The sequence below is a fragment of the Benincasa hispida genome, chromosome 7 (assembly GCF_027475165.1).
Source record: "Benincasa hispida cultivar pf3 chromosome 7, pf3_genome.v1.1, whole genome shotgun sequence".
Lineage (NCBI taxonomy): Eukaryota > Viridiplantae > Streptophyta > Magnoliopsida > Cucurbitales > Cucurbitaceae > Benincasa > Benincasa hispida.
In genome coordinates, this window is record NC_143484.1 from 56,289,873 (window position 1) to 56,361,961 (window position 72,089).

At 31.8% G+C, this 72,089-nt stretch overlaps 5 protein-coding genes and 1 non-coding gene across 9 annotated transcripts in view; 5 read left to right on the forward strand and 1 right to left on the reverse strand.

The window, feature by feature from the left end:
- Positions 1 to 7,463: 7,463 nt before the first annotated feature.
- ZFP5 (zinc finger protein 5) lies at positions 7,464 to 8,366 on the forward strand. The gene has a single exon (XM_039037136.2). The coding sequence runs from the start codon at positions 7,565 to 7,567 to the stop codon at positions 8,267 to 8,269; it is 705 nt and encodes a 234-aa protein (XP_038893064.1). The 5' UTR covers positions 7,464 to 7,564; the 3' UTR covers positions 8,270 to 8,366.
- Positions 8,367 to 29,517: 21,151 nt separating this feature from the next.
- LOC120082200 (IAA-amino acid hydrolase ILR1-like 4) lies at positions 29,518 to 32,856 on the forward strand. The gene is made up of 5 exons (XM_039037472.2): positions 29,518 to 30,193; positions 30,931 to 31,056; positions 31,190 to 31,504; positions 31,648 to 31,776; positions 31,855 to 32,856. Exons 1-5 carry the CDS (start codon positions 29,816 to 29,818, stop codon positions 32,245 to 32,247), a joined length of 1,341 nt encoding a protein of 446 aa, XP_038893400.1. The 5' UTR covers positions 29,518 to 29,815; the 3' UTR covers positions 32,248 to 32,856.
- Positions 32,857 to 33,283: 427 nt separating this feature from the next.
- Positions 33,284 to 33,356, forward strand: TRNAR-ACG (transfer RNA arginine (anticodon ACG)). Its single transcript has one exon. It is a non-coding gene; the product is annotated as a tRNA-Arg (tRNA).
- Positions 33,357 to 35,328: 1,972 nt separating this feature from the next.
- On the reverse strand, positions 35,329 to 40,293 carry EMB3108 (DEA(D/H)-box RNA helicase family protein). Its single transcript, XM_039036496.2, has 8 exons — positions 39,761 to 40,293; positions 39,030 to 39,317; positions 38,807 to 38,920; positions 38,251 to 38,720; positions 36,470 to 36,794; positions 36,005 to 36,157; positions 35,692 to 35,743; positions 35,329 to 35,563 (listed from the first exon to the last, which is right to left on the reverse strand). The coding sequence occupies exons 1-8, from the start codon at positions 40,085 to 40,087 to the stop codon at positions 35,535 to 35,537; spliced, it is 1,758 nt and encodes a 585-aa protein (XP_038892424.1). The 5' UTR covers positions 40,088 to 40,293; the 3' UTR covers positions 35,329 to 35,534.
- Positions 40,294 to 40,438: 145 nt separating this feature from the next.
- Positions 40,439 to 44,980, forward strand: POL{LAMBDA} (DNA polymerase lambda (POLL)). Of its 4 annotated transcripts, none has more exons than XM_039036497.2 (14): positions 40,439 to 40,572; positions 40,663 to 40,800; positions 41,036 to 41,332; positions 41,517 to 41,595; positions 41,680 to 41,810; positions 42,260 to 42,322; positions 42,819 to 42,998; positions 43,091 to 43,144; positions 43,304 to 43,392; positions 43,794 to 43,884; positions 43,982 to 44,062; positions 44,371 to 44,438; positions 44,537 to 44,621; positions 44,709 to 44,980. In XM_039036497.2, the coding sequence occupies exons 1-14, from the start codon at positions 40,462 to 40,464 to the stop codon at positions 44,805 to 44,807; spliced, it is 1,566 nt and encodes a 521-aa protein (XP_038892425.1). In that variant the 5' UTR covers positions 40,439 to 40,461; the 3' UTR covers positions 44,808 to 44,980. The 4 variants fall into 4 exon arrangements, with proteins under 4 accessions (XP_038892425.1, XP_038892427.1, XP_038892426.1 ...); XM_039036499.2 differs by having other exon boundaries at positions 43,097 to 43,144; XM_039036498.2 differs by having other exon boundaries at positions 41,039 to 41,332.
- A 25,829-nt stretch (positions 44,981 to 70,809) lies between these two features.
- Positions 70,810 to 72,089, forward strand: part of XTH33 (xyloglucan:xyloglucosyl transferase 33) — a 1,762-nt gene continuing 482 nt past the window's right edge. The window contains exons 1-4 of the mRNA XM_039036358.2: positions 70,810 to 71,354; positions 71,439 to 71,539; positions 71,622 to 71,830; positions 71,945 to 72,089. The exon at positions 71,945 to 72,089 is cut by the window's right edge and continues 482 nt beyond it. Of these exons, the coding sequence (XP_038892286.1) occupies positions 71,120 to 71,354; positions 71,439 to 71,539; positions 71,622 to 71,830; positions 71,945 to 72,089 (690 nt within the window). The 5' untranslated portion in view covers positions 70,810 to 71,119. The remainder of the gene's footprint in view (positions 71,355 to 71,438; positions 71,540 to 71,621; positions 71,831 to 71,944) is intronic.

Consider the following 72,089-nt stretch of genomic DNA (forward strand, 5'->3'; position numbering starts at 1 on the left):
ACTTTCTTTTTCTTAGATTGTGACCATTTTAAGTTATAGTTTAATTGAACTTCGGATAGGCAACATGTATGAACAAACGTATCAACTGAACAACTTGGTTTGTTGTTCCAATCAAAATCCTTTTGCTAAAATTCCATTTTATTTGATGAAAAGCCATCCATTATCCTTAATTGCACGGTTTATGAAGCAAAGTTGAAATGAATTAGTCTTTATTTGGAGTTGGTAGTACAGTCTTAGCAATCCGTGGATGCTTCAATCAAATCTATTTCCACTTTTTTTTTTCCTAATATTGAATATTTTGATTTTATAGCATGGTTTGACCTCGAGTTTAACATGTGACATGACTAAATAAGTTTGTGAGACCCATCTTACATTTTGATGTTGGGTAGGTAATTTTAACCATGTTGAATAGTCACATTTTTATCATACAAATACTTCTCACGTTTAACTACCTTAGCTTAGAATCTTAATTTTAACAAAATCACAAACATGAATTTACTAATTGATCAATCAACATCAATAATACTACATGAAAGGTAAATCTCAACTCAAAGTCATAGAAAGTCTAAGATCTTATAATCATTAAGTTAAATTGTAAGCTTGGTAAGTGATTTTTGAGGTTTGTGTTCAATTTGATCCATGAACTTTTAATTTTGTGTTCAATAGTTTTTGAACATTAAAATTTTTATCTAATAGATTACTTTCTTTAAAAAATTCTGAATACGTAAAAAGATTCTATTAGACATGAAATGGAAAGTTGGAGGGCCTATTAGACATTTTAAAGTTCAATGACTTATTAGATATAATATCGGAAGTTTGAGAGTTCTAAACACTTTTGAAAGTTTAGGGACTAAATAGATAGACCTCAATATTTGAAGATTAAATTTGTAGTTTAACTTAATTATTATTTATATATCGACAAAAAGTTAATTTTACTTCTTGTGGAAAAGGGATTCTCCAAACTTGCTCCATTCCACCCATTCTTTGAATTTTATGTCATGTTCATGATCATTCTGAAACATGTTTCTAATAATTCAAAAATAATTTCGATTAATGTATATAACACTTAAAAAATGTAAAATTAAACAGTAAATTAATTTTAAATGATAATGAAACATTCACAATTTTGAATATGCCAATATTTTTAGGGTAGTTTACAAAACAACTTATTTATAAATATAGCAAAATATCATTATATATCGATAATAGTATCACTGATAGACAATGACCTTTTATAAGATTTGAAAACATTTCTAGTAGTTTTTTCTATTAAAATAATCGTGTATATTTTTAACATAATTTTAAAATTAGGAACGTGTTTTTTTTTTTTTTTTTTTAAGTGACTCTTCTAGAAGCTATTAGAAAAAAAAAAGATTGAAGTATAACAATGTTGAATTAAAAGAAAACAAAAACGAGAATAAAATATGTAGGCTATTCCCCAAAAAAAGGTTATATTCTTTATAAATTTTCTCATTCGATATTCAAGATAACCCCATCTTCAAAAAGCGAAAAAAAAGAAAAGGGTGGATCCACAAATAGAGATATTTCATTTTATGCTTCAATCAAAGGGCCATGGCATCTTACTAAAGACAACATAATTCTTTTTTTGGTAAAATAAGATCAACCACACTCACTCAAAACCCATTTTAAAATTTTAATATTTATAAATATTATTTAAATATTATTATTTTTTTCTCTCTCTCTATATATATATTGCGAACTCCCCACTGAGAGATTGATTTTTCCAACTCTGAAATAGTCTGAAACATTGGGTTTTGGGAAATGGAATATTAGAGACAAGAAATTGCACGGAAAGACGGAATGATTTATAAGCTAAAGTGGGATTCTGTTCAATTATTCAAAAATAATAAAAAAAAAAGTCTCATTTTTCAATAGTTAAAAACCAAGTCTAATTACAATTTTTAAAATTAATACTGGATATTTAATAAAAGAAACCAATATTAAAACTGTAAAAGCTAGAATAAAATAAAAAACGAAATCAAAACTTAAAATATAGAATAATTACTATGGGCAACACTTTTAGGATTAATAATTAAGTGTATAACTACATTTTCAAAGTATTGCAAATATATAAAAACCTATTAAAGATACAATATTCTTTCACGGATGGATCTCTAAATTTTAGTATATCTACAAATTTTTTTATATTTTACTATATTTACTAATACTTTGAGTTTGATTGTTATATCTATAATTAAGTTCCCGGTTAGATAACACAACTAAACGTAAAATTTAGATAAAAAAGAAAGTTTATGGAGATTAAATATGAGTTAAAAAGATGAGGATATCGATTATGGAGTAGACCAAAAGAGACCAGAAGGTTGTGATCAACTTCATATGTCTTGTCTTTCACCTGACTCCAATGATAGTTAGGGATAAAAATTAAAAGCCTAAAATTCTCAACGTAAGAGATTACCATATGCAATCACATCAACAACCCACAAATTCTTCACCTTCTTTAATTTCTTCTCCGTTGCTTCCTTTTAATTTCCTAGCAACTCTTAACTTACCCTATCAAATCATTACACATAATTAATTTCATTCTTATCGTACACATGTATTTATATTCTTTTATACAATAATTTTTTATCCATTTTTATTTTCACTTCTTTATAAATTCCATTCCTACATATCTAAATAAATGAGTTATTTATTATCATTTTTTTAATAGGTAATATTATTATATAACAACGGGTGGATCCCACAGCTTGAGATAAGACACCACAGTAAACAAAGCAACAACAAAATTCGAACTCTTAATAGAACCAGATATCAAAAGTCATAGCAAAAGAAATATAATAACCGTCCAGAGAAACAGTCACGAAACAAAACAAACCCCACAAACCGAGGGCAACACCCAAAGACAACAAAAAATCGAAAATAATAAGGAAGAAATAACATTAATAAAAACTAGTGAAGACCAAGAAGATCAACTCGCCAAGAAACAACACGAGCATGAACCAAAGAAACAATACGATGGAATAAAGCAGACGCCGTCCTTGGACGACCTCCATACAGCCGAGGATTCCTCTCCTGCCAGATATAATAAATAGAAGTACACCAGAAGATTCGAAACAACTTACTCCGTACCCCTTAACCGCCCCCACTCGACAAACCCAACTCAGCTCGACATCCTACCCAGCCACTCGATGAGACGACCCCAACAGACACAACACACCCAACCGTACTTCTCTCCCAAACCCACACTCAAAGAATAAATGATCCCGAGACTCCCAACCCTCCACACACAAGACACACACACCATCAGACGATACATTTTACCTCCTAACCCAATATCGAGTACCCAACCTATCCCGCACAGCCAGCTAGGCACAAAAAGAGTGCCGAGGAATACCACCCCCAGACCACAGAAACCGCACCCAAGACATCCTAGGATGACGATGACGCAAACTCTCCCGCACACGAATATATATATATATAAAAATAGAAAATCGATGCATAAATTTACATGATTCATTAACAGTGTATTAGCTACGACTACGAGGTAGAGGGAGAATAATTTTATTAGAAAGAATGTTACAAAATACAGAATAAATAATGTTTCTAAAGTTAAAGAGTTTATATAGTTGATTTCTCTAAATCTTAGAGTTAGTGGGACTCTCGTACTTGATCATTTGAAACGTCATGTAACAGATTCAAGACATTCAACACAAAAATTATAAGATTGAAGTGTTTTTTCTAATATCTTAAAAACTCACGAAGTTAAAAGAAGTTAAAAGGACAAAGTTAATGGGAATGAAGATGTCAATTTTAGCATTAATTTGGATGATTGATAACCATTTAGTTTTGATTTTTTAAGAACGTATTTGTTTCCTTATAACTTCTTAATTATTAGGATTCTCATCTTTTCTAACTAAACATTTCAAACTTTTTGGCCAAATTATAAAATCAAAAACTAATTCTTATTTTTTAAAAAAAGTTTCAAAACACTCCTAAAAAAGGCATATAACAAAACAAAAAGAAACCATTATCGGGTGAAATTAGTGTTTATGAACATTAAAAGTCAAATGGTTATTAAATTCAACTTAAATTTTTAGTTAAAAATACTATTTTGGTTCTTGTATTTTAAATTTTGTTCAATTTTAATCTACGTTTTTTCAAGAAATCTTAAATTTAATCCACATGTTTGTTTATTAATTGCTGTTTTTTCCCACTTGTTGGTTATCTTTTAGCATTTTCAATCTAAATTTTTAAAAACATTCACATATTATATTTTCCCTCATAGAAATAATCACTATTACTTAACCTTTTCGATAAAAAATTAATTTCGAGAGACCAAATTTAAGTTAAAAGTATAGTAATTAAAATTGAATATTAAAAATATAAATGCTAAAATTGAACAAACGTCAAAGTATAGGGACAAAAATGATATTTTAGACCTCGTTCAGTAACCATTTGGATTTTAGTTTTTATTTTTTAAAATTAAGTTTATTTCATCCACATTTCTTGCAATGATTTTGCATATTTATTAAGTACAATGGTTAAATTATTAGACAAATTTAAAAACAAAATAACTTTTTAGAATTTACTTTTTTTTTAGTTATAAATTTAATTTTTAAAAATAAAAACAAAAAATAGAAGGATTTGATATTAACTTTTTTTTTTTTAGATGAATTTGAAGAATATATAATCTATATATAGGGGTAAAGGAAAAAAAAAAAAAAAAGAAAAAAAAAAGATAAGGGTGTGGAGGTGGAGATGGGGGTGGCTGAGTATTGGGTAGGGTCCATATTATCTGATAATTTTAATCAAAACCCATAATATAAGAAATGAAATGAAAAATAAGGCAAAACAAAATGAAATTCAATCAATCAATCAAACCAACCCACCCACCATATATAGTCACATAGCCATACCCAAAGGCACCATATTAATATTGATAATAACCCATATTATTATTATTTATATACCCTTTTTTTTTTTTCAATTTTAATATTCCACATGTTATGATAATGAAATGCTTCATGACAGCATGCCTACTTGGAAACATTTTTCTCCAAAAGTAGGAATTATTTTTAGAGATAGAGAGAGAGAGAAAAAAAAATAAAAATAAAGTGTTTGGTTGAAAAAAGAAGTCCCTCCAATAGTGGGAAGGATCTTATAATAGAAAATGTTATACTTGCAAAATCTAAGAGTTTCCAACAAGCCCTACAAAGTGGGGCCCTTAAATTTACATGTGTCCAACCAAAATTAAAGCTTTTTATGACTCATTCTCATAAGATAATATTTATTCAAAGACCCATAAAGAAAAGAAAAAAACATATGCTTTTGGAGGGTGATGATAAATATTAAAATATTGAGCTTTGCCTGCTCTATGAAGATATGCCCAAGATCTCATTTTAGACCTTTTCCTTATTTTTTTTTTCTTTTATAAGTATATATGCTTACATCATTGCCCACTTCTTAATATTCCTTTGTTTGGCTTTGGCAACTACTCTCTCTTACTATTCTTATATTTAGTCAACATTTATCAATAATTTTTTTTTTCTCTAAATTGTGCTTCTCATTTACAAACCTACCCTAATTCACTTCATAATCTATCCATCATTAATTTAACATTGTTTCATCAATTGTACTAGATGGGACTTCCCATCCACCGCCTTTAAATTTTTACATTTTTTAATTTGATTGTATGAAAAGCGTTTATAATTCTTCTTTCATTTTTATATATGAAAGTGAAGTTTCGAACATTTAAATTCTAAATTTATTATGGGTTATAATTGTTTTACTAATTGAGTTATATAAATACTAACAAATGGTTTATATATCACTTATTTTCTACAATTTTGCTTGGTGTATTAAAAGGGTAAAGATCTAACTAGTGGCATTTTCTAAAATTTATCGACAATGTATTGATGAACAATTTTAAATTTTTGTGGTGATATTTTACTATTATTTATAAATATTTTCAACATTTTTGTCATTTAAAATAATTTTTCTTAAATTAATAGACGTAATTAACAAGCTTTTAAGGGCATCTCTGAAAAGGATGTGTGAATAATAAGTTTAGGGTTATAGTAAAATATTTAGTTGAACAAAATTTCACCATATCATAATTCTTGAAAGAAAATCATGTTAAAAAAAAGGGAGAAAAAGGAAAGTGAGACTAATGGTTTGAAAACAATCTCCCAAATAAGCACTTTAACTTTTTAGAAAAATAATAAGAAAAAAAAAATTATATTATAAGAATCCAATGAACTATTAATATTGGTGGGTTTTAGTTATCCATTTGCAGCTCTCTTTCCCTGAAGGTGATCACAATCCCCCACTTTCTTTGACTTTTCGTCTACGTTGCTTTTCTTATATTAATTTTCTTAATTAATCAAACTTAATCTTCTCTTTGAAGCATTCGAATATTTGTTTTGTTTTATTTAAACATTACCCTTTAAGTGCTACCTAAAATAATTGTATTATTTCATTTTTTTTATATTCAATTTTTTCCCCTCTTTCAAGTGCGTTTCCATAAACAAATGTGAATTCACCATTAACAAAATAAAAAAAAAAAAAAAAAAAAATAACAATTTACTCCCTAAGTTTTATAGTTATATCACTTTCAACCTTGAAATAATAATGACATTAATTTCATCAATTTATACCTTTTATTATTTTTTTTTATAAATATCATATGAGACTTATAATTTTATCAATTTATCGCTTAAAACTTCATAAACAAATCAATTAAGATTTTTTCTTTGAAAGTTGTCTAAACATCAATTCTAATTATCTAGACTGCACCTAAGTCCATGCTCTCATTTTCTTACTTTTTTAATATATATTTTTAAAAAATATATTAACAATGACAACTTTTAATTGGGTACATCTGGAAAAGTCTACAAATGTATAAGAATTGAATCCACAAACAATTTTCAAATGTAATCTTAATAAATAGTCTACATCAATTCACTTATAGCAATTTAGAAACTTAATCGAAACAATTATATATTTCGTATGATATTTTTTGAATTAAATTCGAAGGAGGATAAAGAGAATGTTAAATAGATACATTTATAGAAGTTCAAGATTTAAATTCATACAATTATTGCTTCAGGTTTAATTAATAAAACCTCAAAAAATTGAGGTGTAAATTGAAATTTTTCAAAAAAAAAAAAAAAAAAAACACTAAATCTCCCTATGATGAGGAAGGTTCCATGTATATCTAATACTATATTCAAAAGTTATTTGAACACAAAAATATTGCATGAAAGAGAGAAAGAAAAAAGAAACAAAAAAAGACGAGAGACTTCTTCTATGCTCTGACTTTTCTTTATCCCCTTTCATTTAAAGACTTATTTTATTGACCTCTTGGCTTGCCGTTGCCGTTTCATGATGATTATTAAAATTTAAATAATAAGAAACTATTATTCTTTTTTGACATGTCACACACTATTTTTATTATTGCATTTTGTTGTAAACCATTTCCAAATTTCAGTATAAAACAAACACCAATCTCTCCAAATCCCTTCAATTCTTCAAATTCATTAAAAAAGAAAAAAATTCCATCTTTTTTCTTCCTCTCTTCACCATGATGGGAAAGGACTCATTGAGTTGTAATTTTGAAGAAAGGGAAAGTGGGTTATTTTCAAGAGGTTCTTGCATGGAAAAAAAAGTAAAACTTTTTGGAATTGAGCTCAACCCATCAAACAATTCTTATTGCTTCAAAGATCAGTCTTGTAATAATATTGGTGAAGGAGATCATGAAAGTGTAAATTCTTCAACAACAACAGTGTGTTTTGAACAACAACAACAGCAGCAACAACAACAACAACAAGAAGCCATTCTTGTTAAACAACCAAAATTTGAGTGTCAATATTGTTTCAAAGAGTTTACAAATTCTCAAGCTTTGGGAGGCCATCAAAATGCTCACAAGAAAGAAAGATTGAAGAAGAAGAAGATGCAACTTCAAGCAAGAAAAGCTACTCTTAGTTATTATCTTCAACCTTCTAATTTTCAAACTACTACTAATAATTTTCTTTATCATTATCCTTCTTCTCCTCCTTGTTTTTTCTCTGATGATTCTTCTTCCCAAATTAGTTTCAACCAAAACGACGCCGAATTCATCCATTTTGATTCTTCTCTTTCCTTTTTACCTCAACCACGACGCTCGTTCTTCACTTTGACACCGGCCGACATGTCGTCCGGATCCCCTAATCCTGTCGTTTTCCACTCCTCCTCTTCTTCTTCTTCCCCTTCTTGTAAATCTTTGGATCTTCAACTTGGTCTCAATTAATTTTTGCCTTACTTCATTAATATTTTTCATCCTAATCTTGTACCAATCCAAACATTATCCTTAGCGCATCAATACAAATATATTAATTAATGTATAATTTCTTTTCTTTTCTTTTTTATTTCTCTAGAACAATACTTGTCTGTTAGTTGGTAGCCACATGACAGAAAAAAAAAAAAAAAAAAAAAAAAAACTCATTGAGATGCATCTACTTTTACTCATCGTGAAAATTTTCAGTAATATTATAGTATGTAGAATTCTCCACACCAACTCAATTTTCTTGTTTATCACGATAGTATCATTAAGAATTCATAAAATAAAGTAATGATAAATTAATATATCATTTAATTCATTAAATGATGAATATAAGTAGCATTTGGTAGTAAAAATAAATAAATAAATAGTGATTTAAGAAGAATTTATTACGTGTCAAATTATGATTAGACAATTTAGTGAGATGTACAAAGATGAGTATAGTGTTAGATACACCTAATTTTTTTTTTTTTAAAAAAATCAAATTATTAAAAGAAAAAAGAGATTTTTCACCTTGTGTTAAAATTTATTGTTTAAGGGTTTATGTTTAAAGTTAACCAGATCTACAAATACAATACATTATATGTAAATGTTGATTCAATTTTATATAGAATTTTGGGAAGATTAAAAATCCTTTTAGAAATTTTCAAAAAAGACAAATTTAAAAGTCTAAGAATTGTGTACTTGTAACTTAAGTTTATTTATTGATACTTAGAGTAGAGAGTATAAACTATATGTAATATATGGTTGCGTTGATTTGTATTTAAAAGCATAGATTATGATGATGTGTTACTATTAATTATCAGCTTTAATGGAGAAAGGATGGCGGTCCAAATAGATTATTAATAGAATATTATAGAGCTTATTAATTAATTCTTTGGGTGAATCATTAATTAGAATAGTCCTCTCTTACTAGATCATCCTTGGTTTTCCCATAATGACATTAAATAATATTTTCATTAATTAATTGATGTTAACAATTAGTCAATCCAAATCAACTAATATCACTTAAAATATACAAAGGCATTTGACTGCTCATCAACTTCGACTTGTTTATTTATTCATTTTTATACTGTTAACAAAAAGAGCACTAAGAAGTAAATAATATAATACATATTATAATATTGTTCATCTACTCTTCCACATGTTTATATAAAACATGAGAAATTTATTGGTGGAAGCATTATATATATATATATATATATATATATATTCTAATGTTCACATTATTTTTTCCATATATAATTTTGTTTATTTAATTTACAAAACTAATATAATAAACGAATACATATTTATATCTATATGCAAATAAATATTTTAGATGTATATCTAACTTTGGCTCTTGGATTTTGAGTATTGACTAAAAGTTGTATTAGTCAATTTTGGTTGGGAAAGCTAGAAGTTAAGAGAAAATAAATATTAGAACCTATTGGATGATAAATTTTAAATTTTAAATTTTAAATTTGTGTCACCATATATATATATATGATTTTTACTTTTGAATAGCATATTTTAAATTATACATAATAAAAACGAGTTTTCAAATATGATTATTAGTTTTAAGAATCTGAATAAGTTTTAAGAACAATTTTTTAAAGCAAGTTTGAAGAATGTTTATATAAAATAAATTAGATAGTTTTTATTATAAGGCGAGTAGACAAAATAATATAAAGAACAAAGCTTTCGGCCAACATGCCCACCAAGGTACGTACCCTTATTTTAGGGAAAATTCCAATTTTTATTTAAACTTGATTAGTTGTATCAAATTCTATCCTCAACTCTTAAATTTGTCAGATTAGGCCTAAAGTTAAATAAGTGTTAGCAATTTCTTTTCCTCTAAAATCCACTCTCACTATTCTAACGAAAATAAAATATAAATAAAATAAACAAAATCTATACTATCTTGAAAGGACTACGAAAAAAACTTTTGATTTTTTTCTTTTACCTATTTTAGATGACGATTAATATCGTCAAATAAACTTTTTCTCCCTATTTTTGAGCCTCATATGTAAAGAAAAAATATATATGTTTTTAAAAAAATTACATTTCCCCCCTATTTTTGACATTTAGAGATCACATTTTATCCTATTCTTTTAACATCACATGTGTTAGATTTTGTCGGGTTGACGATATTTGTTTAAGCATGTCAGATGTTATGAGATGTGTCCTTGTATTGGTAGTTTCAGGAAGAGGAATGTCTAAGACATGCTGATCCTGCAAAACACTTTTCTTATCGTTAATTTCCTTTGTTATTTTATTCCGTCGATATATTTTTTTCTTTTTTAGCTCTTGATTGCTATGGAAGTTAGGGTTATCTGTTGTGTTTCTACTGCTCATATTTAAAGGGTTCCTTGTCTTTTGTAAAAGGTTGGCCGTATTATATTTTGTGAAAAACTCATATTGGGAAAACAACTTAGTGTGTATTCAGTCAATAGAGTAGTGCATTGACAAAGCTGAGTTTTATTGAAGGCCTACTTTGTGTTTCTCACATTGTGAGCAAGAAGTTATTTTAAGAAGATATTCTCAAGCTTAGGGAGAGCCTAAGCCATTCGAACAAAGGGGACTTTGCTCTTAGAAAGAAAGATACAATATGAGTGAGAAGGGAGGCTCACGGCTTGGGGGGATTTCAAGTCTTATAGAGAAGAAGTCTTGAGCTTAGGGAGAGGCCTAAGATTTGCTTAACTGATAATATAACTTAGGGAGAACCTAAGACACCGTGAAAAGAGTCTCACACCTAAGGGGAGCCTAGGTTATTATTGAGTAATAAAGCTGTGCAAGAGTCACTGTAATCGTGCATCTATTACAAATAAGTACTATATTATAATTGTTTATCGTTGATATTAATGAAGTTATCTTTCCTGGGCATTCTGCCCCTCAGACGTATGTGATTTGCACCGAATTGGGTTACTAATTTCTAATATTATTTTATCTATTCTACAATTTTTTATAATTATCTTATGAATTGTTATAACATAGGTCGTAGCATTTTTAACAGTAGTAGATACCTTCTTATCATTTTTTAACATGTAAAACAAAAAAGAATAAAAGAAAACCAAATTTTATCTTTAATTCAAATTAAAATAAAAATAATTTTAAAAAAGAGATCACATTTTATCTTTATTTAACATTACAAGTAAAAAAAAAATAAAAAGAGATTACATTTTATCCCTATTTTTTAAGCATCACACATAAAAGAAAAAAAATGATTATAAAAAATAAGACTCTTATTTTAACTTCTGCATGTACATTTCATTTTCAATATTATGAAACACGTACAACACGCGCAGTTCCAACTAGTAAAAATAAAAATTTCTCAAAAGTAAGATCCCATTTGATAACCTTTTATAAAGACAATTGTTGTTTCTGATCAAGATTATTTCGAAGAAAGCCTCTTTGGAGGTGGAGTTCTCTCTATTCAATAGATCAATTCCTGTCAACTAAGCTATATACCCCAAAAAAAGGTCTAATAGGTAGTGGATGAGGATTGATGCAAAAAAGAAAATAGGGCGACCCCTCTCCCTATTGGTCGAGCTGAAATATAGAGTCCCTATATCCTTGTGGTTAGTGGAGAACAACCATTGGCCCGACCGAACAGGCACTGGGGAACTTCTCCTTAGAGAACCAGTTCTTTTTCATAATTTCTTGGCGACATTTTTTTCTTAATCTTTTAATATTTCCTAATTAATCAATTAAATTCTCAATCAAATTCTTAAAAAAAAATGAAAAACTACTTTTTCTTTTAATTTTCAAAATTTGGATTGAATTTTAAAAAACACTTCTTAAATATAGACAACAGAATAAAGTTCAAGAATATGGTAGTTTTTCAAACTAATGACAAAAATGGGTAGATGGGAAAGAATTTTAAAAAATAGATGGGAATGGAAAGTATTAACAAAAATAAGGTAGTTTTTTAGAGGAAAGATAATCGTGTACCTGGTATACAATTAGCTTTTAATCGCATCAGGTCAGCACCATGTTAGCGCCAGAGGACTGGTCAAAGACATACTCGTGGACCAGGTCCACGATTTGCCTTTGTTTTTTTTTTTTCGATTTTAACTTTTTTTTAAAAAAAATTTTAACTAACAAATTTCTTCATTACTAAACTTAATTATATACTTAATCTACAATGAAAACTTAATTAGTCTGCACCCATATTAAAAACAAAATTTTGACTTAACTAAGTAGTACATCTCTACAAATTAAAAAAAAAATCTTATGTATATGGTAGAGTCTTATTTAGAAAAAGAGAAATTAGTTCTTTAATTTCAAAATAGAAGTTTACATAAAGTTTAAAGACGATCCCTCTGGCGCTTACCTCATGGGGGTTGTCTTTGTGTGCCTCTAAATTATCTTCGCCTTATTGTCATTATCGTCTACGATCAATGTCAACAACATTGAGTCGTCTTGTTTCTTGAATAATACTTTCTACATTAACTAGTGTTTGGTCACACATTGAACCCAACTTTAGTAAATTGTGTTGTATTGAATATTGTTGTACATCTTCGATAACATTATTTTGTACGATGAAAATAATTAATATTAAATAATATTCATATCATATATTTGGGAAGTGTAAGATTATAAATATCTTACCATGCAGTAATAGTAAGCGCTGTCAGGTGTGATAAATCGCCTCGTGATTGAATCGTATTAGGAAAAATAGTCATATGATAAAGCTAGTCCATTTTTTATTTCTCCATGTGCACAACGATCATGACGTGCACACCAATGGGATATATAGTTTGTATGAATTCGACGCCAGTCTTGGTCATGCTCACCTCTCAAATAAATCTGGTGTAGTGTCGGGAGTGTATAACATAATGAAGGTACCATTTGTCGCAGACCGAATTGTCTCAACACGCGATTTGGGTGATGTCACTTTACTATATGGAAGCATATAAGATGGTCAACCAGATGTCTTGACCCTCATGACAGCAATAAAAAAAAAAAATTATACACCTTAAAAGTTTTAAATATTCATTTATATATACAATTATTGTCTGATTGTGCATCAGTCTGCCAAATATTTTTTGATATACTAGCAACAAACATATTTGCTGACCGTTTAAAGGCAACTAATACACCACTCCATCTAAAATTATATAAAAAAAATACAAGTAATTTATATTCTTACATAAAATGATAATGGAATAAATATATAAATGAAATAATACCTGACTCTGAGTGAACAATGACCTGGGGTCTATAACTAGACTTGTGGTGCTATAATTTTAAATCTATCATAAGTCCATACCTGTAGTAGTATCAGCGGCGTCGGTGAAAGTTCTCTATAAAGCCATGCAAGACAGGCACTACCCTACGAGTATGTACCAGCATGCTTGAAATTAGACAGTAGAGGGAGAAACATAAGATGTACTAGAGTGTTCGACTTGTCAGCGAACAAAAATCCTCTAATAAGCTGCATAATGTACGCTCGTGCATACCTATGTATGTTGATGTCGGCATCGGAAGGAAATTCTGGAAATTTGGATAATGTACGCTCGTGCATACCTATGTATGTTGATGTCGGCATCGGAAGAAAATTCTGGAAATTTGGATGCTAACCACGAAATACTCAATCTTAAGCCTTTCAGATCATCTGGTAGAACGTCCAAGAGCTCGTCACAAACAGTTTTCCAATCATATTGTAATGAACTTGTCAAAGGTTCTCCGTCCACTCATAACCCAAATAGAATAGCAACATCTTGCAATGTAATTGTACATTTCCCACAAGGTAGGTGAAATGTGGGATTTTCTAGTCTCCAACGCTCTAATAAAGCAGTAATGAGGTGCCAATCAAGTTAGATAAATCCAATTCAATCAAGTTATATTACATAAAATATATATATATAAAAAAAACATAAATGGATCACATAACAAAGTCATCAATAACCCAGAGATGATGCACCTAATGTATGTTGTAGACAAGTACGCTTGTTATGTCCTTCTCCCTTGTAAATTGTACATCGAACTTTTTGGCTAGCTTATCTCCAATCCATTTCATTATGAATGCACATACTTTTTGAGCGACTCTGTTCTCTTAGTAAGTCCGCATTTGGACGAACTTCTGTAAATGCAAATTCTGGTCAATAATCTGGGTGTTGTATTGAGAAGCAACCTTCATAACATCGCTTGAAATGAGACAATTTGTAGCATTAATCAATAAGAGGTATGTATGTCAAACGCATGTAATTACAAACTGCAATTACATGAGAGCATGAAACCTTGAATGACTGCCACTTATTACAAGAACAAGTTCCTTCTTTCATGCTCACATCTTGTGTGTGTTGGCCTTTATAGGGAGAAATCATACTTATGCTAGTTTGTACTTCAAAAGTTTGAGTTTCTCTGTCAATAGATGTCACTGCGTGTGCAGATGCTCGTTTTCCCCACCTCTTAAGCTTTCTCATGGCATATTCTGTATACATGGCCCCACGGTCGAGTGTTTCTCTTATCTCTTGTCTTCGCTGTTCATAATACAATATTGTGCGATAGAATGTTAGCCTAACCAAAGAAGTAATAGGTAATATTCTAGCACCTTTGAAAACACCGTTCATACATTTAGCTGCATTGCTTGTCATCCACCTAAAGCGGTACCCATCATCATGTGATTGGGTTCATTTTGGTATTAAACTAGAATTATCTACACATCTACTACTTTCCTCCAATCTTGACACTCGTTCACATGTTGAATTAGTAATTTCCAATCTATTTGTGTGAATATATCTACCAACTCAAGATCATGTTCCCCACTTTTATCGTTTCCAAATAATTCATCAAGTTCAACATCAATATTATTGTCTCTATCATTTCCAGGTTCAACAATGACTAAATCTTCAGGACGCATTGACATATTTACTCAAATTTTTACAACTGTTAAAGATGACAAAAAATATGTTAATACGACAAAAAGTTTGTTTATTCTTTTTAAGAAATCCAATTTTTTTTTTTATTTTTTTAAAAATAATTTTATTTTAATAATTATTTTAAAAGTATGGTTGGGTTAAAACTATTGTCAAAAATAGGTTTTAAAATCGTGTACCACGTACATGATTACTAGTCCAAACATTCCAAATATTTTCTTAAATCAGCCCATATTCAAATGAAAAATCAAAGTTATGATACAATCTAAAAACAAAATAGCAGATATTCAACTACAAAAACCAACCCCAAAAAATAGCCAAAAAAAAAGCCCAAAAATCTGGAAAAAATCGACCATCCAAGTTATGATATTCAACTACACAAAAAAGTAATCAGCCCAAATCTGAGATCTATGGAGTATACTCAAATAAAAACAAAATAATTTATCTATGAACCATACACTTAAATTAGCCCAAATAAAAATAAAATGGTACCTCTATGGAAGAAATCTCGATTTTTTTTAATGAACAAACTTATATATTGAAAAAATAATAAATAAATAAAACTTTATCTAAGGTGGACGGTAGATAGGCAGGAAGAAGGATGGCGAGTAGTAGATCGGCTCACAGTGGCAGCAGGAAGAAGATCGAAGATGACGATAATTGATCAGTGGACAACAGCAGAGTAGGCTGGCGGCTGTGAGAGAGGAAGAAAGTTCAAAAGCTTTGGATGGGAGGAAAAGAAATGGGTCGTGGGATTTATAGGACCATTAAGTTGTGTACCCGGTACACGACTTAGGGTAATCGTGAACTTTGGCCATGATTACCTGGTCAACGCTGCATGATTGTCCATGTGGCAGTCTACGTCTACTAGGTCACTGCCATTTCACGTGCTTTGAAGGTAGTCGTGTAACGAGTACACGATTAAGTGGTAATCGTGTGCCTGATACACGATTTAAAAACCTATTTTTGACAATAGTTTCAACCCAACCCTATTTTTGTTAATAATTATTAAAATAACATTATTTAAAAAAATTTAGACAACAAAATAAAGAAAATTAATAGGTGTAAGTGGTGTTTATAAGATTAATTTTTAAAAATCATCATTTGAAAATCAATTGAATTTTTATTTTTATTTTCTTTTTTAAAAATAGATAAGTTTGTTATGCAATTGAGTTTTCTTTGTTTCTAACTTTAAAATGTTTTTTTTGAAAACGTTAAGAAATTAAAAAAAAAACCATTGTTCATGTTGTGAACTTGAGGAGCACAAACATGAATACCAATAAAATATAATATTAAAATAAATATAATATAATATAATAATAAAATAAATAAATATTAAGATAAATTAAACATAATATATAAATATATGAAATAAATAAATAATAAAAGTAAATAAAATAAAAATGATTGATTTCTCCACTTTCTCCAATCTTTTTGAATTTTGGTCAATTCATTTTAGTCTTCAAGCTCGATTCCATACAAAAAGCATTTTAGAAGCCAACAAAATTCTTACCCAACTAGCATTTAATCTTAAATCACCTCCAAAACCCAAGTCAAAATCCAACCAGAAACTCCTAATTCAATCTTGTTAATGTTGAATAGTGTGATCCCGACTTCAAACTCCGGTCTAAATTTCTAACACAATGGCCTACCGTTAGATTAACTCAAAAGTCAAAACCCCAAAACCCAAAGAGCCTTGGAGGGGGAGTGTTGTCACGTGAGAGGGAGAAGAATGGGTATTTTCTTTTCTTTTTATTTTCTTTCTTTTTAATTCTCCACCACACAAAAGTGTAAATAATATATATATATAATACTATTTCCTTTTCTTCTTAAATTCCAAAATCCATATATATTCTTTTCTTTTCTTAAATTCCAAAAGCCTTATATATATATATATTCCTTCTTCCTTAAATCTTTCACCTCTTCTCTAATTAATTAAATAAACCTCAAAATAAATTCATCAACTTTAATTCACTTCTTTCTAAAAATCCTAAATCTCAAAATTAAATTCAAATTAAAATCTTTTTAGATACTTGATTTAATAACTTCCAAATAAACCAATTATCTTTTCCTAATTCTTTACTTAAATTTTGGATTCAAATTCCAAAATTAAAGAGGGTAAAATTTTAAAATCACAATTTCCCCTTTTTCCCTTTCAAACTTCACAAAACTCAAAATTTCTTATCCAAATAATTCAATTATCCATTCCAATTAATTTAAAACTCTACTCAAAGAATCCATATAACCAATAAAACTTCCTCAACCGTAACAATTTGATTCCAAATTCCAAAGATTAGGAAACTAAAACTCAACATAATTAACTTAAATTTTCCTAAAAAAAATCGGGATGTTACATAGTGATTGAAAAAAAAAATTATCATCTTCGAGATTTTTTTTCTCCCGGTATTCTCCCTTATCCCAAGATCAAGAAGAGGAAATCCCCCATCCAATCTCATCAAATCCATGAGAATACTAGTGAAGGCTTTTTGGGAGTGTCACTTTTCAGTCAGAGAATTTGATCAAGACAAATCAAGGTAATAAATTCTCTCATTCTTTATTTCGTTGAAGATGTATGTTTAGCCTAGGTTTGTTTTCCAATGAAAATTTTATTTGATATTAAAATTAGAGTTAGATCTGTTGTCTTCCGCTACACGGGGCTTTAATCCCTGCACTATGGTCATCCTGGTGAAATGCAAGTCTTTATTATTAATGAGATTATTTATTTTGTAGTCCCGTCTTATACAAACCCTTTTGTATATAACACCCCGTTCACATGTCTCTACATGAATGACCGGGATCATATCATTTATAGAACTTTACAATAATTGTAACATCTACAAAACGGGCCGTATTCATAATGACACCAAGATAAGGTACCCAACTTTATCCATATACTACAGACCATTTAGATTATCACTTAAATATGATCCACCTATATGTCTCTACATACACGTTTAAGCTATAGAAGATAACCTTGGATGTTAGTTTATTGGTTTTGTGGGTTAATGCTATTAAATGTCAAATAAAATACCTCAGATTTGATCAAATAAATAAATTGTTTGTACAATACAATTATAAACTATAGAACCCATGAGATTTAGGGCATCAACCCTAACAATCTCTACATACATGTTTAAGCTTTAGAAGATAATCTTGGATGTTTGTTTATTAGTTTTGTGGGTTAATCCAATAAAATACCTCGGATTTTATTTAATAAACAAACTGTTTGTACAATACGATTACAAACTACATGACCCACTAGATTTAGGGCATCAACCTCAACACGAGTATAGAAAAGCGTTGGTTAAATATGATTTGTTCTGTCTCCTTTAATATATCCTTCTTTGATTTGGGATATGCATGTTGTGTTGCCTTTGTATAATATTGTTATAAGATTTTTATTAGAAGACAAACCACATGTTTCACGAATGTGCTGAGTCATTGATCCTATCCATACACATTCTCGACTAGCTTCATGAATTGCAAGAATTTTGACATGATTTGAGGAAGTGGCTATTTGATTTGTTTCACTGACCACCACGATACAATAGTTCCTCAACATGTGAATAGATAACCTGTTTGAGATCTAGTTTTGTGTGGATCAGATAAATATCCAGAATCTACATAACCAACTAGATCAAAATTTGATTTATTTGAATAAAACAAACCCATATCAATCGTTCTTCGGAGATAACGGGGTATATGCTTAATTCCGTTCCAATGTCTTTTTGTTGGAGAAGAATTATATCTTGCTAATAAATTTACTGAAAATGCAATATCTGGTCTTGTATTATTAGTAAGATACATAAGTGCCAAATTGCACTAAGATATGGTACTTTAAGACCAAGAAGTTTTTCTTTATCATCCTGAGGTCAAAATATATCTTTCTTCACATCTAGTGAATGAACTTCCATTGGAATGTTCAATGGATGTTCTTTGTCTATATAAAATATCTTCAAAACTTTTCCTGTATAAGTTGACTGATGAACAAATATTTCATCTGCTAAATGTTCAATTTGTAAACACAGACAAAATTTTGTTTTTCCAAGATCTTTCATCTCAAATTCTTTCTTAAGATATTTTATTACCTTTGAAAGCCGAGTTCCAATTATATTTAAATCATCAACATATAAATAGTTATAATAGCAAATCCTGATTTTGATTTCTTTATAAAAACACATGGACATATTGGATTGTTTTGATATCCTTCTTTCAACAAATATCTATTCAGGCAATTGTACCACATTCATCCTGATTGTTTCAATCCATATAGCGATCTCTGTAACTTTATTGAGTACAATTCCTGGGAATTTGATTTATATGTTTCAAGTACCTTAAATTCTTATGGGATTCTCATATAAATATCATTATCAAGAAATCTATAAAAATAAGCGGTGACTACATCCATAAGATGCATGTTTAGATTTTCATACATAGTTAGACCAATTAAATATCTTAATGTAATTGCATCACCACCGGAGAATACGTCTCCTCATAATCAATACCAGACTTTGTGAAAAACCTTGCGCAACGTCTTGCTTTATATCTTGTGACCTCATATTTTCATTTCTTTTTCTCATAAATACCGATTTGTATCCCACAGATTTGACACCTTCTGGTGTTCAGATTATTGGTCTAAAAATCTAACTTTTTGAAAGTGAGTTTAATTCTGCCTCGATTTCTTCTTTCCACTAAAACCGATCTTTTCTATATATGTCAACGTTTTTCAACAGATTTTGGTTCAAGATCCTCATTTTCGAATATAATATGAAACGCAACATTATACACAAAAATATTGTCAATAACTACATGAGTTTGGTTTTATCTTTTTCCTGTTATGACATAGTTTATTAAAATCTCATTATCTTTAGGTATTTCACCTTCCTCACTAGTTATGTCAATGATTTTTTTTATGGGTATTTACATCCTCAACCAAGTCTCTTTTACTATTAATTATTTTTCTTTTTTGAGGATTTCTATCTTTGGAATCCACTAACAACTTGTTGTGTTGGGATATCAATTTTCGATGGAACATTTGTAGCTGATATATGTGATGTAGTCACTTTCTTAGCATTTATAAATGCATATGGTAACTGATTTGCTATATTTGTAAATGAATTATTTTTTTATCTTCTCTAAATGAGACAATAACGATGCATTCCATGTAATTTCTTTTTCCAACTTCTTAATTCCTCCCCCTATTGTAGGAAAATTTGTCTCATTAAAATAATGATCAACAAATCGTGCATTAAATACGTCACTCGTCGGGGATTCAAGATATTCAATAATTGATGGGGAATCATATCCAATATATATTTCTAACATCCTTTAAGAACCCATCTTAAGTATGTAATGGTGGAGCAATTGAAACATATACTGCATATCCAAAAATTCTCAAATGAGAAATATTTTGCTCATGGCCATAAACTAATTGTAATGGTGAGTACTTATAATAAGATACTGGCCTAATGCGTACAAGTGATGCTGCATGCAAAATAACATGCCCCCATACAGATGTCGGAAGCTTAGCACTCATAAGTAATGGCCTAGCAATTAACTGCAAATGTTTTATGAATGATTCTACTAAACTATTTTGTGTATGAACATGAGCTACAGGATGTTCAACACTTATCCCAATTGACATACAATAATTATAAAAAACTTGGGATGTAAATTCACTAGCATCATCAAGACGAATGGTTTTAATTATATAATTAGAAAATTGTGCTCTCAACTTAATTATTTGAGCAAGAGTAAATGCAAGATTTCGACTTGATAATAAGCACACATGTGACCATCTGTTGGACGCGATTATTAATATCATAAAATATCTAAATTGTCTACTTGGTGGGTTTGTAGGTCCACATATATCACCATGAATTCATTCTAAAGATGTAGATGATTCAATTCTCACTTTGACTAGTGATGGTTTAATTATTAATTTGCCTTGTAAGCAAATATCACATGATAATTCATTAGACTGAAGAATCTTCTGGCTCTTCAGTGGATGTCCATTTGAATTCTCAATAATTTTCTCATCATTATAGATCCTAGATGACCTAATATGTCATGCCAAATTGTGAATATATCTGAATTCATAAACTTCAGGTTCGTTGTTGTATAGTTTCAATTACTCGTATATGAGTATAATATAATCTAGAAGATAAAGCAGACAACTCTTTCGATATACGTTTTTCATATGAGACAATAGATATGATATGAAGATACTCCATATTATTCTTTCTATCAGTCTCAATATGAAAATCATTACAACGTATATTTTTAAAACTAAGTAGATTTCTCTTTGATTTGTAAATTTTGTTCCACTACGCAAAATAATATTTTCATTTTCAAATCCTTCAATTAGGTTTGCAGAACCTGATATTGTATTGACTTTTGATTCCAGCATTGTTAGTTTGGAAAAATATTTTCTACTTATAATTATTGTATGTGATTGCATTGTCTTCTAGATATAAATCTTCTTTACTCATTTTTTAGTCACCTAACATATGAAAATGATCCAGGTTTCTTCATTAAGAGAAAATAATTATAATAAGAAAAACAACATTTGAAATATACAAAAGTTAATATCTACTAAGAGAAGAAAAAAAACATGGAAATGAATAAAAAAAACAACATTAAATCTAGATAATCTCAAAGTCAAAGGAAACACTTGATGTTTCATCAATTCTTCCGGTTTTCTCTTCAGGAGATTCAAAGAAGTCTGCCACATCCAAATTTGTCATGCAGGATGAGTTAAATATGTCATTATCTTGGTATGCAAAATTTGCTTGCACATTTTTTTTCCTTCAGCGATGCTTGATAGAGATCCACTAAGTGTTTTGACGTACGATATGTATGTGATCAATGCCCAGTCATTCCGCATCGGAAGCATTTATTTTTAAAACTTTTTGAACTCTTATCTTGTGGATTTTTTTTCTTTGTGATCATTAGTTTTTGTGATTCTTTTGAAATTTGAATGATTAGAATGACCACCACAAAAATAATAATGATTTCTTCCTCTGTCACGGTCACGGTCACGGCCTTGACCACGATTATTTTTAAAATTCACAACATTCACTTCAGGGAGTGTTGTTGTTCCAGTTGGTCGAGATTCATGATTTTTCATCCACAATTATTAAAATTTACAACATTCACTTCAGAGAATGTTGTTGCTCTAGTTGGCCGAGTTTCTTATTCTTTTCTAATCAATAACTCGTTATGTCATTAAAACGGATGCATTGAAGTATAAAAATGCTTGGGTTGTCCAGTGGTTATGGTATCTGCCTACTACTCAAATATGAATAAAATTATTTTTTTCTGTAAAAAAATTAAAATCACAACTCTACACGATTGTTTTCTTTGGGTAGAGGACACAACATCAATGGAAGAATAAGTTTTTAATCAAAATACAAATAGTTTATAATTAATGTGATTTTCTTATCAGTTTAAGAATATTTAAAAAAATATTTTAATTAAAGTGTGAGATGGGAAATCAAACCTTTAACCTCAAAATCGATAGTATAAGCACTATGTCAATTAAACTACGCTCTTGTTAGGTCATTTTCCCAAATTTTATCTCCTTTATATACAATTACTCACATACTATAGTGTCTGTTGATTTTTGTGGTTGAAGTGCTGCATTCACAAATTAGCAATTTGTCTTATCCTGAAAGATTAATACCTTGAACACCATAGAGGAAACAAAATTGTTTTATGAAATCAATGTGAATTTGTTAGGTTAAAATTAATTGATTTCATATTTTCTTTATTCTCATATAATACGTTCTTACAAAAGTGATATTATTTTCTTATATTTTGTTGATATGTTTATTTTATTTGTGATTAATAAGTGCCTTTAAAATATTGATATTGTTTTGTCAATATGATTTTTTTTAAAAAAAAAAAAACAGGATATAGTTTTATAATTATATATATTAGATGAAAAGTAATTGTAAGTATAATTTGAACTTATTTTTACAAGAATATAAAACAATGAAAGTCATCAAAAGTTTTTTTTTTTTAATTTTGTAGAAATAGAAGAAAGACACAATATCAAACATATATTTATATTTTTGTTTTTCAGTTTTTTAAAAAAATAAAAAATAATTATCAGAAATATATATATATATATATATATATTTTAAACAAAAAACCAAAAACTATAACCATATATTAACGAAAAAAAAAAAACTAATTATCAAACGGAGCTCCAATAATTATAAGTGGGGCTAAGTTTTGAACAAATAAAAGATTCAAAATCAACAATTGAGTAACATGAATGTCAAAACCAAAATATATGTGAACTCTAGTTAATGTCACTATTCCTTAAAAAGTTAATCTATTTTGTGCCATATATATGTTTTATAAAATTCATTGAACACGTGACATATCTTTTTATATAATTCCATGAATAAATGTTTATGAGTAGATAAAAATTGCCACGCATACTCATATTTAAAAGGGAATTATTGTAAAACTAATTTAAATTTAAGTGTAAGTGGATGAAAATTAAAGCTAAAAAATAACAATTGACAATTGTCAAGTTTATATGTTATAATTTGGAATTTTCCCCCATTTAATTTAATTGTTGTTTTATACCTTGTACTAAATAGTACATTACATAGTCTAATCCACTTGGTCAGTATTTAAATTTAAGAATGTAACTAACATTTAACCTACTAGATTAATTTAATCCAATAGCCAAATTCTCTCATTTATTTAAAAATGAAAAAGAAGAAAGAAATTTCAAAAGCATGACCGATAATTTTCACCACTTTTTGGAAGGGGGGGAAAAATTAAGAAAAGCCTTTCACCACCTTTCAAATGTGGGTGCGGGGTGGGAATAATTATATATATTTTTTTTATCAAATTTTCTTTATTGATTTGAAAAATCTCAATTTCATCATTCTACTTTTTGTTATTAATAAACTTATTTATAAGTGCCAAGACATGTAATTCAGTAATTAAGACAACTACTATGATCTTTAATTTTCATACAAGAAATAGAATGAATATTTAAACCATTTTCCATCATAAACACTTTTCATTACTCAAAGCTAAAATTAAGCATAAATTAAGTGAATTAAATTAGTTTACTTAAAAAAGAAAAGTCTGAAACCCTCCTTTTTAGGTTTCAAGAATGGTAAAAAGTATCAAATATCATTGGTCATTTTTAACCATTGATAACAAAATAGCCATGATTAATAAATGGTGAATAAACATCCAAATCAATGACAACCACAACTTTATGTCAAGAGGGGCACAAATACACGTTTAGAATTTTAATCCATAAATTTCTAGATCCATGTCTTTATACAATGTTTAACTAGGTCACTGAATTATAAATTTTTGTGTTTAATAAAACTCGGAAATATCAATTTCATTTAAGTCTCTTACATTTTAAAAAATATTGAAGATTAAATGTCATATTAGGCATTAAATTTAATCCTTTATATATATATATAATATGAGATTTTGAAATTGAATCTATGATTTTGAAGTTGATAGTATATACTCAATGTCAGTTGAATTATGCTATTTTTTGAAACATTAATTTAGCCTTGTGCTTTACAAGTATGATTGGACATATTTTTATGGCTAAGGTTAGATTGACGATCCTCAAACCATCACTTTTGATTCTAATCCAAAAATCATATAAATATATTATTAGAATTTTTTTATATATATATTTAATGAAAAACAGTAAATCCATAGACGTCACCGTTTGAAGAAGAAAAGATCTACCCAAGAAAATAATAAAATGTTCACTGATGAAGACTAAAATTAAATTCCAAAAAAGGAAAAAAAAAAACATGTGGTCCGAATAGGTTGATGAGGCCTATTGGGCTTTTGAGTAGTGGGCCAGGGCCTGCAATTTGTGGGCCTCTTCACTAATTCGTAGGTTTCACGTGCCTACCCAAAACCTACGTATCGAAAACAAAAATGACCACGTAAAGTCAATGCCAAAAGAACCGACCAATTCTTTTCTCGTCCAATCAAATTCCGTATTCTCGCATCAAAATATCAATTCCAATATCCACCGTAGGTCCAAAAAATATTCTCTCACTATTTAGAACATTTCGACATGTGACAATTATTACGATCCAAATATACCTACGATGAAAAACACAATTTTTCGTTGTTTTTACCGTGCATTTTTTATAATCTATAAAAATAGAGTTGTTGTTACTTTTTAATTAGAATAATTATGAAAATTTAGTAAAAAAAATGTATTAATCTGAAAAGAAAATTATACAAAAAAGACCATCCTTATGTTTAGCATAGATAACATTAATCATCATGAAATATTACAATTCTAACATTAAAAAATGCAGGAATTGGATTAAAAAAAATCACAACTTGTCCTTATGCTAAAACATGTAATCGCATAAGAAGTCGGACAAATACAACCGTGCGATGAAAATAGAATAATGTGTTGAAAAGAAGTAAGTGGCAAGAAGATGACAAAGGCATAGGTGGTGATATGTCTAGTCAAAGCGTAAGTTTGAAATTAATTTGAAAGAGATGCGACAGAACCAATGAACTAATGACTTGAGAAAAAACGACGGAGCAAGATATGAAATTAAATGAAAAGTGAGTCAGGCAATCATTGGAGAGAGTACCGAGGAACGATCAATTAAAGCTATAAATAACGATAGTCTCACACACTAAGGGCTCTCTTCTTTTGGCTATTGGGAGAAATTCTTGAGCTTTCTAGTAAGTTATAAGAAGAGGAAACAAGGGAGAAATCCGTCTTTCATTCTCTAGCACAAGTGCAGTGAGCTAATCACGACAGCCAAAAGAAGCAGGAAACTGTGATCGGCGGCTTGACACCTTCATTTCTCCGATTGAATTTCTTTAATCCATTTTTATATTCTCTTTCAAATTTATATTAAGACATTGACACAATGTTTGTATTTTATTCTTAATATAAATCATAAGCTTTATCATCACTTATTCATCCATGTGCTTCCTTTTCCCCACAATGAATAAGTCTTTAATGGGTTAGGAAGTATAAATCAACATTCTAACGAGCTTTAATTTGCATAAGTAGAAGTTCATCTTGTTTAATGTGTACATAATTCTATTGCCTGAATCCACATGATCAATCTGTTCAAGTAGAAATAACTAACTATGTGCGAGAGTAAGTGGTTGTGAAAATCATTAAACAATCAAAGTAGTGGTTTTAAAAATAAAAACACTCATTTGTTTATTTAACTTAAACATGCATCTTAGAAATAAATTTAAACATTGAGAAGTGGTGACTTTACTTTGTTAAGTTAAAAACATGAATTGATCCTTATGCATAAACTCGAGCAAATGATGATGAACCTTCTCAATCCCTACATTGATCCATCAATTGTTCGTTAATTAAGACAAGCTTGCTAGACTTGTGTTGCATGTCCATCATTAACGCATATCCACTTCTATGATCAACGCATACCCATTTGCATCTTCAATGTATCTCAATCTAATCATCACTTTCTCCACTTAACCTTGTCTTTCCTTTCATTTGTCCATAGAAAGTCTTCCATTTTAATTAGTTTAAGCATTCAACGGAAAATTGATTAATCTTTTAGTGGAAAAATCATTAGGTGACCAACAATAATAAGTTGCCATAAAAGTCCCTGTATTCGGCCCTGATACTCATTAGGATACTCTAATCAAGTTTATACTTAGATTTGATTAGGAAAAACTTGTTTTTAATATAAGATTATCTGAACATGAATAGAAATAAAATAATCATTCTCAAAATCGAACAACAATTTACTAATAGATGAATGTGGTTTCTTTTTTGACATTTTGAACATAGTTTAGTGGATAAAAACATTAATTAGTTGTCATCGGTCTTTTATTTCAAAAGACCAGCATTTACAATTGAGAGAGTAACTTAAATTATAAGTAAAAGGCATTCTTCCACATGTTTTATGAGATTTTATTTTTATGTAGCACCACAAGTGAGGAGAAAATATCTAGATGCTAATTTACAAAGGAATATTAAAGTTCAACGTAGAAGAAAAATGAATAAAATAGATAAATAAATATGCCTTACCTTAAAAAGAGGCTCTGTGGTCTCCATAAAAAGCTGCATTTTCTGATGGCCACATGTTTTTCGTTTTAAATTGTGTTTTCTTCTGTCGATTTGGGAATATTTTAATTTACTTTTGAAATTCACTTAGTTTTCTTCTTAATTGGGTTAAAAATGTGAAAAAAAAATCTCACATTCGGAAAAAAAAAAAAGGTTCGTATATAAGTGAACCACAATATCTCAATTATTAAGAAACATTTTAGGTGAAATAAAAAAATATTAAAATTTTTATATTGATTAGAAAATGGGAATATTATCAATATATAATTGAGGAATAATATCTATATTAATACGAACATTTATGCCCAAGATAGACAAATAATCAACTGCCCTCGTTACCTAATTTATTTAGGTAAAGGTATATGGATTCGGATTTTTTGCCCTTAAAAAAATGAAAATTGCTCTAAGAATTAGAAAAATATCAATTTAAATCTTGAACTAATAATTGTATCATTTTAAACTATAAATTTTCGTAAATGTATCAATTTACATCCTCCACTTCATTATATTTGAATAAACATCATACATAACTTATAATTTTATCAATTAAACCCCTAAATTTTCATAGGTGAATTAATTTAGCATTTTTTTTGAAAAATTGTCCATTTTATTAATTTGACATTTAAAAAAGTCTACATACATGTAAGAACTGAATGCATTAACGATTTGTAAATATATAATTGAATGCATTAATGGTTTTTAAGTGTATTCTTAATAAATGATCTAAATTGATTCTCTTATGATAATTTAGAAATTTAATTGAAAAAATTATATGTTTCACACAATATTTTTCAAACTAAGGTCATGTTTAATCAGTCAATCGTAAGATGAAAAGTGAGCCCATTTAAATACGTTTCCAGATGACTAATAAACAATATTATGTGAATTATGAATAATAAAAAAAATCCATTATGATTGTAACAATTTGATTGTAGAGTAATAAACATGACCTAAATATGTAGGAAGCTATTAATTGATATACTTACAAAAGTTTAGAGTTTAAATTGATATAACCCTAAAATTTAGAGGTGCAAATTGAAAATTTTTCTAAATTTTACTTCTACCTTTGATTTTCTTTAAGAGATATTTTTAAATATAAAAAAATAAACTAAAATATTTACAAAATATAGCAAAAATTTTAGAACTATCAATGATAGACGTTGATTAGAGTCTATCATTGATAGTTATGAAATTTTATTATATCTTGTAAATATTTTCAATAGTTTTACTATTTGAAATAATGTTATCTACCAATGTTTTCAAAATCAATGTTAAATTTTGATTTTTTAAATTTACTAATAATTATAATATTTTTCTTTAAGGAAAACTAAAACTAAAACTAGAACTACATTAAAAAAGTGGTGTAAAAACAAGAAAAGCTAAATAGTTATTAAACTAGCGAATTTATTCGCTAGAATTATTCAACTATATAAATTGTTTTGAACTTAAATATAGCTTAGTTAAACAATACAAAATATTTATTATTGGTTAAAATACTATTTTCAAACTTTTAGTTTTAGTCATTGTGTTTTTAATAAATTTCAAATTCAGTTATTAATGCTCATTTATTGTTGACTTTCTAATTTTTTATCTATTAGCATTTCCAATATAATCTTGAATATATATTTACATATTATATTTTTTTCACGAAAAAAAATATTATTATTATTATTTATCCAATTTTGATTAAAAAAATTTTCGAGGAATTAAATTTAAAATTTATTGAAAATACATAAGTAAAATTAGACATTTAAAGGATTAAAATTGAACAAACTTATTGATGGAGAAATTAAAATAATATTGTAACCCTTATTACCCCTTTTATGGGTAATTGTAATGAGCTAATAATTAAGACTACATTTATATCGATTAAAAAGTAATTAATGTAAAAAATTGGTCTTACTTGATTACTTTTGTTGTTGTTTAACTGCTTTCCCTAATTATAATGAGATATGAGATCTGTCTTGAAATTTGCAATCAAATCGGGTAATCTCATTGAAGAATAAAAGATGTTTAATGTAATTGTGGTTGAAAATGATGTAAGATCCACTATTTTTATTGTTATGATTACAAATATTGTTATCATAATAGTATGAAAATTATTAATATGTCTTATTATTGATTAATTTTACCGATTATGATTGTCATTAGAGGCAAATTGTAATAGTAATAATAACAATAATAATAAAATGTGATAGATTAAACGCGATTAAGTTTGGAATAATGTTGCGGTGTATATTTCTCGGGTCTCTTTATTCAGAGAAGAAGCCAAGATTTAGGGGGTTTTGACATGGGGATCATCTCTTTCTAGATAGAGGAGTAGCGTTCTAGCGGTCTAGCGGTCTTCCCTTCTTATTTGAGTGATTTTCTTGGATTGTATCTCATGATGTAATTTCATTTATTTTGTTTGTTTTGTCTATTCCTTAAAGGAAAAAATAATAATATAATTTGAATCGAATCCGCCGAAGACACAAATGAGCACGAGGAGAAATTGTTCACCAATTGTGTACAAATAGAAGATTTGTTTCGGTTTACTGTAACGTCTTCCTCTTCCTCACCCATATGGAGTTTCTGTACATAATTATCACTTCCATTTTTCTGCCTTTAACCTTCTCTCTGAACTTTGAAGCTACTCTTCATGTAACCACCCCGATTTCCCTTCAAACCAATCATGATTCTTCACTCAGACACCAAATTCTGGACTTCGCCAATCATCCCACCACTGTAAATTGGATGAAGACCATAAGGAGAAAAATCCACGAGAACCCAGAACTTGCTTTTGAAGAATTTGAAACCAGTAGGCTTATTAGACATGAGCTTGACAATCTCCGCGTTTCTTATCGATGGCCGGTCGCCGGTACCGGCGTAGTGGCTTTTGTCGGTTCTGGTTCTCCTCCCTTTGTCGCTCTAAGAGCTGATATGGATGCTTTGCCTATTGAGGTTAGATTTTGGATAATTTCATATTTCTCATTCTTCTTCCATTAAATGCCATCCTCTGCTCGATGAAATGACCCAATGAACTTGATTGACAATTTTTCATCTCCATTATTGAATCCGGCTTATTAAAACTGGATTGTGAATTCACCCCTGGAAGACTATTTCATTCCTGATAAATTCAAAATCAAAGTCTAGAAAAGAACTAAATATGTCTAAAACATGACAGAGTTGTTAATTTAACAAACAGTTTATGGATCATCTGGCAGTGCGAAGAAAACAGCCAAGCTTTTTTTTCAAGGTTAAAATGCAAATTTGGTTCGATGGTTTAGAGAAAGATAGAATTTAGTCCTTATAGTTTGATTATACCTCATAAATAGTTTCTATGATTTGATAAAATTCTCATAAATAGTTATACGGTTTTATCAAACTACAAGGACTAAATTCTAATTATAAATTATAGAGACCAAGTTTGCAATTTAACCTTCTTTTAATTAGACAAGGATGGTGTCTGATGTACTAGAGTCTGTACAATAAGTAAGGACCAGCCATCGAGATTATAGATTATTTATTTAATTTAAAAAAAAATATATCTTTCTCATTTTACTGTGGAACTGGGCCATATATTGATGTACAATGTAATGCACCAAGAGAAAGAAGTTGTGAGGTTTTCATATATAAGCTGGGTGGAAATCTAAAATCAAGACAGTTTTGTTTTTAATTCTAACTTGATTTTGATATAGGAATTGGTGGAATGGGAGCATAAGAGCAAAGTTAAAGGGAAAATGCATGCTTGTAGTCACGATGCTCATGTTGCGATGCTCCTTGGCGCTGCTAAGATTCTGAATCAACTGCGACAGAAATTACAGGTTCTCAAAGTACATTGCAAGTACTCCCCATTTCCAATAACTTTCTGATTATTTTGTCCACAAAAGAAAATGATTATGACTCAATTGTGTATCCCTTTTCTTGTATTAATATGTACATTTCCCTTCCATGCAGGGCACTGTTGTTCTTATATTTCAGCCAGCGGAGGAGAGAGGAAGAGGAGCAAAAGACATGATAAAAGAAGGCGTCCTTGATGGTGTAGAAGCTATATTTGCGCTGCACCTTGTGCATAAATATCCAGTGGGGGTTGTCGCTTCACGCGCCGGTGAGTTTCTTGCAGGGTGTGGAAGCTTCAAAGTAAAGATAAAGGGGAAAGGGGGTCATGCAGCAATTCCACAGGATTCAATTGACCCTATTCTGGCAGCTTCAGCAGCAATTATTAGTTTGCAAAGCATAGTCTCAAGAGAGATAGACCCTTTAGATTCTCAGGTACTTTGTTTCAGATGAACATAATGAAAAAGTCTCAAATGGATTCAATTCAATTCAGCGTTTTGTAGCTCTCTGGCCTGATCTGATCATACAAACAAGTCCATCCGTTTCTTTTCATCTTAAACAAGAGTTGAAAGTTGCAGGTGGTTTCTGTGGCCATGGTTCAAGCAGGAACTGCACTCAATGTCATCCCGGACTCGGCGACAATTGCCGGTACCTTCAGAGCTTTCAGTAAGAAGAGCTTCAATGCTCTCAGAGATAGGATAGAAGAGGTAGTACGGGGTCTTCTACAGGACAGATGCATTGTCACTGCACTTTGTGACTGAACTTTTGTTCGTTTCTTGTGGCAGGTCATAAACGGGCAGGCAGCGGTGCATCGGTGCACGGCGGAGATTGATTTCCTAGGCAAAGAACACCCAACAATTCCTCCGACTATAAATGATGAAAAAATTTATGAACATGTTCGACGTGTCTCTATGGAAATTGTAGGAAAAGAAAAAATAGAAGAATCTCCAAGCTTAATGGGAAGTGAAGATTTTGCTTTCTTTTCTGACAAAGTGCCGGGATCTTTCTTATTTCTAGGCACATATAATGAGAGGATTGGAGCTATACATCCTCCACACAGCCCTCACTATAAAATTGATGAAAATGTGCTTCCTATTGGCGCAGCAATTCATGCAGCATTTGCATATTCTTATCTCTTGAATTCATCATCAACATCCCATTCTTTTTTCGACCACTGAATAATTCTCGGTGCATTATATAACTCAGTTTTTTTCCTCCTATTCTACAAACTTGAATGGGGAAGTTTCTTTAGCTCTAGTCCTATTGAAACTTCTCATTCAAGATTCAGTGGAGTTTAGTACAGTACGATTGGTTCTTACTTATCACTAGAGAGTTTTGCTTTCGGTTTCTTTTAGTTAATATCATTCCCATAAGTCGTTTGGATTGTGGAAGATTTTTATACATATATCACAAGGAAAACCAACAAAAGCCTGATTAAAAATCAGGTGAAGAGGAGAAGGATAGCAATATTTCGTGGAGATGAAACAACACCAAGTAGACAACAGATAAAAGAGAGAGCTTGGAATACATAACATCTCAGATTCTCTCAGTGACAATGAACATGGCAATCAGGATAAACAGAAGATCAATCGGCAACGATGGAACTGGTAAAGCTGTTGTTCGAGCTAGGGGATGTCGGTTTGGATGGTGTTTCATTTACAAATTTAACTTTCATATGTTAAATTTGTAATCTTTTTTTTTCATCTGAATGAGTTATGTTAGATTTTGGTCAAGTGATAACTCAATTGAACTAAAATGAAAAATGTTTCAATTTTGTATTTATTTGATTTAGAAAGTTGCTAAGTTGTTATTTTGTTTTTTCATTTGGATTATCTTATTCCAATTTAAAGATTTCTCTCATTTCTTTTCTTTTTTAATTTGATTTTAGCTGTTAGATCCGAATAGATTGAGGTTATGCTACTGGAATTAATCGTTGTATCATATTAAGACGATCACTATAATATGCTTGTAACCCATGTACAGTGAATAATTATCTTTAGGACAATGTCTATCAAAAGTATATCTCGATTACTTATTGACATTTCCACAAGATCTTGAAGTTCTCTTTTGGTTATTTTCGTTTACAAGCCTCATTAAAAAATTTGATTTATTTTTGCTTTTGAATATTATTATTGTATATAATGTGTGTACTATAATCAATTAACGTATAATCAGTAAGAGTTTAGTTATATTATTGGGAAATATTAGCATAACGACTCCATGGCCCAATGGATAAGGCGCTGGTCTACGGAACCAGAGATTCTGGGTTCGATCCCCAGTGGAGTCGTATTCTTTTTTCTCTTCCAAAGTATTTACACAATAATTCTTTCTGAATTCTTTGTCTGGAAGTTTGTTTTTAATTTCATTAATAAATTGAGTTGGTGAGATGATTAAAACTTCTGATTTTATGTATGAATACTATGTCAGAGTTACGTTTGATGTTAGTAAAATTTTTATTTTATTTTATTTTTATTTGGTATTAAATTTCTATAGATTTGTAAATTAAAAAAAAAACATTTTAAAATGTTTATTATCAATTTTTTATTTAACTTTTTTGTTTTTATAGTTTTTTCAGAAAACACTTATCAACATTAATATTATTGATATTTTCATTGCTATTTCTTTACATTTGAGACATCTATATTAAATATTGGTTGTTGCACTTTCTTTTACTTTTCTTTTTCATCTTGAAAAATAGTGCCCACAACTTTAGTAGGTTGTATGAAGCCCTAATACCTGGGAATGTGATGGATCATTCCCAATTAAATACAAAATGAATAAAGAAATAAATAAAAATAAACAATGAAATTATTTTATTCATAAACTTATCTAGCTGTGACAATTTTACTTTAGACTTTTTAATTTCATCAATGTAGACTCTAGACTTATATAAGTGCAACAATCACCATCCAATATTACTTGAAAAAATTTCTATAAATTTTCTAATTTCAATAATATCAAAGATATTTTTATTGACATTTATGTAGAATTTATATACGACATTTTCGTAGATAGTGACATTTTAAATGTTGGCTGCATATTTTTTTTCTTTTTCTTCTTAGAAAATGATGTCATAGCATTCACTAGTTGCATGGAGCCCACTATATAAAGTGGATCATTTATTTTAGAAGGATAATTTCCAATTGAGTACAAAATGAATAAATAAAACAAGGTATTTAATTAAAAAACTTGTCGAGTTGTATGGTATCAATTTTAATTCTAAAATCTAAACTTTTAATTTCATCTAATTAAACTTATATAAGTGTAGCAAGTTTAACCATCATTTTATTTTCATTAATTCATCTACTAATTTTAACCAAAAGTCATTATGAAAGTTTCTATAAACTTTCCACTTTTAATAATAACAAGAATATTTGAATAGACATTAATGCAAAATTGAAATCTCGAAATTTTCATCAATATCCATGTGTTTAAATTTGGGTTGTTGGGCTTTCTTTTTCTTTTAATTTTAATCTTAGAAAATGGTGCCCGCAAGTTTTGTAGGCAGCCCAGTGATTGAAATGGATCATTTCCAATAAAATACAAAAGGAACGAACGAATAAATAAAAATAAAAAAATTATTCCATTCACAAACTTCCAATTTCTATTCACCGTTCAACTTTTGTTAATTCATCAACTAATTTCAACAAAAAAGCAATGCAAAAGTTTCTATAAGTTCTCTCTACTTCTAATAATATTAAGTAAAATTAAAAGTTTTGGATGAAAATTAAATGCAACTTGACGAATTCAAGGGTAAAAATTGATTTTGTTTTCTCTAAAGAAAAGGTGACACTTTTACTTTTTTAGAAAATATCTATTTTTATATATGAACATATCTTAATTAATTAAAATATTATATCATTCAGGATAGAAGGTCAAATACCCAGATAAGCTCTTTTCAAATGTACCTAATTAATAGTACATAAATCTAAATTTCTTCCAAATTAAATTCCAAAAATACCCTGAACATTACCCTTTGTTTAAAAAATACTAGCATTTTTTCAGAAGTTTCACAATAATATTATCCTTAACTTTCCATAAATGTTTCAAAACTACCAATACAGTTAAAATCTCAATCAAAGTTGAGACATGAAAAAAAAGTGACATTGACCTAAACCTTGAACGATGTGACGTTTCAAGTCAATTTGTATTGTAGATCACCGCACACATGTATTTTGAACCTTTTTCTTTTCCTCCAAAAGGAGAAGCTAAGATTTAACCATGAAGTTCTACGGTCAGTGTCATTTCTCATCTAACAATTAATAGGAAATATTGATGTCACATTCTAAATCTATAAATAATTGAAGTCTTCTTCTTCTTGTTTTCCTGTTCTTCAATTGTACATTGGATGAACTAAAGATTTGATAAGCATTTCATGAAATATTTCTTTGATCAAGTGTGAAGCAATAGGAAATGTTCATTGTTTTCATCATTCTTCATCTATACAAAAAGAATTATCTTTTGTTCATGCCATAACGCTCTCTTTTGAAGAACCTGCAAAAATATGATGCATATATCAGTCTCAATAATCACTTTCTGGGAATTTATTGTCTTATAGTTTCAACCTTGTTCTTTCAACTATCATATTTTTCGGCTTTCAGCAAGTTAGAAATCAAATGTACCTTGTTTCTTAAGCTTGTTTCGGAAGCTTCGTTTCCTGCTGAATGCTGCCTCCTGCACCGGGAAAGAAAGCAAAAAAAGTTAAAATTCAACCACTGAAGAAAGATCGAGGAATTGATCCAATAAAGTGGTAGCTGCAGATGGGAGTGGTTAGCAAGTGAAGTTAATTCTAAACTGATTGGGAAGACTACATGATGTTAAGTGCTCTGGCTATATTGGCAAAGGTAAGTCGAATTGTAGCTCGATTCGAGCTGTTCAGAGGTAGAGGAAAGAGGGATTATCAAAGGGCGAGTTAGTAGTTGGTCTGACAATTACCACAGGTTGAGACAAGTTTTCTGCACGTCGAACTGCTGAAACGAGATCACAGTTAGCTTTAGTGTACAGGCTAGTGACAAGTCCATATTGACCAGCTCTACCAGTTCTACCAATCCTATGGAGAAAATCTACAGCAGAAGTAGCAAAGTCTGCCTGAAAAGGAGAAAAAACAGATATTCATCAGTCAACCTCCATATTAAAAAGTAAGGCCATTGGAATGAACATACAAAATGCTAATAGAATTATAAAAAGTGAATAAATCTTGGATATAATAATGCCCAAGATAATTTAAACAATGATGCAAACAATCATGAAGTAGTTTGTTATTTCATATGATGCAAAGACGCATGAACTACTCAATAATTATGATATTTTATGAACTCTTTGATTCATTCTAGAATCCTAAATATTGGATCGTCATATGATAGAGCCATCTGCTGAATACATTTATTAGATGAGAAGCACCTGAATAACATGGGATACGTTTGGAATATCCACTCCTCTGGCAGCAGCATCAGTGCAAACAAAAACACCACCTTTCTCTCGGAAATCAGCTAAAATCTTTGACCGCTCCTCTAAACTGCGGTCTTTGTGGTACCGAAAGCATTCTTTACCTGCCCCCTGCAATATATTGGCCACTGCTTCAACAGTTTCAACTGTGTTTGCAAACACCATGGTTCGGACGGCACTGCCATCAGAATTCCTCAGTTGAGATTTAGATTGATTCACAGCCTTGATGAGTTCATCCACCTGGTTATCAAGGGTCACTTCAACCCACCTCTGCTCCAATCTAAAGTAGAACACAGAGTGCAATTATTTAACTTAAAATGCAGCCAATCGCAAAAATGGCAAAAAGGAAGCTCAGAGTGAAGATTGCAAAAGGACACGAACAATTGCCCTTTTACTAAGGACATATTGTGAAACTTAAGGAAACAAAATTAGTAACTGATGTTGGTGTACAGAAGTCAAAGTGAATAGTGTTAGCAGAACCAAGGTAGTTACTAAAAACCAAATTTCCAGTACAGAGGTGTAAATTTGCAGAAACCCATATAATATCTACTGACCAATAAACAATGTTCCATTGTAGAGATAAGGTTAAATTTGCAGAAACTTGAAGAACCAATTGATGTTCCTTTCTTTTCATGAAAGAAAGTGATAATATCCAGTTTATTTATGTAAGAGAATGGTACAATCCAAGGGAGATCGGGGATTCCCTACCTCCACTTACCTCACTCAAAGGAATTTTTTTTTGAGGGGTCGTCACAATGTGACTAGTAGTTTTTGCACCATTTGATGTATGAGACAAACTATAAAAGTGTCTTGAATTTATATCAAGTAATTTAAGATTTTCAAATACACACTAGAGGGTTGTCATGAGACAATCACATTGAGCAAAGTACACAAGAATACGGTCAACATAATCCCCTCACGTACTATATCTTACCCAATATAGAAAAGCCACATACCAAACTAATCTTCCATGGGACCCACAATTAAAAGAAAAATAAACCCACATATAAACTCAGATAAAAAGTAACTAAGCAACATGCATATTCTCCACTTTCTTACGGTAACCCTTAACCTTTAACATGCAACTCAAAAACCTTTAACATGCAACTCAAAGCATTACAAGCTACCCCAATGTTCAAGAGTTCTGATCTCTCCCCCTACTAATGATTATCTTTATTCTCTATGCTATACACCACTTGCTAGCTAACTCATCCTCTCAGCTTGTTCGCTTATACATGTCTACGCTTATACCTCTAGTCTTCTATCTTCAAATAGATTTATTCTTAGTCTTTGTCAATCCTATTCCAACCCTTTCCTGCAAACTCACTTTATCCGCTAGCTCATCTTGCCTCCTTCCATGAGTATGAGAAGTGCACTGGAGGTTTAGCCTTATAATTATCAACATCCAACCCTAAGAAATGTCCTAAATACCTTGACCAATTACACACCAGAAAATTCTAATCTACCAAACATAAAACCACAAGAGAATTTTGGATCACGAAAACTGCCAGCTATAGACTGAAAACAGAAATGTATAGAAGCTCATAGAATGAAAATAATTTAAGTGGCCATTAGTTCCATAAACTGTTTTGAAACTTTTATAGGAAAAGTGGAACTTTAATTATTTGAGAAGAAGGGTCTGCTGGAGCACAAGAAATTTCAATCCACATAGTTATGTCCCTTTGAAAGAGTCTCCTGTGAATTTCACATTTGATTACGACCAACTTGGGCAATACCTGGGATTGTGGCAGTGTAGGTATTTCCCACTAACCCAACTAGCATCTGGGTACATTTTCCGCAGCACCGCACCAGCAGTCTTTTTCCCATTCACAGGAAGAGTTGCAGCAACAAAAATGTATTGTTTACTACGCTTATAACTTTTTCGTACTCTTCTCCAGTCATTAATTCTCCCAGACACACATTCAGTTTCCTCCTGTATGTTGTTAGAATCAACTTCGGTACAACTTTCTTCCCCATCCTCCTCCCCTTCCCCTTCCCCTTCCCCTTCAGGGATGGTTTCAGTTTGTAAGTCATTCTCATCCTGTACAATAAGCTGGGATAATGGGCCAGCTTCTAATTCCATGAGCCCCTCTGGAGATTCTCTTGAGCGAGACAGTAGCTTTTCTTCAAACCGGAGCAAGTTTATAAGACGGATGACCTTATTCTGGAAACTGCCAACAAGAAGCATATCGGCTTCATCAAAAACCTGCAGTAGTTTTAAATAGAACAGCTAAAATAAAACATTACATCATGTAAATTAAATTATTTTAACAAAGAGTGGGAGAAAAATACCACATGCTTCACAGCACGAAGAAACTCTGAACGCCGAATCCTATTTGGTTCAATATAATTAAGTAAAGCTGCTGGAGTTGATACAACAATATCCGGCTTGTGAATTGGCCAACCCTGCAGTTAGAGTTCTTAGTCAAAGTAGTATGATGCACATTCCATCATGTAAATAAATTAAGTTCAGCAAGAATTACAGTAATATATTATCTTGGACAACATTTTTTACCTGTCTTCCACAGACAGCTGTAACTCTGAGAAGTGATTTTCCATGTTCATCGCAAAGGGAATTGGCCATTTGAACCACTTGTTCACACAGCATTACATTTGGACAAAGAACAAGAGAAAGCTTATTAAATGAAGCCAAGTCTTGGTCGCCATCGGTCAACTTGTCCTCACCATGTTCACTGCATATCTTATTAATTAGAGGCACTAGGTAACCATGTGTTTTACCGCTACCAGTTTCAGCTGCAATGACCACATCGTTTCCTGACATTATAGAGGGAACGCAAGCAGCCTTAAACGCAAACAAGAATGCATCAGAAGTGATAAAAAGGTAGGGAACAACAAAGGCATCAACCAAGAAAAATTAAAAAAGGGCTGCAGAAGGCTTCTATTTACACATTATCAAGATCACCAAAAGCAGAATATGTAACCAAGATATTACATCTTACATTCATTTAAGAGACTAAGTCATGACTAAATCATTTTCTTCTACATTTCATTGATTTCCTATGCTTCTTTCTATGTTTTCAGCAAAACCAAAAAATCACAAGTGAAGGGTGAACAAGAGGGAGAACGGATTCAATCCTATAGAAACAAATTAAATTCTTACACAAATAAACATTGTTTCACTCCCTTACTATCTTTAAGCACCAAAATATAGTCACTACAGCGAACCCACTAAGCGAAAAGTTCTGATAAAATTCTAATGTTCTTGACAAGAAGATATCCGGGTACCTGAATCAAAGATGGTCTCTGCATTCCGGCACTAACGAGAGCTCGAGAAACATTATCAGAGACACCAAGTGACGTCCAAGAAACACCTTCTGCCGCATAAAAAGTATCCTTTCCAATTCCATCAGCAGCAGTTGATGCAGCAGAAGCAGCAACAGTTCCAACAGCCCTTGATTGCCTAGAGCATGGTTGTCTCAAACAAACCAACCCAATTCGGATAGAACATGAATTGGGGACCAATAGGTTATAATTTTTTAATGAGAAAAGCAACTTAGACGATAACGCTAATCTCTCTAAATGGAGCACAGAAGCAGAGCGATACAGAAGCATTGGCTCTGTAATCGGATTGAGCCTTGAAAAATGCTAACTTTCTGCTGTCTGTATTGAGTTACTGTTATCCCTATCTTCTTTATTCTGTGAAAAGCTAAAAGAAAGAAACCTTTGTTCTTTGGGTTTTAGGGTTTTAAGGAAAAATCCTTCTACAGCAATGATATTAAGCAGAAGGGTTCAACTCAATCTGATCAAACGGTCCACTGAATATGTAAGTGGACCCCATTTAGGACACTTGTCAAATTGATTGACGAATCAGCATCAAACTCTTGAACACGTGTCTTATCAAAGGTCAATCATAGTCCAAATACATATTTCGATTTTATTATACATGATACACAAAACCAGTCTCGTCTCGTGCAGAAGAAGCTTTAATGGCGCCAAAACGAAGGAAAAGCGAAAATCTTTCTGGGGATCCACATGGAATGTTTGAGGGGATGATTGTCTTCTTAGTGGAAAAGGGGGTGCAAGCCCGCCGGTTGCAGGTTTGACATTTCATTATCTTTCTCTGCAACTTCGTATTTCAATGAAGTAATTTAAAGATCATAATTTGGGTATTGGTTTTGTGGTTGAAGATATGGAAACAGAAGTTGGTTCAAATGGGTGCTAGTATTGAGGAGCGTTTATCGAAGATGGTCAGCCATATATTTGCTGCGAGCTCGGATGCTCTTCTGCAGAAAGTGAACGGTGCGCGTTTGGCGCGCTTTAAAGGAGTGAGTCCTGTTTTTTTTTTTTTTTTGGCTGAAGCATTCATTTATCCTAATTACACATGTATATTTTTATGTGGGTTCTGACAGTGATGAACTTTAGAGCGATCGTTTGAAAATGGTGATTGAAGTTTGAAGTGGGTTTTTTTTTTTTTTTTTTGAAATGCATATAAGCAAATCTTGCATTCCTTTCTGGGGGTTTGAAAATTTATGAATTGGGCTGATTTCTGCACATTTTTAGAAGGTTCTTTCGTACCAGTGGCTGGAAGACAGCTTAAGTTCAGGGGAGAAGGCGTCGGAGGATTTGTACACTGTAAAAGTGAGATTAGATGAAGATGTAAGAGATAAGCCCCAACTGTTTATTTCCAAAAAACTAAAATTGTCCCCCAACAATTCGGAAGCAGTAAGTTCTGAAAATGGTGGAGATTCAGATGCTTCAACTTTGGTAACAAAGACTGCCACAGGTCTTGAGGACTCCAAATTGAGCATTGATCAGACGGTAACTAGTCCAAGGACTTCTGATTCTAAAAATAGCAATGTAAGTTTCTTTGATCGCCAATTCAAAGCTTGATGTTGAAATTTGTTTGTCCTGTTTTAGTTGTGAATTTGGTCATCAGTTTATAAATTAGGAATGTTTCATTGTGCACTTGTGGCTTGACCATGGAATTTCTTAAAAAGTAACTTTCAGATTCAGTTGTTCTAATAAGGTGAAAGTTTTGCAGACATCTCTGTCATACAGTCCACCAGATATGAATAAGAACATAACTGAGATTTTTGGAAAACTTATCAACATATACAGAGGTGAGAACAACATCCTTCAATCTACTTGATTGTTCCTGTTTCCACACTGCAATTTCTGATGGCTTGTCTTCTTTATATTTCAAGCATTGGGTGATGAACGAAGGTCGTTTAGCTATTACAAGGCGATTCCAGTCATTGAGAAGCTACCTTTTAAAATTGAGAGCAGTGATCGGGTTAAACACCTGCCAGCCATAGGAAAGTCATTCCAGGATCATGTGAGTGATATGACTGTAGTTTACTCCAGTTCGCTTTTTATTTCTCTCTTGAGGCATTGCATTATGTTGAATATTGCTTTTATCCACTCCAGTTCGCTCTTTATTTCGGGTGGAATATGGTAATCTTTGTACGTATATAGTATATCGCCTCATGGGTTACCTGCAATCAATTTGCTTGTTCGTAATATCATTCCCATCAAACCACTTGTCAGGAGTTAGGACTGGCCTTTTTTTGCTAGGTTAATTGCAAAAACTCAGATACTTCAACCACTGCAGGACTTGTACGAAATCCATCTCGGCATGGGAGGATAGGACGTGTCCTTGGGTGAATAATATGGTTCTAAATGCTTTGCAAATTGTATATGAATTATAATGTTGGTACAAAAAACCGTGTACACTAAAATCTTCTATCTGAATGGATTGATTACAGAAGATTATTGTGCTTGCAGATTCAAGAGATAGTGTCAACTGGAAAGCTATCAAAATTGGAGCACTTTGAGGCAGACGAAAAGGTGTTTGCAGGTTTTTAAGAAAACCTCAGATCTTCCACTCTGATAAATATATATATTTTTATATTCATATACATGCTTGTTCTTCTAGGTTTCAATGATTGTGTAAGGCCCTTAGTATAGAAATAGTAGGACTTTTAGGAGAATATTGGTATTGGTATTAGTAAGAGTATAAGAGTAATTAGATAGGAAGTTAGTTCGTGAATATGGCTATAAATAAAAGGAGTGGGAGTGGTAGGAGGGTGTGAAGAATTTGGTGGGAATTTCCATTTGGGAATTTGGGAGAGACTAGCCCTCTCGAAAGGCTAGGGTTTATCTTATTAGTTTGTGAGTTTATAGCATATTTCAATACATTTTCCTATATTTCTATAATTGAATTGTCCTTTAGTTTTTCTATATCTTTTAGTACCGTTCTTGTTAGGAGGGTTCCTAACAGATTGATGCATGTATTTCCCTTTCTCCTTGTTTACATGTTATACTGTATTTTTAACCATTGTAGGTTCGGACAATCTCACTGTTTGGGGAAGTATGGGGTATTGGCCCAGCCACAGCTTTGCGATTGTATGAGAAAGGATACAGAACACTTGATGACTTGAAAAAGGAGGAATCGTTAACCCATGCACAGAAATTAGGGTTGAAATATTTTGATGATATTAAACAAAGAATACCCCGCAACGAGGTCGGCTGCTTTACTCTTGGGGATTTTGCAACAGTAACTGACCTTTTCAGTAAAAGTGTTCTTTGATTTCTGAAATCCATCTGATTTGATAGGTTCAGGACATGGAGAGCCTTCTAAAGAAGGCTGGGGAAGATGTTTTACCAGGGGTGAGAACTGAAACACCTTACTATCTGTATCTAAAAATATGGTTATTAGCTGTTATCGTCTTGGTGATTGTACTTTCACGTGTAAATGCTATTATAATCCATAACCTCGATGGTGCATCAGTTCTCATACTGACCTTTTTTTTCTCTTTTTCGCTTTAGGTTGATATTCTGTGTGGAGGATCATTTCGGCGAGGGAAGTCATCCTGTGGAGATATGGACATTGTAATCACACATCCTGATGGGAAAAGGTTTCAGAGATTGCCCCTTGCTTTATTCACTTTTAAATTACTGCTCTTAAATCTTCTCTGAGTTGAATGTCCTGCCTATGATTATGAAATGGAAAGGTAAAGCAGGTCAAATGAGTGCATGTCCTGGACTTGGAGCATCCAAGTTTGGATAAAGTAAATTGAATGGTATAAGCATGGTTTAAGGAGTTTATTTTCCGTTGCACCGTAACAAACTCGATTGCATATGAACTTGTATCACGAGCACAATTATGCCATTCCAGTTGAAAGCTTTGTGCTATTTTCTGTATCAATATAATGCTACTATCAGATTGAACCACTGTCCTGCAATTTGATTGTACATTTCTGATTTGATCCATTTTCTTTATAGTTCTTTGAGAGTGTTATTTTCTCTGTGATCTCAGCCATAGAGGTTTTCTACCAAAATACATAAAGCATTTAAAAGACATGAAGTTTTTAAGGGAGGATCTGATATTCAGCACGCACAGTGAGGAGGTCAAATTACGATTCCGCACTGTTTAAACTGTTCCAAGATGCCATGATATGCTTTCCTCAATCCCTTTGTTTATTTTCACTGTGGAACCATGAACAGGGAACTGACTCTGGTGTTGACACGTATTTCGGCCTTTGCACGTATCCTGGAAGAGAATTGCGGCACCGAATAGATCTCAAGGCATAAGTCCTCATATTTCTAATCTGTTCTTCTTTGGCCACTTCTTATTTAGAATAGAATATAAAGTTTTGTTACAAAAGTAGAGCTAACAGAACCTTATTCATGTTCAGCTAAGAACTAAAGTGGATAGTAAAAGAAACTCATGCCTGCTAATGAAATTTATCTGTTAGTTATGTTCATTCTTATTCTTTGGTGTTTAGGGTGGTTCCTTCATTCGAATGGTACCAACAATGACTTGGATATTTCGTGATATCATGATTTCTTAGACATTAGTTTATCTTATCCTCTTATATATAAAACCATTGTAGGTGTATCCAAGAGACATATATGCATTTGGATTGATAGCGTGGACTGGGAACGACGTACTAAACAGGAGGTATGCTCGTCTGTAGCTTAATCTATCTGTGTATTTCAAATAGATTTTGACTTTGATTTGGTTATGTGAATGATAAGTAATTGAGATTATGTTTACAGACTGAGATTACTAGCAGAATCAAAAGGATTTAGGCTGGATGATACTGGACTTTATCCATCTACCCAAGGATCTGGTGGTAAAAGGGTAATTGACTTTAAACTTGGTTAAGAAGGAACATGGCCTTCAAATACAGGCCTGTCCCTAACTCCTTCCTTGGTGGTTATGCTGCAGGGTGCTAGAGGAACCGCGACTTTGAAGTTTGATACTGAAAAAGAAATTTTCGAGTTCCTTGGATTTCCATGGCTGGAACCTCATGAAAGGAATCTATGATTCATGATTGTAAATATAAGTTATTATTTCTTTTTTTCTTTTTGTTCTTTCAATGTACATTGGAAAAGGATTAAAACCAGTGAACTCTTAAAAATAGTTTCTTTTTTAGGTACTCTTGAAAATGTTTGTTCATAATATTAAAATAATAATAGGTTATCTTAAAGTTCATGTGATACAGTTCACTCATTTTTCAACTTATGCCCCTTAGAATTTAAGGAAACACTTTTTTTTTTACTACGTACCAATTTTAATCTTTTAACAAATTGTACTTCAGAATAGTGGTTATAATTTTAACTTTCCAAAAGTTTTCATTTTAAAAATAGGTAAGCAAAAAAAAATCTCATGCATTTACTACCATTTTAAAATGACATTAAAATTTTTTTGGAGATGGTAGATGTGACCACATGCAAGTAGGGTATTCTATACAAAAAGTTTGTATAAGATCGGATTATGAGATAATTCATCTCGTTATATAACGCGGTTGATACTTGAGATTTACATCTTACCTAAACGATCATAGGTGACATGATTTTAATATTGAGTGTTTTGAGAACTCTTGCATTTGAGAGCGGTCTTTTGATTAGTATGAGTGAGAGTGGCCAAATTGTCAACTCAACAAGCTTACCTTTTTGGGATTTGTCTGATTGGGAGCTGGGAACTCAGTTACACAAGAAGAAATTCACTCCTTCCCCCAAAGCACGGGTGATTCTGGGTCTTGAACATAGTAGCCACAACTTCTCTTTGGAAGGGAGGATTCAGTTATAGTAGGACTATGACTTATGTTCATTACCTACTATGACTTATGTTCATTAGAGGAATTAGTGGTACGATGTAACTACAGGGGCAAAATGGTAGATTGGTTCACCTGTACTTATGAGCAATCTTTGAAGAGTTATCGTACTGTTGATTGGTTGATATTGATACAAAATATATATGTCGTAAGAAGAGTGCAACTGTCGGTCTTTAGTGGAGTGCTCGACAGTTAACAAATGGTGGATCCCGTGACTAAAGGGGGCCTTCTTCGCCTTCCACCTAAGCTACGCATGAAAGACCCAAAGCCAGTTATTCACGTACTGTTGGAGCTTCAAGCTACAAGTCCATAAGGTCCCCTTGGTAGCTCAATGGATTCAAGTTGAGAATAAGTTCTTGGGGTTGATTTAAAATGTTCAAATTGACAAGAGGAAATACGATTATATATGGTATAATCGGTGTGATGTATGAAATACATCAAGTGGAGGATTATGGTTTATATGTTTCATGACATGAAATATTAAAACTATAGGTTATAAATATAATATGGTAAGTTGGTTATCATATATATTTATAATAATATTAATTATTTGATAATTATATTTTTTTTCCTCTAATAACCAATTAAGTAGGAGGTTATTGGTGGTTTTATGGTAACCGTGAGATAAAAGAAAAATTGTTTTCCTAAATTTAAAGTTGCTACTTTCGAAAAGAAACTCACGGAAAGCTATCAAGTGAAATGTTTTCACTAAACGATAGCTCATAGAGAGACTAAACAATCGTCGAGTGTTGTTATACGATAGTTCACTTAGTTGGTGTAGCTAAACGATCGCAGGGCATTGTCTATACGATACGCTGCATCTTCTACACGATTGAGCATTCGTTATATGATAGACTGTGTCATTTCCCACTTGCTCAATCGTCTACACGATTGGTGTTCCTCCAATCTCTTCCTCTAACCAAGTTTATACATAGCTCAAAACTCTTGGATTCTCACACCGAGAATACCAAGGTAACCATTATGGTGGTGTCCTCACTCAACTCGATTGAGTTTGAGGTTTTGAAGGTCGTTCGTTGAGTTTGTGATCTTTGAGATCGTTGGGTTCGTGTTCGTTGTTGATCGTGCTATGTTGCGATCATTGTGTTCGAGCATTCGTGTATTGTTGTCTTGGACGCTTGGAGTGCGATCGAGGGAGTTTGGAGAATGATTCTGCAAAGGTATGTATAATTTATCCCTTGATTATCTTGTAAACATGCTATAATTTCTAGTTGTTGCATGATCTGTTAGTTTTTGTTTTGTACTATAATTATGTATATTCAATTTCGAATAGAATTTGGAACAATCATTCTGCTGCTCATAGAAATCCTAATGTAGGATTTCCTTCACACAATACTTGTAAACCTCTACAAAGCGGGTTGTATCTATAGTGTCACCAGGATAATGTATCCCTCCTTTAATCCTTATACTACAAACCTTTTTAGGTTATCACTTAAGGCATGATCCACTTGTATATCTCATATACATGCTTAAGTTTACATACCTTGGATATGCGTAAATGCAAAATAAAATAACTCTTATTTTATTCATAACAATGTGTAAATTGTTTACAAACTACGAGACTCTGGGAGAATTAGGACACCAATCCCAACAATCTCCCACTTGTCCTGATGCCTCGGGAGATTAATGTACAATACATAAAAAATACAAGTACAATATATAATAAATTAGGGCATATTCTATACCTTAGTATCATCTCCCACTTGCCCTAGACAAGATACCGCATGTCCCGTAGACCCAGACTCTCCAGATGACCCTCGAACACTTTAGCCGTGAGAGTCTTTGTAAACGGATTAGCAACGTTATGCTCCGACACGATCTTCGTGACAATCACATCACCGTGATGCACAATCTCCCTGATTAAATGATATTTCCGTTTGATATGCTTGCCTCTACGATGACTCCGAGGTTTTTTCGAATTTGCCACAGCCCCGCTATCATCACAATAGAGAGTGATCAGCAAAGATATATTTGGAACAACTTCCAAATCTGTAAGGAATTTCTTCATCCAAACAGCCTCCTTAGTTGCTTCACAAGCGGCTACGTATTCGACTTCCATAGTGGAGTCCGCAATGCATCCTTACTTGATGCTTCACCAAACTACAGCCTCTCCATTCAGAGTAAACACTGACCCTGATGTCGATTTACGAGAATCTCTATCAGTTTGAAAGTCAGAGTCTGCGTATCCTATAAGGATCAAATTCTTATCTCCATACACGAGCATGTAGTCCCTCATTCTTCGAAGATATTTGAGGATCGTTTTGACCGCCGTCTAGTGATCTAATCTTGGATTGGACTGATAACGACTGATAATCCCTACTGCATAGTAAATGTCAGGTCTGGTACATAACATTGCATACATTAAGCTTCCAACAGCTGAAGCATAGGGAATCCATCTCATCTCCTGAACTTCTTGAGATGTCTTAGGACACTGATCCTTAGACGATACGATTTTATGTCTGAAGGTTAATAAACTCCTATTGGAATCCTGCATTCTGTACCTGATCAAGATTTGATCGATGTACGATGCCTGAGACAAGGCTAACCTTTTGTTCTTATGATCCCAAATGATTTGGATCCCTAGAATATATTGTGCCTCACCCAAATCTTTCATTTGGAACTAGGCGGCTAGCCACTTCTTAATATCAGTCAGAAAGCCTATATCATTCCCAAGGAGTAGGATATCATCCACATACAGTACCAGAAAAGCTATTGAGCTGTTGATAATCTTTTTGTAAACATAAGGCTCATCAACGTTCTAATCAAAGCCAAACGCTTTGACCGCACTGTCAAATCTAATGTTCCATGATCTAGACACTTGTTTCAGCCCATAAATGGACCTTTTAACCTTGCAAACTCTTTGGTGTTGATCTGGAACAATGAACCTCTTTAATTGAGTCATGTAGATGGTCTCCTTAAGATTACCATTAAGAAAGGCAATCTTGACGTCCATTTTCCATATCTCATAATCATAAAATGTGGCTATGGACAGGAGTATCCTGATAGACTTTATCATGACAACAGGTCAGAAAGTTTCCTCATAGTCCACTCCCTCGACCTGAGTATAACATTTTGCCACGAGTCTAGCCTTAAAGGTTTGCACCTTTCCATCTACACCTCGATATCGGTTATAGATCCACTTATACCCTATAGCTTTTACCCCATCAGGCTGATCCACAAGTTCCCAGACGTTATTGAAGTACATAGACTCCATTTCCTGGTTCATGGCCTTAATCCACTCATCTTTTTCAACATCCTCCATTGCTTGCTTATAAGAAATCCTCGACCCCATCATCAGAAATGATGTACTGGGCTTCAATTAAATCCATGTAGCATTTCAGTGGGTTCACAACCCTCCTACTACGTCGATGCAGTCTCAACTCTTGAGATGGTTGGCTAGATGAACTGGCCTCAACAACCCTTGTTGATCTGTCAGTCTGTTCAACAACTCTTGTTGAACCTTCAGTAGTCTCACTAGAAGTCTCACGTAAAACTAGTTTACTTCGTGGTTTATGATCCCTGATGTGGTATTCTTCCAAGAAGATAGCATTTGTAAAAATAAACATTTTGTTCTCACTTAGATCATAGAAGTATCCACCTCTCGTTTCCTTGGGGTAGCCTACAAAGAGACAAACTTTCGAACACGGTTCCAACTTCTTCGGGTTAGTCACAAGCACGTGGGTCAAACACCCCCAAATCTAAAGTGGCGTAAACAACCTTTACATGGCCTCTCCACAACTCAAAAAGTGTTTCAGAAAAACTTTTCGAAAGAACATTGTTCAAAATGTAACATGTAGTATCCACAACAAATCCCCAAAATAAGTTTGGAAGATGAGCATAACTCATCATAGACCGAACCATGTCCAACTGGGTTCTGTTTCTCATTTCTGATACACCATTCTGCTGAGGGGTACTTGGGGCTGAGAGTTAGGACGAATTCCATGTTCTTAATATAGTTATGGAATTGAAGGTCCATATATTCTCCATCACGATCAGATTGTAGTGTTTTGATCTTCTTACCTAACAAGTTTTCAACTTCAGCTTTATACTCCTTGAACTTGTCAAGGGCTTCAGACTTACGAAAGAAGGGGATTCCAGAAAAGAAAAGACAGAGATAGCGAGGGGATTCCAGTCCACTCCTGCCATAGTTCCTCCCTTGACGACACCATTGCCAGTGCTTTCTGCATATATTACTCGAAAAGACTGATTTTCTTTGACTGTGTGACTTTTATTTTGTTTTAGTTGCCCAACTCTCTTGCAGACCCTTGCTTCGTACCTGTCTTCCATATACTATTCTATCCAATCAAGCACTGGCTTAATTACCGAATTCCGCCTAACATAACAGTATGACTGGTTGAGGCTCTTGTGCTGAGATTGACTTTGTGTTAAGGTTTGTTTTCAGGGTCCTGAAGGAATAAAAAAGGCGCTAAACTGCTTTTCATAGTCCCCATTGGATTGGTTAATTATGGGTGTCCCATCAGGTTTTCGAGAAAGATAATGAACTGGCTTTACTAGATATCGTACCTGCGCGAACAGCCACAAATCTCTCTCCTCATGTCGTCAACCGAATCTATTCGCCCCATCATTGTCGATCAAATTTGCTTGACCCATCGTGTCGATCGAATCTGCTCGCACCATTACCGTCAATTCACCACATGCCATCTGTATCGTCGATTCACAACATGCCATCCGTACCGTCAATTCGTCCCATGCCATTCATGTCGTATCATGTCGCATGGTCAATTCACCCAAAGCCGGTCATCTTTCTGAAGGAACTGTGAAGTTCCACAGCAAAATTGGGGATCGTCCCAAATTCTATTTTCACGGAATAATAAATTATAGTACATAAAATTATGCATTAATGAACAATTTTACAGCATGCAAAAGGAGAAGTAAAAGAGATTAGGGTTAGGGTTTCAAAAAACTTACCCATATAGATACCAAAACCTTCACGAACTCCTCTGTCCAAAAGGATCAAGAACAGTAAAACCAAGGGGCACCACCACAAGAATTACCTTTGTATTTTCTTGGGATGAGAATTTCTCAAGAGTGTGTGGGTTCTGATTTCTTTTGGGAAGAGGGAAGAAAAAATTTTAGAGCAGAAGAAGAAAATTCTTTCTGTGTGATCCCTGGAGAAAAAGGCAGAAAGCTACTTTGCTAAAAGGCAAGAGAGAAGAAGAAGCGTAACTTCCTCTCACATTACAATACACGTTTTATTGAGAGAAAAAATGGGGGAAGGAGTTACAACTCCCTCCCATATTTATTTTTTTTTAAAAAAATAAACTGAATTATTTAATAAAATTAGTTTAATAAAAAAATTAATATATATTTATATGATAACTACCTTATCATATATCATATAATATATATTAAACTATAAGTTATATTGAATATAACACATAACCTATAGTTTTTAAATTGTATAAAATACAATATAACCTATAATTTGTTTCTCTCTCAATAAGCATGTCATTTAATATAAATCACATTTATACTAAATCTAATTATATGAATTTCATCCATATAATTAGTATTTAAATCATATTCAAATATTTAATTCCTCTCAAAATAAACTTTATATTATAATGTATCAAATACATTATCTCGATTATATCACATATATAATTAATTTAATTATATCGTATATAATTAATTTTCTCAATTAATTTGAACAATTTAAATTAATCTAAATTGATTCTCATTAATCTCTATTGAGCTACAGAGAGGACCTTATGGACCTATAGATTGAAGCTTCAATGGTACTTGAATAATTAATTAAACTTCTTTAATTAAATTATTCAACATCCATTAACTTTCAATCACTCCACTAAAGATCGTCAACTACACTCTTCGCACTACATATATATTTCTGTGTCCATTGGATATAACCAGTCAACAATGTGATAACCCTTCACTAATCACTCGTAAGTACATTGGGCCAAAATTACTATTTTGCCCCTATAGTTATATCTAACTCCTTAGGCACCATTAATCTCTCTAATGAATAATAAGTCATAGTCCAACTATAACTAAACCCTCTTTGGCCAAAAGAAGGTGTGGAGCCAAATTGTTCAAACCCCGAAATCAGCCTTAAGGGAGCAATTTTTCTACTTACCTCGACATTGGGAAATAAGTGAATTTCATCTTGTGTAACTGTGTTTCCAGCTCCCCAATTAGACGAATCCCCAAAATAGTAGGCTTATTGAGTCGGCATTCTAGCCACTCTCACCTATACAAATCAAAGGACCTCCTTCATAGGCAGGAGTTCACAGCTCACTCAGGATTTAGGTCATGTCACCTATGATCATCCTGGTGAAACGTAAGTCTCAATTATGATTGGCGTTATATAAAGATACTAGTCATTTTGTGGTCCGGTCTTATAAAAACTCTTTTGTATAGAATACTCCCGCTCACATGTCTTTACATGAATGATCAGGATCATATCATTTATAGCACTTTACAGCAATTGTAATATCTACAAAGCAGGTCGTATTTGTAGTGTCGCCAGAATAAGGTATCTAGTCTTATCCATCTACTACTGACCATTTAGTTTATCACTTAAACATAATCCATCTGTATGTCTCTACATACATGTTTAAGCTACAGATGATAACCTTTGATGTTAGTTGATTGGTTTGTGGGTTTAAAGCTACTAAATGTCAAATAAAACATATGTTTATACAATACAATTACAAACTATAGGACCCTACGACATTTAGGGCATCAACCCCAAAAATCTTCCGCTTGTCCTAAAGCTAGGATGTACATCATAAAAGTCATAATAATATATTAGTACATAAAGAAATAAACTAGGCCATAACACGCACCAAGTACAAAATCTTCCACTTGTCCTAGACTAAATTTGGCATGTCCCATAGACCCATACTCTGTAGGTGACCCTCAAACACCTTAGCTGTGATAGCCTTTGTAAATGGATCAACAATGTTGTGCTCCAGAGCTATCTGCGTGATGATCACATCCCCTCGATAAAAAATCTCTTGAATGAGATTATACTTTTGTTTTATGTACTTCTCGCGCTTGTGACTTATAGGCTCTCGGGAATTGCCATAGCACCACTATTATCACAATAAAGGGTGATGAACTTTGACATATCTTGAATCACTTCCAGATTAGTCAAAAATTTCCTAAGCCACACAGCTTTCTTAACAACTTCACAAGCCGCTACGTACTCAATCTTCATAGTGGAGTCAACAATGCACCCCTGCTTGGTGTTCCACCAGATTACTGCCCCTCTATTAAAAGTGAACACTGATCCTCATGTGGATTTCCTAGAATCCTTATCATTTTGGAAATCAGAGTCCGTGTATCCTGTAAGGATCAGATCCTTAGAACCATATACGAGCATGTAGTCCCTCTTTCTCCATAGATATTTTAGGATGTTCTTAATGGTGATCCAGTGATCAAATCCTAGATTAGACTGATATCTAGTGACTATCCCCACTACATAGCAGATATCAGGTCTAGTACATAACATCGCATACATCAGGCTACCAACAATCGAAACATAGAGGATCCGTCTCATTTCTTCAACTTCTTAAAGTGTCTTGGGAAACTTTTCCTTAGACAATATAGTTTCATGCCTGAAAGGGAGTAAACCTCTCTAGGAGTTTTGATAAGCATCTTGTCAATGTACGATGCATGAGACAGGGCTAGCATCTTATTCTTTCGATCTCTAAAGATCTGAATGCCCAGAACAAATTGTGTCTCTCCCAAATCTTTCATATTGAATTAGGTAGCTAGCCAATTCCTAATTTCAGCCAGTAGACCTACATCATTCCTAATGAGTAGGATATCGTTTACATACAGTACTAGAAAACTTACTAAACTGTTGATGATTCTCTTGTAAATACAAGGCTCATCAACATTCTCATCAAAGACATAAAATCTAATTGCAGTATCAAATCTTATATTCCAAGATCAAGAAGCTTTCTGCAATCTATAAATAGACCGATTAAGCTTACAAACCTTTTTCTCTTGACCTTGGGTTATGAATCCCTTAGGCTACTCCATATAAAGTCTCCTCAAAATTGTCATTCAGACAGGCAGTCTTGACGTCCATTTGTCAAATCTCATAGTCATAATATGAGACAATAGACAGAAGGATCCGGATAAATTTCAATATGGAAACTGGTGAGCAAGTCTCCTCATAATCGACTCCTTCAACTTGGGTATAACCTTTTGCCACAAATCTAGCCTTGAAGGTTTGCACCTCCCATCAGCACCCCATTTTCTCTTGTAGATTCACTTGCAACCTATAGGTTTAACCCCCCATCAGGTTGATCTACAAGATCCCAAACTGAATTGAAGTGCATAGACTTCATTTTGAGATTCATAGCTTTAATCCACTCATCTTTGTCAACATCCTCTATTGCCTTCTTGTAAGACAATAGATCCCCAACATCTCCATTGTCTATGATAGCTAGGGTTTCTGTTAAACCCATATAACGAATAGGCGGACTTGCAACCCTCCCACTACGTCGAGGCTCTTTCAACACTTGAGGTGGATTTGACCTACTGAATGATCTAACTTCAACAACTCTTGTTGAGGTATTGGGTTCTTCAACAACTCCTGTTAAAGGTTCAGTAGTTTCATTGGGAAGTTCACTCAACATAATCTTACTGTGGGGTTTATACTCCCTTATGTGGTCCTCTTCCAAAAAGGTGGCGTTTCCTTAGGATCGTAGAAGTAACCAACTCTCGTTCCTTTAGGGTAACCTACAAATACACACAACTTTGAACAAGATTCTAACTTAGTATTTTCCTCAAACACATATGCTGAGCAACCCCAGATCTTGAAATGGCGTAAACTATCTTTACAACCATTCCATAATTCAAAAGGTGTTCCAGTAACGCTTTTGGACGTAACATAGTTCAAAATGTAAGATGCAGTCTGTATTGCATAACCATAAAACGAGTCCGGTAGGGAAGCATAACTCATCATAGACTAAACCATGTCCAACAGGGTTTGATTTTTCCTTTCTGATATACCATTTTGCTGAGGTGTACCAGGTGCCAAGAGTTGTGATACAATTCCATGTTCTATCAAATAGTCTTTGAATTTTAGATCCAAATTGAAGGAACCTATGAAGGCTCTGAGCGGAAACATGGATCGATCCCAATTTCAATTATTTCACAGAACGCAAATTACATAATACATCATGCATACAAAAGTTAATTTACAGCATGCTGTTAATATATATATAGGATTCTATGAAACCCTTAACTTTGAAAAACAATCTTCTTCACGTGGAATGTCTCCTCTTGCAAATTAATCACGATCCAATTTGATCTCAAAATGACCACCACCACAAAAATTACCTCTGTATTATTTAGAATGATAAAAATTGTGGGCTCTTGGGAAAATTGGAAGAGAAGAAGAGATTAAGAAAAAAGAAAAAAAGAACTCTCTCACACCCTGAGAGATTTTTTTTTTTCTTTTTCTGTATAGAAGAAGACACACCCCACCACTAAAATAATAACCACTCTCACACGTAGTGAGTTGAGAGAGATTAGAAGAAAGAAGTTATTTCCCTCCCTATAATTTAAAATTAAATTAATAAATTAATTTTAATTTCATATAACCTATGGTTTAATATTGTATCATATACAATATAACCTATAGTTTTAATTCTCTCATTAATGGTATTTAATATAAATCTCATTTATATTAAATTCAATTATATAAATCCAATTCACATAATTAATATTTGAATCATTTTCAAATATCTATTTCCTCTTAAATAAACTTTATATTATAATGTATCATATACATTATAGTAATTATATCATATATAATTATGAAAAATTAATTATATCACATATAATTAATTACCTAAATTAATTTGAACAATTCAATTTAATTCAATCATTCTCATTTAATCCCTATTGAGCTACAGATGAGGCCTCATGGACCTATAGCTTGAAGCTCCAATGGTACTAGAATAATTAATTAAACTTCTTTCATTAAATTGTTCAACATCCATTAACGGTTCGGCACTCCACTAAAGACCAACAGTTGCACCCTTCATACTATAGATATATTTCTGTGTCCATTGGATATAATCAGTCAACAGTGATGACCCTTCACAAACTGCTCGTAAGTAAAGCTAGACCAAAATTATCGTTTTACCCATGTAGTTACATCTAACTTCTTAAGTACCACTGATCCCTCTAGTGAACAATAAGTCATAGTCTAACTATGACCAAACCCCTCTCTGGCCAAGAGCGGGTGTGGCACCACATTGTTCAAGCCCCGGAATCAGCTTTTAAAGAAGCAATTTATCTACTTACCCCAACATTGAGAAATGAGTGAATCTGGTCTTGTGTAGTTGTGTTCTCAGCTCCTCAATTAGACAAATCCCTAAAATGGTAGGCTTATTGAGTCAGCGATCTAGCCACTCTCAGCCATACAAATCAAAGGATCTCCTTCATAGGCAAGATTTCACAACTCACTCAGGATTCAGGTCATGTCACCTATAGTCATCCTGGTGAAATGTACGTCTCTATTATGAACGGAGTTATATAATGAAACTAGTCATTTCGTGGTCTGGTCTTATACAAACTCCTTTGTATAGAATACCCCGCTCATATGTCTCTACATGAATTATCATGATCAGATCATTTGTAGCACTTTATAACAATTGTAACATCTACAAAGCGGGTCGTATTCGTAAGGTCACCAGGATAAGGTATCCCCCACTCACTTAAACATGATCCACTTGTATGTCTCTACATACATGTTTAAGCTACATATGATAACCTTTGTTGTTAGTTTATTGGTTTGTGGGTTTAATGCTACTAAATGTCAAATAAATCATCTCATATTCTATTAAATAAATAAAATGTTTGAAAAATACAATTGCAAACTACATAACCTTATGAGATTTAGGACATCAACCCAACAATCTCCCGCTTGTCCTAAAGCTAGTGGCGTGTACATCATAAAAGTCATACTAATATACAAATACACAAAGTAATAAACTAGGACATAACACACGTCTAATACAAAATCTCTCACTTTCTCTAGACTAAATATGGTATGTCCCATAGACCCATACTCTACAGGTAACCCTCAAACACCTTAGTTGTAAGAGCATTTGTAAATGAATTAGCAGCATTTTGTTCCGAAGGCATTTGTGTGACGATCACATCCCCTCGATGCACAATCTTTTGAATGAGATGATATTTTCGCTCTATGTGCTTCACGCATTATTGACTTCTAGGCTTTTGGGAATTAGCCACGACACCACTATTACAATAATGGTTAATGTGCTTTGACATGTCTAGAACTACTTCCAGATTTGTTTCCTTTCCTGAGTCACACAGCTTCCTTAGCAGCTTTAAAAGCCGCCACGTACTCAATCTCCTTAGTGGAGTCAGAAATGCGCCCATGCTTAGTGCTCCTCCAGACTATTGCTCCTCCGTTTAGAGTGAACACTGATCCTGATGTGGATTTCCTAAAATCCTTATCAGTCTTGAAATCAGAGCCTATGTATTCGGTAAGGATCAAATCCTTAGAACCATACACGAGCATGTAGTCTCTCGTTCTCTGTAGATACTGGAGGATGTTCTGAACGGTGGTCCAATGATCAAATCTTGGATTAGACTAATATCTACTGACAATCCCCACCGCATAGCAGATGTCAGGTTTATTACATAACATCGCATACATTAGGCCTCCAACATCCGATGCATAGGGGATCCGTCTCATTTCCTCAACTTCTTGAGGTGTCTTAGGACACTATTCCTTAGACAATATAACTCCATGCCTGAAAGGGAGTAAACCTCTCTTGGAGTTTTGCATCAAAAACTTGACAAGCATCTTACCAATTTAGGATACCCGAGACATCACTAGTGTTCTATTCTTTCAATCTCTAAAGATCTGAATGCCCATAACAAATTGAATCTCTCCCAAATCTTTCATTTGGAATTAGGTCACTAGCAAAATATTAGAAATCAAGCATTACCTATTTGAAAAACCATTTAAATTTAGCAAAATAATTTAATGCACCCTATGTAATATCTATTTTGCAATGATGTTTCAGTGAGGCAGGGTAAAAACCATCATAGAGTGATCAGGTACCCATTCACTCAAATGAGACAATCTCAACCAATATATAGAACAACTCCTTGTTACTGTAAATATCAGTCACCATTGTTCAGCCCAGAAACTATTTTCTTATTTAATATTTTCTTGTAAGTGTAACCCCTCATTTTAAATTCTAGAGTTCCGCTCTAATCAGTCAACTGTAGGGAAAAACCAGTTGGGGCAAAAACTAAAGCAATCCTATCCATTCTTAGAGTTTGAGTAAAAAGTCATGAAAATGTCATCTATAGGGGAACATAAGCAAAGGTGCCTCGAGGCTGAGCATGAAAATTTATTACAAACTAATGAGAGAGACCGAAGGATGTGTTGACACATGTCTCGCTCCCACTTACTATAAACCCTCTCTCCATTCACCTTCGTATTGACCTATACAACACCACCCAAAGGGGGACTCAAGCAAAGGTGGCTCGAGGCCGAGTATAGATCTCACGGTATGAACTTATAGGGAGATATGTAAAAAACGAAAAAATTAAGTATCATATATCCCATTCTCCTCCCATTTAGTGTTTTACTTAGGATTAATTTAACTTTAAAAAATACAGCTAATTATTTTACTATGTGATTATTTAAAATTTGCCCAAAATTAACACTTACTTTGGATAGTTAAACAACTTTGATTAATGTTAATTAAAACACTTTAATAAACCTTAATCAATAATTGCATGCTTGTAACAAATCTATCTAATTCACCTTTCGAGGTCGGTTCCCAAGTAGGGGTATTCTTTTTCTATTAGTTTAAATACCCCAGCCTAAAGATCTAGCTTTAGATAAAAGGTCACATATAGATACATTTGCTACAAATTTAATCTTTAAATTAAAACCAATTTAATCCTATTAAACTTATTTTTGATCTCATTAGAAATGTGATCTTAGGTCTATGTGAATCATGTTTTAAAACTATTTTAAAAAATGATTTTAACCTAAGGTTTGTATGCAATTTCGAATTATAGATTTTAATTTCTAATTTCATTTAATTATAACTTTTATAAAAGAAATAAAATCAATTAAAATCAATTATTGCATGTTAAAGCATAATTAAGTAAATTATAACAATTATAAAATAACCTAAAGCAGTGACATGCTTTATACAATTCCATTTCATTACTTAACATGTATAACACTTAAATACTTAAGTAATGAAATAATTAATAAATCCAGACATCTATACATTCAACTATATATTATAACACTTATAATATAAATGATGCATGGCTATGTTATTCATGCATGCAAACATATATTGTAACATTTATATTATATTATGCATGAGCATACTATAAAATTAAATCATGCAACTATATATTATAACATTTGTAATATAAATGATGCATGAATAATTCATAACCTATGGTCGGATTTTACTATGTGACATACGTCATGACATATAAATATATAACTTAAATCATACATCATACGTATAATTTAAAATAATTATTGGAATGAGATTCGACTTCTAAATAATTAATTAAATTAGTATAACAATTATATTAATTTAATTAATTAAAAAACAACTAACTATTACCAAAAAAGCAAAAGAAAAAAAGTTAGCCAATCGGTTCAAAACAGGTGAATCAGGTCTTGAACCGCACAAACTAGATCATCTAGCACTCGAACCGCTCGAACAAAGAAAATCGAACGTGAACCAATTGCACCTCGAACCGAACCATGCGCAAATCGAAAAAAAATTTCATCTTGGAACGTTGCAATGTTGTGACCTAGCGTTGCAAGGCAACAGAAAATTCTTCCGTTCACCGTTCACAGCGTTGCAATACTACTATACAGTAGCCATAGTACAATTGCGAAATTTGTCGATCCTTCTCCGAATTTGGCCTCATTTTCTCGAGAAAACCATCGGAAAACTCACGAATGACTCAAGACTAAAGAATTACAAACTCTATCAATGCCCAAAAACAAAGGGCCTTTACAAACCAATTTGTAAAAATTAAAGCAATAAATCTAAAAGAGTCCAATTCTGAAATATCCAAAAAATTGAAACCATTCACATCCATTCATCATATGAAAAACAAATATAGAATGCAACCCACCAATAGATCTGTAAAATCAATTCTGGAACAATAAAAATTGGGACAAAAAAATCACCGCTCTGATACCAATCGAAGGAACTGTGAAGTTCTAAAGTAGAAGTGGGGATTGTCCCAAATTTTATTTTCATAAAATAATAAACTACAGTACATATAATTATGCATTAATGAACAATTTCACAACATGCAAAAGGATAAGGAAAAGAGATTAGGGTTAGGATTTCAAGAAACTTACCCTTGTAGATACTAAAAACTTCACGAACTCCCCTCTCCAAAAGGATCACGAACAATAAAATCAAGGGGCACTACCACAAGAATCACTTTTGTATTCTCTTAGGATGAGAAAGAAAAAATTTTAAAGGAGAAGAAGAAAATTCTTTCTGTGTGATCTCTTGGGAAAAAGCCAGAGAGCTACTCTACGTAAAAGGCAAGAGAGAAGAAGAAGCGTAACTTCCCCTCAAATTACACTACACGTCTTACTGGGAAAGAAAAAGGGGCCTCCCATATCAATTTCAAAAAAAATAAAATTATTTAATAAAAAATTAATACATATATTTATATGATAACTACCTTATCATATAATATCTATTAAACTATATGTTATATCAAATATAACACATAACCTATAGTTTTTATATTGTATCAAATACTATATAACCTATAGTTTGTTTCTCCCTCAATAATGCATAGCATTTAATATATATCATATTTATACTAAATTTAATTATATGAATCTCATCCATATAATAGTATTTGAATCATATTCAAATATTTAATTCCTCTCAAATAAATTTTATATTATAATGTATCAAATACATGATATTAATTATATCACATATATAATTAATTTAATTATATCACATATAATTAATTCTCTCGATTAATTTTAATAATTTAAATTAATCCAAAATTGATGTTATCAATCCCTGTTGAGCTACAGAAGAGACCTTATAGACCTGTAGATTGAAGCTCAAATGATATTTAAATAATTAATTAAACTATTTAACATCCATTAACTACCGGTCACCCCACTGAAGACTGTCAGCTACACTCTTCGCACTATAGAAATACTTCTGTGTCCATTGGATATAAGCAGTCAACAGTATGATGATCCTTCACTAATCGCTCGTAAGTACAATTGGGCCAAAATTACCATTTTGCCCCTGTAGTTACATCTAACTCTTTTAGTACCACTGATCCCTCTAATGAACAAGAAGTCATAGTCCAACTATGACCAAATCCTTCTCGAACCAAGAGATAGTGTGGTGTCACATTGTTCAAACTCCGAAATCAACCCTTAAAGGAGTAATTTATATACTTACCTAGATGTTAGGGAATAAGTGAATTCTATCTTGTGTAGTTGCTCAACTCCCTAATCAGATGAATCCCCAAAATGGTAGGCTTATTGAGTCGCCGATCTGGCCACTCTCATCCATCCAAATTAAAGGACTGCCTTCATAGACAGGAGTTCACAACTCACTCAAGATTCAGGTCATGTCACCTATGGTCATCCTGGTGAAATGTAATTCTCTATTATGAACGGTGTTATATAATGAGACTAGTCATTTCGGGTCCGGTTTTATACAAACCCCTTTATATAGAATACCCCCGTTCATATGTTTCCACATGAATGATCAAGATCAGATCATTTGTAGCACTTTACAACAATTGTAACACCTACAAATAAGTAGTATTCTTAGTGTCATTAGGATATGGTACCCAATCTTATATATGTATTATAGACCATTTAGGTTATCACTTAACCATGATCTACTTGTATGTTTCTACATACATGTTTAAGCTACAGAAGATAACCTTGGATGTTAGTTTATTGATTTGTGGGTTAATGCTACTAAATGTCGAATAAAACATCTCATATTTTATTAAATAAATAAAATATTTGTACATTACAATTATAAACTACAGGACCCACGAGATTTAGGTCATCAACCTCAACACTCTCGTCGTCAGATCTGGTCACCCCATGCCATCCATCTCCTGCCTACAACTCATACTGCCGAAAGGAGAAAACAGACAGAAGGGGAAGGAGAAAAGATAGAAATGAAGAAAAAATGGTCGTGAATCATGGGGAAGAAAGAATATATGAAATGTATTCATAGAGAGAGAGAAAATGCATGGGGGAGAGAATAATATATATATATATATATATATATATTTGCATGTAGGGCCAAGGATTAAATTGTAAATAACTGCTGACATTAGTGAAAAAACAAAGTTCAATAGGCCTTTTTTTGTAAAAAAAAAAAATGAAATGTTCAAGACATTAATGTAATATATGTTGGGTCTTATGCCCTAAAACTCGTAGATAGTGAATGTAATTAAATGACCGTCTTTAATGAATAGTTATTAATGTTTTTGTTAATAAGTGTTATTGATGTTTTATTTAATTTTGTCTTATTAATCCTAAAATCCTATAAACTAACATCCTAGGCTGTCTTATGAGTCTTGAACTGTATGTAGAGACATATAGGGATCAATGTTCATGATACAGATTAAATGGTCTATAGTATAGGGATAAGGTTGGGTACCTTATCCTAGTAACACTATAGATACGTCCCACTTTGTATTTGATACAAACACAGTGATCCAACGCGTTCGTATAGGAGACACGCGAGTAGGGGTATCTTGTGCAATGAGTTTGCACAAGACCAGCCCGCAAAATAGTAACCACTAGATGTAACTTCGTTGACTAGTTAGGTTTCTATTTCAATAGAATGACCTAGGCAACTTAGTCTTACTCTTGAGTATATCATGAACTCTTGTTCACGAGAGATTGTCCTTTGATCTATATGGGTGAGAGTGGCCAGTTCGTCGACTCAATATGCCTAGCATTTTGGGGATAAGTCCGAGTTGGTAGCTGGGAACATAATCATACAAGATAGATTTCACTTCTTCCCGACTTCAGGGTAAGTAGATGAGTGTTCCCTTAAGTGGTGTCTTCGGGACTTGAACAAAGGGCCCTATCCTCTCAATGACTCGATAGGATTTTTGTTTAATGGTTGGACTATAAATAGGTTGTTCAATAGAGAAGCACTAGTACTTAAGAATGTAGAGGTAATTCAGGGGTAAAATGGTAATTTGACCCAGCTTGTGTTACAAACATTCGTGGAGGACTAACTTATTGTTATTGGTCTATATCCATAGACACAGAAACATGTCTGTAGTGAGAAGAGTATAGTTGTGGATCTTTAGTGGAGTGTACCCACAATTAACGAATATTGATTAATTTAATTAATGAGTTTAGCCAATTAATCTCACATCATTGAACCTTCTAATCTGTAGGTCCATTAGGTCTCCTTCCTAGTTTGTAAAGAGTATTGAGGTAATTTGTCATTAAATTGAATTTGAAATGTTCAAATTCAGAATTGAGAATTTTATGTATGTTGATACATTTTAATATAAAGTTTAATTTTAGACTTTGTTATTAATTTTGGATATGATTCAAAATTAATAAATGAGAGAATGAAATGTTTGAAAGGAATTCAAATATTAATTTAATATGAATAAGATTCATATTGAAAACTATAGATTAAGAATAATGTGCATTGGATGCGCAATAAAACTATAGGTTAAATAAGAGAAATGTTTTTTTAATATGATTCAAATGGGAAATTAAATTAAATATGTGATATTTAATTAGATGTTTAATTAATTAAAGAATTAATTTTTTATTTTATTTTATTTTATTTACTTTAATTTAATTTAATTTTGAATTTAATTAAATTGGTTAAATCAAAACTATAGGTTAAAATTAATGTACATTAGATGCACATTAAAACTATAGGTTATGTGAGAGGAAATCATTTAAATATGATTTAAATTTTCTTTTAATTAAATATGATTAAATTAATAAATTTAATTTATTCAATTTAATTTAATTTAATTTAATTTAAACAAATTAAGTCTAGGAAGCTATGAGAAAACATGGGATCAATCTCATATTTTTCTCTCCCTCTCTCAACATCTGTCTCTCTAACAAGGGTTTTGTTTTTTAGGGAGATAAATGCTCTCAAGCTTTCTGTGTGTTTTCTTTTTCATGAGAAAATAAAGAAAAATCGTTATGTGATATTCCTAAATTCCAAAAGAGAGAATCCTACAATTCTACGTAGCTGTGTAAGAATAGGGAGGTTTCCACGTGTGGTGCCCAATCTCTACAGAATTGTCAAAAGCTTTGCAAGGTAGGGTTTCTTCTCCTGTATAATTATTATTATTATTATTTTGGAATTGCATGCTTAATCGATTATTTTTTTATTCCAATGCAAAATTGTTTTGTTTTAAAATGCCAATTTGGAAAAATGAAATGGTTATGTGTTTTGTACCTTATGGTTTTCATCCTTTCCCTTGGTATCAGAGTCGGGTTGTATTACCAATTTGGCCATTTAAATTTTTTTTGCATTGGTTTGGTGGGATTTACTGAATGTTATCGTTTGCAATTGAATGTTATCGTTTGCAATTGAATGTTATGGTTTGCAATTGAATGTTTCTAGTAATATTTGGCCTTAGATTTACAATTTTGATATGATCAATTTAAAGGACTCTGTGTTTTTTCGATATTATTGTTGTAAATCGTTCCAAGTCTATATCTAAAATAGGGTTCGTGTCATGAAATTGAGACCAATTTGGCCAAAAAATCACAATTGTGACATTCTACATTCTACACAATTATGTAGAGAATTAGGGTTAGTAAAGCGGGTCCTTGACTGTGGTTCAGTTGGTGGTCCAGTTTGGTCGGGTTGGCTTTGTTCGCAGGTTAGTGATTCGGTTCAGGCCGGTTCAGGTTGGTCTGGTTCAGTTCTAGAGCGGCAGAAGTTTTTTTAGGATAAAATTAGCTAAATTAGTGTAGTTTACTGCTTTGTTTTATTCTAGGGGTTAAAATTGCAGGTTCATTTGCTATTTAAATGTTTTGTGAATGTCATTTAAATAAATTCCACCTTAGGTTAAGCATGTTAATGAATTTTTTTATATATATTATAAGTGTTATAATGTATGGTATGAAATGCATAATTTATAATTTCAAGGTTTATTTAATGTATGTGATATATTAAATATATGAAATTGGAGAAGCATGTTGCATGATATTAATTAGAAAATATAATTAGTTATATTCATAATATTATATCAGTGTGATACTTAATTGAAAATTAATATGCATTGATCATGACACATCCAGAACTTAATATAATGGTTATATTAAAGTCATGAAATGCATGTAATATGGTTTAATTTTTTTAATTAGAATATAATTTTTAATTAATTAAAATCATATTGATCATGTTATAGGACTAATCATTAAAATTTGTAATAGTTATAAAAATGAATGATTAGCAACCATTAACCTATAACAAAGAGTTGTATGCAAACATAGGATTTTAAGAAAAATATATTAATTTTAAATTTTTTTAAAATTAATTAGACCTAAGATCACATTTCTAATAAGATTATAATAATTACTTAATTTCTTTTAAAATAGTTTTAAATTTGACTAAGTATGATAAATAGGATTAAGGTTATTCAACCGATACAATTCTGTCTAGACTGGACGTATTTAAGTTGACAATTTACGTAACACCTTCTAACTAGAAACTATATCAGAACCTGAGTTGAATTAACCGAGGTTCTATTAGCATGCAATGTCACTAGGTAAATTAAATGGTTTAATACACTAAAGCTTTAATATAAAGATCTTATTAGAAGAGTTATAATAAGCATAGACTTAGATAGATTCATTAGAACATTTTAGTAGGAGAAAATGGTATATAAGATATATCATTTTTACGCTCTCACGTCCCTAAGAGTTCACACCTGAGATCCATGCTCGACTTTGTGTCATCCTGGGTGCGGCCTCCCTTCGGAAAGTGTTTGCATGGGTCAATATCAAGGTGAATAAGGGAAATGTTCAGAGTAAGTGGGAGAAGGTCACGTGTCAACATATTCTATGGTCTCCTTCATTAGGTAGCACCGTGAGATTCTTATGATCCATCTGCGTGTCGTCCTAGAGCGACCATCCCTTCGGAGGGCCTGATCATAGTTTTCGGAACAACGCAAACTCCAAAAATGGATAAGATTTCTTAGATTAATTTTCAACTGTTGTCTTTCTTAACGGTAGCTTGGTGAAGCGTACCTCTGAAATTCAAAAATGAAAGGGTCACACCGGATGAATTAAACAAGTTAATGAATCATTGACCAAATTAATAGTAACTAAGAGCTGTAGGAATAAAAGTTATTATGGAATTAGTAATTAGCTGAGATAGTCCCAATTCAGGAGAGGGATAATTGATCACCCTTCGGTGGCTGTTGTCCTAAACCTCTAAAGTATTGTTGAAAAATCAAATCAATAATTTATTTAGGGTTCTATAATTTCCTTGTTTTGCTAAACTGATTGGATGTTCTATGTGATGGGTTAAGGCAAAGATAACTAAAACAGTCGTTTATTTGTTTGTTTTTTAGCATGTCTTCCTCAATTATCGCTTTACTTAAAAACGAGAAATTAACCAGCGAAAATTACACGACGTGGAAATCGAACTTGAATACGATTCTTGTTATCGATGATTTGTAGTTTGTCTTAACTGGGGAGTGTCCTCAGGTCTCCACTCGAAATGTACCTCTAAATGTTAGGGATGCATATGACCTTGGTTAATGACCGGTCGAAAGACACCCCTAAAGTAGATGAGTGGTCCGTTAAGCGGTGTCTCCAGTACTTGAACAAAGGGCCCTACCCTCTCACTGCTTCGAGACGAGTTTCTGTTTAATGGTTGGATCATAAACAGGTTGTTCATTAAAGGAGCACTGGTACATAAGGATGTAGAGGTAACCTAGGGGCAAAATGGTAATTTGACCCAGTAGGTAGACTAACTTGTTGTTATTGATCTATACCCATGGACACAGAAACATATCTGTAGTGAAAAGAGTACAGTTGTGGGTGTTTAGGGAGTGTACCCACAATTAACAAATATTGATTAATTTGGTCAATGAGTTTAGCCAATTAATCTCACATCTGTAGGTCCATTAGGTCCCCTTCCTAGCTTGTAAAGGGTATTGAGGTAATTTGTCATTAAATTGAATTTGAAATGTTCAAATTCATAAATGAGAATTTTTTTAATGTATGTTGATACATTTTAATATAAAGTTTAATTTTAGACTTTATTATTAATTTTGGATATGATTCAAAATTAATAAATGAGAGAACGAAATATTTGAAATGAGTTCAAATATTAATTTAATATGAATAAAATTCATATTGAAAACTATAGTTTAAAAATAATGTACATTTGATGCGCATTAAAACTATAGGTTAAATGAGAGAAATGGTTTTTAATATGATTCAAATAGAAAATTAAATTAAATATATAATATTTAATTAGATGATTAATTAATTATTTATTTTATTTAATTTTGAATTTAATTAAATTGGTTAAATCAAAACTATAGGTTAAAATTAATGTATATTAGATGCACATTAAAACTATAGGTTTTGTGAGAGGAAATCATCTAAATATGATTTAAATGATCATTTAATTAAATATGATTTACTTAATAAATTTATTTTATTTAAATTAAACAAATTAACTCTCCATTTTAAGGAACTACGAGAAAAAGTGGGATTCATCTCTCACCATCCGTCTCTCTAACAAAAGGGTTTTGTTTTTGCATAGGCATAGAAAGGCTCTTAAGCTCTCTGTGTGTTTTTCTTCTTCAAGAAAAAATTGTTTTGTGATATTCTCAAATCCCAAAAGAGAGAATCTCCCAATTCTCCATACCTCAATTCCCAACAAGAATAGGGAGGTTTCCCAGTGGTGATGTCCAATCCAAATTATTTTGTTTTAAAATGCCAATTTGGAAAAACAAAATGGCTTTCTATTTTGACTTCTGTGCCTTAGGTTTTCATTCATTCAATATAACCCTTATTTTTAGGTATTCTATGTAGAAACTTCTATTTATAAATCATAAAATTAGTTATCATTCACTAATATTTAGTTGACAATAAACTATTACTAATTTATTTTTAAAAAAATTATATAATTATATTTTGCCGTATTATATTATTTATAATACATTACATAATACATATTATATTTTTTAAAAAAACATGCATTGAGTTTATAGCCTAACATATTATATTTCTAAATATTTTTATTTTTGTTTAATATAATTCTTTATTTTGAAATTTAAAATGGATACAATAGAAACATATAAATGTTATTTTTAGAATTTGCATTGTTTGGATCACAAAACCCAAAAACAATTTTAAAAAACAGAATTCAAGTTACCTGGCAAACACATATTTGATAAATTTTAATGAATATGAAAATATAAAACAAAATATGGATTCTCTACCAAACATATCCTTATATATTCAATATTATTAGATATTTTTTAAAAATATTTAATGAAAAACAATATATGAACGTATAGAACGTAATTGTTTGAAGGGGCATGCCCAATTAGCCCCTTAATAGATTCTCCCCATTTTGGGTGGTCCAAAAAAAGCACACAAAGATTTATCTAAGATGAACAATTATAGGTTATGTTGTCACTATCAACTCTTTCTTCCTTTCTACTATACTTTAAACTATTAAATAAAATAAAACATGCACAAATTTCAAGAAGAGTTTGGTTCATACATTTATGTAGTTTAAAGTTAAAGAAGCCCTACCTAGTTTGCTTACCTAAGAATGCTTGCTACACATTAATTCTAAGTCGTAACAAGTTCATATGTTATTACACTTAATTAACCATAATAAACTCACATACCAGCCATCTTAAGGACTCATTCCATTGTGCTATAGTGTATAATTTTTAAGCTATTTATGTAAGTTTAAATATTATTTTATATAAAGTACAATTCACTGAGAGTCTAAACTTCTCCTAATATTTGAAAGATATCGAGAATTTTTTATATTAGATTCATTCAAAAATTCAAAACTTAGACCTCTAAATAAGTATGACCAAGAGACTCAAACCATTACCAACAAAACCACCCCTTGAGGGGGCGTTTGAATTAAAGGAATTGAGATGGGAATGGGTAAGGGATACACATCTCCTTATTTGGTATAAATTCTGAAGTTTTAGGTATGAGAATAAGCTATTTTCAAGCATTCTTAATATCCATCCAAAAGTGTGGGTTTTTTTTTATGTCCACTTTCTTTCCTCTTTTAATATATGAATTTATTTTTTTATTTTATATATTATTAAAATTAATTAATATATGAATATTAAATTTATAATTTAGAAAATCATGTTAAATTTTAAATTGTAATATTTGAATTTAACTTCTCCATATTCGTAAACTAATTAATTAATTAATTATGATAAATTGTAAAGAATCGATGCATTAATACTAGTAATTCATTAATATATTATATATGTAGTTAATTAATTATCACTATGATTAAAACTTTACGATATTATTTTTTATGATTATAATTAGTTTATCATTGATTAGTTATAATTCATTAATTTTTAATCACAAAATGTTATATTCATCTTTTCAAATTAATTTTGATTATTTTATTAATTAATACATAATAATTATATAAATTCATCAAATTGATATATCAAATTATGTAATCAAGTAAATTTAATTATAAATAACTCACTTTACAAATACTTGTAATTAATATTATAATTTGTTTGTTAAATAAATTTCGCTTAAAAACTTTGAATCGAAGTTATTGTTCATCAATTAATCTATTAAAATTTCATCGAGGTATCCATGATTAATTTTTAAATTAAATACAAAGATGATTTATTACCATAAAATTCTGATAACATTATCATAACCAAATACGGCCATTATTGTTTTTCATTCATCTTATTTCTAGACTTTTTATTCCCAAGTATCCTTAATTTTTTAGTATCCTTAAAACCTTAAATGGCCCCTTAATTCTTGAGCATCTTTAAAGCCTTAAACAACCTGTGAGAATAGTTCAAATATTACTTTGGTCAGTGTACTTTTGAATTTAATCATTTTGGTCCCTTGAAAATATAAGAAAAGTAGAAATGAATAAATCAAAATAATCATTTTATGGTAGTACTTGAGCGAAAATGAAAGTAAAAGAGAGACCAAAGTAAATCAAAGTGGGAAATAAAAAGAATATTTAAACAATAATATGCGTACAAAAATGAGGAATGAATGTGAGAATCATACAAAACTATAGCGTCGTACTGTTGCAATTTGTAAATCCTTATAATATTACTTGTCAATGTCGTATTCAAATCACATCAAATTCTCTCTCAGATCCAGCTATGACTCTTCTGGCGAATGAAGAGACAGTGAAATGGCAAATTTCAGTCTCTTCTCCAAAAGTCACATCTTTTCTTTTTCTCTCTGTTTTTTTCTTACTTTTAATTTATCCAACACAATCTGTAACACAGTAACTAGAGATCTCAGGTGTTTGTCTTAACCCAGAAAGAAAAGGAATGGGTAAAAGTTAAATCAATCCAACGTACACAATCAGAGATTCCCTTAATTAATAAAGTTAAATTTAACTATACCCTTTGAATTTGATTAATAAAATGATTGGTCGATCGCACTTTCTTTCAACCTCCAAATCCCACAACTCACGATCCTTCCCAGCTACAAAATCAATGGCAAGGCACGTTATTATGTCTACCCAAAGTCTAACCACTTTCTTCCTACTGATCGCCTCCAATTTGACAATAATAAGATAAAAGAATTGGTGATTTTTTTCATCATGGCTTTTTGTAAGAGAGATTCCAAATGTCTCTTTTATATTTGTGGAAAATGGTCGGTTTACTTAATTGTGACCTATTAGAGTGTGTCCATAACTAAAGCTAGTAGTAAACTAATGAATGAATACACTTAAGTACATTCAGACTATACTCATATTTGTACATCTCATCAAATTGTCTGATCATAATTTGTCATGTGATAAATTCTTTTAGAATCTTTCTTAAAATATTTTGATTACTATTTTATGTGTACAATGAAAGTGAAATGGATGCATATTAAAATGCACCAAAATATTGCTCAATTCATGAACCGTTCCTTCTGTCAAGAAAGCAAATTAAAATAGATTAGTAAATGTCTTCCTCAGTCGCCCCACCTTGCAGACAGCCCCACAAGCAGTGCCAAATTTGTTGAAAATCAGCTGAACGTGACACTTTCGATCCTCTTTCCATACAATATACCTAAACTTTTTTATCCAAAAAGAGATACTAGGAAGGAAGAGAGGAGCCATCAGCCAGCTATTGAACAACTAAGAAAGATCCTTCTGTTACCTTTTGTCTTAAAAACTTCTAATATATAACGTTGAATTGTGGACATCCAAGCTCATCAAACTCTGTGATAAGGATGGGATTTTCCAGAGGAATAATGGAATTGCCCCTTTTGAGCTTCATCTTTTTGTGCATATTATTTGCAGTCCCTTCTTGTGCTAGATATTACACACCTCCGAGTGTTCCACGTTTGACGGATCTCGTTCCTCATGTCTCAATCGATCAATGCTTTGCTAAGATTTTTGGGGCCTCAAATATCCAGCTGAGGAATAATGGGTCCTCTGTCGATCTCACTCTTGACAAAGTTTCTGGTAAATTTTATCTTTTGATCTTGGCATTTATTTTTGGTCCAACTCTATTTTCATTCATAACTTTTTCTCTGCTCGTTTTTGGAGGTGCTGGTCTGGTCTCGAGAAACAAGTATCATTATGGATTCTTCAGTGCTTCAATTAAGCTTCCAGCGGGTCTCACTTCAGGGGTTGTAGTGGCCTTTTATGTAAGCTTTTTTGTTCCCCCTTACCATTCTCTGTTTGGCTTACCAAAAGGTGAATAACTAACGAGACAGGGGCCGCGTTCAGTTGTCTAATGCAGATGTTTATCCCCATTCTCATGACGAGATTGACATAGAGCTGCTAGGACATGACAAGAGAAAAGATTGGGTCATTCAAACAAATATCTATGCCAATGGAAGCGTTAAGACTGGAAGAGAAGAGAAATTCTACCTCTGGTTTGATCCCAGCGTGAAATACCATGATTACACCATCATTTGGAACAACTATCACACAGTGTAAGTGCATGAAATTCAATCAGTAAAATCAAACCAAAAGGCAGGATCATTGTTTTCAAAAACAGGTCTTTGGATTTCCCTAGTTTTCTAAAAGGTGCCTCGAAATGCAAGCAGGTTTCTGGTGGATAACATTCCAGTCAGAGAGCTACGAAATTCTGAAGCTTTTTATCCATCAAAACCCATGTCAGTTTTCGTCACGATATGGGATGGTTCAGAATGGGCAACTCATGGAGGAAAATACCCAGTTGACTACAAGCAT

Bases quoted from the DNA above. Each gene is read 5' to 3' on its own strand.
- ZFP5 (XM_039037136.2), top strand. From the start codon at position 7,565: ATGATGGGAAAGGACTCATTGAGTTGTAATTTTGAAGAAAGGGAAAGT.
- EMB3108 (XM_039036496.2), bottom strand. From the start codon at position 40,087: ATGCTTCTGTATCGCTCTGCTTCTGTGCTCCATTTAGAGAGATTAGCG. The intron at 38,921-39,029 runs GTAAAAAATGTT...CTCTAACTGCAG, and splicing joins CAGCTGTCTGTGGAAGACAG to GGTTGGCCAATTCACAAGCC. The intron at 36,795-38,250 runs GTATTGCCCAAG...GTTCTACTTTAG, and splicing joins CTACACTGCCACAATCCCAG to ATTGGAGCAGAGGTGGGTTG.
- LOC120082200 (XM_039037472.2), top strand. From the start codon at position 29,816: ATGGAGTTTCTGTACATAATTATCACTTCCATTTTTCTGCCTTTAACC. The intron at 31,057-31,189 runs GTTCTCAAAGTA...CCTTCCATGCAG, and splicing joins AACTGCGACAGAAATTACAG to GGCACTGTTGTTCTTATATT. The intron at 31,777-31,854 runs GTAGTACGGGGT...TTCTTGTGGCAG, and splicing joins TCAGAGATAGGATAGAAGAG to GTCATAAACGGGCAGGCAGC.